Source organism: Oncorhynchus gorbuscha, linkage group LG25 (genome assembly GCF_021184085.1).
Source record: "Oncorhynchus gorbuscha isolate QuinsamMale2020 ecotype Even-year linkage group LG25, OgorEven_v1.0, whole genome shotgun sequence".
NCBI classification, from domain to species: domain Eukaryota; kingdom Metazoa; phylum Chordata; class Actinopteri; order Salmoniformes; family Salmonidae; genus Oncorhynchus; species Oncorhynchus gorbuscha.
This window is the reverse complement of record NC_060197.1, coordinates 30,131,161-30,203,249: the sequence shown is the minus strand read 5'-3', so window position 1 is coordinate 30,203,249 and position 72,089 is coordinate 30,131,161. Positions and strand designations below refer to the sequence as shown.

At 44.2% G+C, this 72,089-nt stretch overlaps 3 protein-coding genes and 1 pseudogene across 3 annotated transcripts; 1 reads left to right on the top strand and 3 right to left on the bottom strand.

Annotated features, from left to right (window-relative positions):
* Positions 1–15,409: 15,409 nt before the first annotated feature.
* LOC124013724 lies at positions 15,410–19,602 on the bottom strand. The gene is made up of 6 exons (XM_046328175.1): positions 19,532–19,602; positions 19,020–19,364; positions 18,818–18,859; positions 16,649–16,831; positions 16,424–16,458; positions 15,410–16,321 (listed from the first exon to the last, which is right to left on the bottom strand). The coding sequence occupies exons 1-6, from the start codon at positions 19,572–19,574 to the stop codon at positions 16,208–16,210; spliced, it is 762 nt and encodes a 253-aa protein (XP_046184131.1). The 5' UTR covers positions 19,575–19,602; the 3' UTR covers positions 15,410–16,207.
* A 4,210-nt stretch (positions 19,603–23,812) lies between these two features.
* LOC124013852 lies at positions 23,813–25,502 on the bottom strand. Its single transcript, XM_046328407.1, has 6 exons — positions 25,484–25,502; positions 24,975–25,343; positions 24,474–24,824; positions 24,235–24,363; positions 24,084–24,133; positions 23,813–23,950 (listed from the first exon to the last, which is right to left on the bottom strand). The coding sequence occupies exons 1-6, from the start codon at positions 25,500–25,502 to the stop codon at positions 23,834–23,836; spliced, it is 1,035 nt and encodes a 344-aa protein (XP_046184363.1). The 3' UTR covers positions 23,813–23,833.
* A 16,998-nt stretch (positions 25,503–42,500) lies between these two features.
* LOC124013723 lies at positions 42,501–44,432 on the bottom strand. Its single transcript, XM_046328174.1, has 5 exons — positions 44,382–44,432; positions 43,871–44,215; positions 43,343–43,573; positions 43,149–43,183; positions 42,501–43,060 (listed from the first exon to the last, which is right to left on the bottom strand). The coding sequence occupies exons 1-5, from the start codon at positions 44,422–44,424 to the stop codon at positions 42,941–42,943; spliced, it is 774 nt and encodes a 257-aa protein (XP_046184130.1). The 5' UTR covers positions 44,425–44,432; the 3' UTR covers positions 42,501–42,940.
* A 15,184-nt stretch (positions 44,433–59,616) lies between these two features.
* LOC124013851 lies at positions 59,617–67,967 on the top strand (annotated as a pseudogene).
* Positions 67,968–72,089: the final 4,122 nt, after the last annotated feature.

The window sequence follows — 72,089 nt, the reverse complement described above, 5'->3', positions numbered from 1 at the left end:
AATTTCCACTTGGATGGGGATATTGGAAATTAAACAAAGTTTACTGGAGGAACATTTTTAACTAAGACAAAATAGTTGAACTGAATATTTCCAGTACAATATAGGTTCAGCAAATACGCTTATTGTTTGGGATACCTTTAAATGTACCTTCAGAGGTCATTCAGTTCAATATTCATCAATAATAACAGTTGTCTAACTAATAGTACAGGTAGATAGCAATAAAAACGATAAAGAGATACAAAATAGGTTAGAGGAAAAACAAAAAGAACTGGAGGAACTTATTAAAGAACGATCTAATGTAAACTATTACAGAAATAAAGCAAACTAATCTCCACCCGGCACAGCCAGAAGAGGACTGGCCACCCTTCATAGCCTGGTTCCTCTCTAGGTTTCTTCCAAGTTTTTGACCTTTCTAGGGTGTTTTTCCTAGCCACCGTGCTTCTACACATGCATTGCTTGCTGTTTGGAGTTTTAACCTGGGTTCCTACAAACATACAAAAAACCCTAGACCAGGCAAAACACATAAATCCCCATGTCACACACTGACCTAACCAAAATAATAAAGAAAACTAAGATAACTAAGGCCAGGGCGTGACAGTACCCCCCCCCCCCCCCCAAAGGTGCGGACTCCCGGCCGCACACCTAAATCCATAGGGGAGGGTCTGGGTGGGCGCCTGTCCACGGTGGCGGCTCTGGCGCGGGACGTGGACCCCCCTCCACCATAGTCTTTGTCCGCTTTAGTCTCTTTCTAGGAATGGCGACCCTCGCCGCCGACCTAGGGTTGCCAACTCTACTAAAGGACCCCACTCCACTAAACAAACTCCTCCGGACTGAGGGGCAGCCCAGAACTGAGGGACAGCCCAGGACTGAGGGGTAGCTCAGACATGAGGGGTAGCTCAGGCCAGAAGCCTGGCTGAATGACGGCTCCTGCCTGACTGGCGGATCCTGGAGGCTCCTGGCTGAATGGCGGCTCCTTGCAGACTGGCGGCTCTGGCAGCTCTGGACAGGCGGGGGACTAGCAGCTCTGGACAGGTGAGGCACACTGTAGGCCTGGTGCGTGGTGCCGGCACTGGTGGTACTAGGCCGAGGACATGCACCTCAGGGTGAGTGCGGGGAGGAGGAACAGGGAGTACTGGGCTCTGGACATGCACAGGAAGCCTGGTGCGGGGGACTGCCACCGGAGGGCTGGTGCATGTAGGTGGCACTGGATAGACCGGACCGTGCAGGTGCACTGGAGCTCTTGAGCACCGAGCCTGCCCAACCTTACCTGGCTCGATGCCCACTCTAGCCCGGCCGATACGAGGAGCTGGAATGTACTGCACTGGGCTATGCACCCGCACTGGAGACACTGTGCGCTCCACAGCATAACACGGTGCCTGCCCGGTCCCTCTCGCTCTCCGGGTAAGCACAGGAAGTTGGCGCAGGTCTCCTACCTGGCTTCGCCATACTCCCTGTGTGCCCCCCCAATACATTTTTGGGGCTGACTCTCGGGCTTCCAGCCCTACTTCCGTGCTGCCTCTTCAAACCGCCGCCTCTCCGCTTTGGCTGCCTCCAGCTCTGCCTTGCGGTGGCGATATTCCCCCGGCTGCGTCCAGGGTCCATCTCCATCCAGTATCTCCTCCCAAGTCCAATAATCCTGATTGCGCTGCTCCTCCTGCCGCTGCCTGTCACCACGCGGCTTGATCCTGTTCTGGTGGGTGATTCTGTAATGGTTTTCTTCCGCTGAAGGAGAATAGGACCAAAATGCAGCGTGGTTAGTGTTCAACATCTTCAATATAGACGATAACCGAGAACACTACAAAATAACAATAAAAATAACAATAAAATGTGAACACCGAAACAGTCCTATCTGGTGCAATGACACAAAGACAGAAGACAATCACCCACAAAATACCCACAGAATATGGCCGCCTAAATATGGTTCCCAATCAGAGACAACGATAGACAGCTGCCTCTAATTGAGAACCAATCTAGGCAACCATCGACCTACAAACTACCTAAAAAAACTATATTAAAAAGGTTTTACCAGGTATTTTTCATCTGGATCAGAAAGTTTTTTTACATGAACGATACATTGGAGATAAAATACGACAAACGACATGTCATGCAGGTGAAAGAGGACCCAAAAGCGACTTAACAGAAACAGAGTTTATTTAAGTCCAAAACGGGATAACAGAAATCCTCTAGACTTGTAGAGGGGAAACAACTGGAGAAGCGGCCACAGACTGCAGGTCGCTTCGGGTAGGCGCAGGCCGTAGTCGACAGAGACACCTGCTCACACGCAGCATCTGATGAAGGCAAAAAACACGACAGGACAGGGCGATACACAATCATAGCAAAAACACGACAGGACAGGGCGAAACGCAATCACAGCATGGTGAATACAATACAAGGAACCGACGGGACAGGAACGGAACACAAAGGAATAAATAGGGACTCTAATCAGGGGAAAGGATCGGGAACAGGTGTGGGAAGACTAAATGATGATTAGGGGAATAGGAACAGCTGGGAGCAGGAACGGAACGATAGAGAGAAGAGAGAGCGAGAGAGTGAGAGAGGGAGGGGGAGAGAGAGGGCTAGAAGGAGGGAAAGAACCAAATAAGACCAGCAGAGGGAAACGAATAGCATGGGAAGCACAGGGACAAGACAAGATAATAAATGACAAACATGACAGTACCCCCCCACTCACCGAGCGCCTCCTGGCGCTCTCGAGGAGGAACACTGGCGGCAACGGAGGAAATCATAGATCAAACGGTCCAGCACGTCCCGAGAAAGAACCCAACTCCTCTCCTCAGGACCGTAACGAAAAACGATAAAAAGGGAAACTAGGGTACTACTCTAAAAAAAAAATGAGAACTAGGGACAGACTGAGACACAGCAAGGGCAGGGACAAGAACAGGAGAGATGCGATGGCAGGGAACAGACTGAGACCCAGCAAGACCAGGAGCAGAAGCAGAAAAAAATTACCAGACTTCTTCTGCGCGCAGTCTGAACACGCAGCCACGAAACGGCGCGTGTCACGCTCCTGAGTCGGCCACCAAAAGCGCTGGCGAATAGACGCAAGAGTGCCTCGAACACCGGGATGACCAGCTAACTTGGCAGAGTGAGCCCACTGAAGAACAGCCAGACGAGTGGAAACAGGAACGAAAAGGAGGTTACTAGGACAAGCGCGCGCGACGCAGTGTGCGTGAGTGCTTGCTTAACCTGTCTTTCAATTCCCCAGACTGTCAACCCGACAACACGCCCATAAGGAAGAATCCCCTCGAGATCAGTAGAAGCCACAGAAGAACTAAACAGACGGGATAAGGCATCAGGCTTGGTGTTCTTGCTACCCGGACGGTAAGAAATCACAAACTCGAAACGAGCGAAAAACAACGCCCAACGAGCTTGACGGGCATTAAGTCGTTTGGCAGAACGGATGTACTCAAAGTTCTTATGGTCTGTCCAAACGACAAAAGGAACGGTCGCCCCCTCCAACCACTGTCGCCATTCGCCTAGGGCTAAGCGGATGGCGAGCAGTTCACGGTTACCCACATCATAGTTGCGCTCAGATGGCGACAGGCGATGAGAAAAATAAGCGCAAGGATGAACCTTATCGTCAGACTGGAAGCGCTGGGATAGAATGGCTCCCACGCCTACCTCTGAAGCGTCAACCTCGACAATAAATTGTCTAGTGACGTCAGGAGTAACGAGGATAGGATAGAATTACTAGACCAATTAATAGAAGGATTATGACATACTAGCCAGGGATGACCCAAAACAACAGGTGTAAACGGTGAACGGAAAATCAAAAAAGAAATAGTCTCACTGTGGTTACCAGATACTGTGAGAGTTAAAGGTAGTGTCTCAAATTTGATACTGGGAAGATGACTACCATCTAAGGCAAACATGGGCGTAGGCTTGTCTAACGGTCTGAAAGGAATGTTATGTTTCCGAACCCATGCTTCGTCCATGAAACAACCCTCAGCCCCAGAGTCAATCAAGGCACTGCATGTAGCACCCGAACCGGTCCAGCGTAGATGGACCGACATAGTAGTACAAGATCTAGATGAAGAGGACTGAGTAGTAGCGCTCACCAGTAGCCCTCCGCTTACTGATGGGCTCTGGCCTCTTACTGGACATGAATTAACAAAATGTCCAGCAACTCCGCAATAGAGGCACAGGCGGTTGGTGATCCTCCGTTCCCTCTCCTTATTCGAGATGCGAATCCCTCCCAGCTGCATGGGCTCAGTCTCAAAGCCAGAGGAGGGAGATGGTTGCGATGCGGAGCAGGGAAACACCGTTGATGCGAGCTCTCTTCCACGAGCCCGGTGACGAAGATCTACCCGTCGTTCTATGCGGATGGCGAGAGCAATCAAAGAGTCCACATCTGAAGGAACCTCCCGGGAGAGAATCTCATCCTTAACCACTGCGTGAGTCCCTCCAGAAAACGAGCGAGCAGCGCCGGCTCGTTCCACTCACTAGAGGCAGCAAGAGTGCGAAACTCAATGGAATAATCCGTTATGGACCGTTCACCTTGGCATAAGGAAGCCAGGGCCCTAGAAGCCTCCCCACCAAAAACTGAACGGTCAAAAACCCGAATCATCTCCTCTTTAAAGTTCTGGAATTTGTTAGAGCAATCAGCCCTTGCCTCCCAGATAGCTGTGCCCCATTCTCGAGCCCGGCCAGTAAGGAGTGAAATGACGTAAGCAACCCGAGCTCTCTCTCTAGAGTATGTGTTGGGTTGGAGAGAGAACACAATCTCACACTGCGTGAGAAAGGAGCGGCACTCAGTGGGCTGCCCGGAGTAGCAAGGTGGGTTATTAACCCTAGGTTCTGGAGGCTCGGCAGGCCAGGAAGTAACAGGTGGCACGAGACGTAGACTCTGGAACTGTCCAGAGAGGTCGGAAACCTGAGCGGCCAGGTTCTCCACGGCATGGCGAGCAGCGGACAATTCCTGCTCGTGTCTGCCGAGCATGGCTCCTTGGATCTCGACGGCAGTGTAACGAGCGTCTGAAGTCGCTGGGTCCATTCCTTGGTCGGTTCCTTCTGTCATGCAGGTGAAAGAGGACCCAAAAGCGACTTAACAGAAACAGAGTTTATTTAAGTCCAAAACGGGATAACAGAAATCCTCTAGACTTGTAGAGGGAAACAACTGGAGAAGCGGCCACAGACTGCAGGTCGCTTAGGCGCAGGCCGTAGTCGACAGAGACACCTGCTCACACGCAGCATCTGATGAAGGCAAAAAACACGACAGGACAGGGCGATACACAATCATAGCAAAAACACGACAGGACAGGGCGAAACGCAATCACAGCATGGTGAATACAATACAAGGAACCGACGGGACAGGAACGGAACACAAAGGAATAAATAGGGACTCTAATCAGGGGAAAGGATCGGGAACAGGTGTGGGAAGACTAAATGATGATTAGGGGAATAGGAACAGCTGGGAGCAGGAACGGAACGATAGAGAGAAGAGAGAGCGAGAGAGTGAGAGAGGGAGGGGGAGAGAGAGGGCTAGAAGGAGGGAAAGAACCAAATAAGACCAGCAGAGGGAAACGAATAGCATGGGAAGCACAGGGACAAGACAAGATAATAAATGACAAACATGACACGACAACTACTAGAAATAATAGACCATAATGAAACATCTAAGAAGCCAGGCCTGATATTTATAGAGGATTTTGAAAAGGCCTTTGATAAACTAAGACTGGATTTAATTTATAAAAGCCTGGATTTTTTCAATTTCAGTGATTCTCTTATAAAATGGGTAAAAGTAATGTATAGCAACCACAGGTTAAAAATAGTAAATAGCGGCTACTTCTAAGAAAGTTTTTAATTGTCGAGGAGTTAAACAATGGTGCCCGCAGTCACCATATCTATTCGTTATGGCCATCAAAATGCTAGCTATTAAAATCTGATAAAATAAAAACATTAGAGAGGATTAGAATTCCAAGGCTTTAAAGCAAAGGAGTCTATGTATGCCAATGCCTTAACCTCTCTGGGATAGGGGGGACGCAAATTTCCCACTTGGCCAATTGCCAGGGGAAATACAGAGTGCCAGATTCAAATAAAATACTATAAAATTCAAATTTCATTAAATCACACATGTAAGATACCAAATTAATCCTACACTCATTGTGAATCCAGCCAACAAAAAGGCTTTTTGGCAAAAGCATAAGAAGCTATTCTGTGATGATAGCACAACAGTAATCAAAGAGGGGATAGCATATTTCAACACTGCAGGCACCACACAAAACGCAGAAATAAAATATAAATCATGCCTTAACTTTGACAAGCTTCTTTTGTTGGCACTCCAATATGTCCCATAAACATCACAAATGGTCATTTTGTTCGATTAATTCCATCGATATATATGCAAAATGTAAATTTATCTGGCGTGCTTGATCCAGAAAAAAACAGCTTCCAATTGTGCAACGTCACTACAAAATATCTCAAAGGTTACCTGTAAACTTTGCCAAAACATTTCAAACTACTTTTGTAATACAACTTTAGGTATTTTAAAACGTTAATAATCAATCAAATTGAAGACGGGTCTATCTGTTTTCAATACAGGAGGATCACAAACTAACGCTACTTTTCAAGTCTTGCGCAACTCTTAAACAGTACACATAACGTTACCCTGTTCCAAGATGGCTGTACTTCTTCATTGCACAAAGGAATAACCTCAACCAAATTCCAAAGACTGGTGACATCCAGTGGAAGCGGTAGGAACTGCAAACAAGTGCCTTAGAAATCTCATTGAGTAGACAGTGACCTCAAAAACAATAATTCTGAATGGTTAGTCCTCGGGGTTTTGCCTGCTACATAAGTTCTGTTATACTCACAGACATGATTCAAACAGTTTCATAAACTTCAGAGTGTTTTCTATCCAAATCCACTAATAATATGCATATATTATATTCTTGGCATGAGTAGCAGAAAGTTTAAATTTGGCACGCTATTTATCCAAAATTGAAAATGCTGCCCCCTATCCCAAAGAGGTTTAAGTTATGCCATTAGTTTAAGTAAAATCTAAGTAAAATGGTAATTGAAGTGAATGGAAATAGCCGCTATACTTGCTAGTCCATGTATGTACGTTACTGTACATTTGGTACTTACAACGGAGATGCAAAATCACTATACAGATGTATATCGGGGTCATTTTGCAGTCCATCTTAAGTGGTTACTCTCCCCCTGACCTGACCTTAGTCCAAATGGACTGATGCCGTAATGTGATGTAGGTTCTTGACAGTTACTGAGACAGTAAGTCACCTAATTTCTGATTGGTGTTTGAGACTTCAAATCACACCCTTCCTGTATTGTAGGTATGTGGGAAAACAGATGGTGTATTGCACACAAAGAAAACATTTATTGTAAGTCATATACAGTGGGGCAAAAAAAGTATTTAGTCAGCCACCAATTGTGCAAGTTCTCCCACTTAAAAAGATGAGAGAGGCCTGTAATTTTCATCAAAGGTACACTTCAAAGATAACAGAAAAAATGAGAACAAAAATCCAGAAAATCACATTGTAGGATATTTTATTAATTTATTTGTAAATTATGGTGGAAAATAAGTATTTGGACAATAACAAAAGTTTATCTCAATACTTTGTTATATACCTTTTGTTGGCAATGACAGAGGTCAAACGATGTTTTGGGGCTGTTGCTGGGCAACACGGACTTTCAACTCCCTCCAAAGATTTTCTATGGGGTTGAGATCTGGAGACTGGCTAGGCCACTCCAGGACCTTGAAATGCTTCTTACGAAGCCACTCCATCGTTGCCCGGTCAGTGTGTTTGGGATCATTGTCATGCTGAAAGACTCAGCCACGTTTCATCTTCAATGCCCTTGCTGATGGAAGGAGGTTTTCACTCAAAATCTCACGATACATGGCCCCATTCATTCTTTCCTTTACATGGATCAGTCGTCCTGGTACCCTTTGCAGAAAAACAGCCCCAAAGCATGATGTTTCCACCCCCATGCTTCACAGTAGGTATGGTGTTCTTTGGATGCAACTCAACAATCTTTGTCCTCCAAACACGACGAGTTGAGTTTTTACCAAAAAGTTATTTTTTGGTTTCATCTGACCATATGACATTCTCCCAATCTTCTTCTAGATCATCCAAATGCTCTCTAGCAAACTTCAGATGAGCCTGAACATGTACTGGCTTAAGCAGGGGGAGACATCTGGCACTGCAGGATTTGAGTCCCTGGCGGCGTAATGTGTTACTGATGGTAGGCTTTGTTACTTTGGTCCCAGCTCTCTGCAGGTCATTCACTAGGTCCACCCATGTGGTTCTGGGAGTTTTCCTCACCGTTCCTGTGATCATTTTGACCCCACGGGGTGAGATTTTGCGTGGAGCCCCAGATCGAGGGAGATTATCAGTGGTCTTGTATGTCTTCCATTTCCTAATAATTGCTCCCACAGTTGATTTCTTCAAACCAAGCTGCTTACCTATTGCAGATTCAGTCTTCCCATTCTGGTACAGGTCTACAATTTTGTTTCTGGTGTCGTTTGACAGCTCTTTGGTCTTGGCCATAGTGGAGTTTGGAGTGTGACTGTTTGAGGTTGTGGACAGGTGTCTTTTATACTGATAACAAGTTCAAACAGGTGCCATTAATACAGGTAACGAGTGGATGACAGAGGAGCCTCTTAAAGAGGAAGTTACAGGTATGTGAGAGCCAGAAACCTTGCTTGTTTGTAGGTGACAAAATACTTATTTTCCACCATAATTTGCAAAAACATTCATTAAAAATCCTACAATGTCATTTTCTGGATTTTTTTCTCATTTTGTCTGTCATAAGATGAAAATTACAGGCCTCTCTCATCTTTTTAAGTGGGAGAACTTGCACAATTGGTGGCCGACTAAATAGTTTTTTGCCCCACTGTACTGTATATAGTAGATCATGCTGTCATCATAATGTATTTCCTCATGGCTCCACCCCCCTCAGAATCAAGACAGTGACGTGTTGAACTATGCAGCTGTCAGTTTCACCCCCAAGAAAAAGTCCTCCTCCTCTAGAAGAGCAAGAGAGAAGACCAGCAGAGATGATGCAGAGAGTGGCTGAGCCTCAGGGCTCTCCACATACTGATCACTCCTATCTCCATTGGTGTAAATGATTTCTGGACTGGATTCTCCTGAGCCATTTCTGAACCAATAGACACTGTTTTCTCCTGCACAAGTCTCAGTGTGTTTTGTTCAGTTCAGAGTCACAGAGTCTCTTGGCTGGACTGACTCAGACACAGCCTGCTGAACAGCATGCTGGCTCCTTGTAGTTGCACATTTTACACAGTAAAACCATGGCTGATTGATGAATGTATAATGACATGATTTACAGATCCAAAAAGCCTGACACCATTACATATTATTTGTTAACTTCTGTACTTACCCTCATGCATCAAAAACACACAATTTCCAAATATGATGGAGGCATAATCGCATGCGGCACTGTAATACATCCCCACATCTGCCGGTCTGGCATTTGCAATGGTTAGCACAAAACTAGTTCCACTCTTCTCACCAGCAAACTCAGGATTGATAAACTCCCCATAGAACGACAGAGTGTTTAAATGAGAGTAGAAGGGTTGCATCAACAAAGATGCTTGTCTCACAATCTGCTTGAACCAGTTGAAGTAATTATTTTTGTCTCCTAAGATGAGGCATTCCAGATCCACTGTGTCTCCACCGATAAAGGTCTTTAATATATGTGACCCTTTCAGGAAACTAGGCGTATGTCGCGGGTCACTACTTCACAGGAGAGCTGTTTGAACGTAAACATTTTTTAAATGCGCTTTTTTTCGAAAATGTAAACTTTCATGTGCCTTAATTAATAAAAAAAGTTATATTTCAAGTGTTCTTTTGACCAGCAAATGTTACATTGATAGAGGAATTCTAAAGTCCTGTATGTTTTATTGCCAAAACCAATTCGCACTCATTTCTAATTCATTAATGAGTTGTAAGTTCATTAATTATGCATGAAGTAGATTGAGACCAGTCTTAAAAGCCAAAAGTAACAGCGTTTATTACAAGAGAGTACTAAATGCTTACACACATTTCCACAGGTTATAAACTGAAAATGACGTCAGCGTTTTCAAACATTCTATTTCACAAGCAGAGGGCCCCTCTTGAGCCTTCGCGTTATCAGCACGAAGTCAAGGCCAGTCAGTATAAATCAACATTCTAGACAATCTGGAGATGGCCCGTTCCCACCACCTGGAGATTTGTACAACTGAATGAACTAAGGAACAGACCTTCATTGTTACTAAACTCCTGACTACATTATATACAATTGGGAAAGGGAGCAAGAGAGAAAATTCACATGTACAGTACATTATAGCATTTGGACTAGTCAGTTCTGATTGGAATGAATACATAATTAGTCATTACAACCATAATTTCCTCTATCATACATGTATGATCTTATTATTCGTATCTCAGAGCCATTGCTTGGCTAGTTATAGCCTACTGTTAGCTAGCTAACATTGAAATTGGTTGGTTAGCTACCTGCAAATTCATGCAGTGTTGTAACGTCATGAGTTCAGACTATGGTTCACTGTTTACCTAGCTAGCTAGCTAGCTACATGTCTTAACTAGCTAATGTTGAACCTGGTTGGTTAGCTACCTGCAGATTTATGCAGGGTAGTGACATCTTGAGTTGGGATTATGGTTCATTGTTTAGCTAGCTAGCTAGATACATATCTTAACAAAATAATCCACTATGCAAGTAACCATTTCAGGTGCGTTCGTAAATTCAGTCTGGCCATATACTCCGATGAGCACTCTTGTCTGAGTGTGCCAGAGCATGGAATAACTGATGAATTTAAGAACGCTCAACACCTATTGAATATGGCCGGTGTCAGTAAACGTCGGCAAAATAGCATAATTAAATTGTTGCTAGCAGCACAGTTACAGTCACCATATGCTCTGGATAACATTATAAACAGCCTAACCAGCTCTGCTAGGGTGAGTAAAATGGTCAGTGGGGTGTTCTCTCATTTGTATCTGTAAGTAGCTAGCAAGCTAGCCAATGTTAGCTAGTTAGCTTGGGTGCTTGAATGCAATTGTGAGGTCAGAACATTCGGAGCAACCCTACTCATCGTCCAGATTGTCCAGTGTGTGCTCTAAACACTCCGAGAGCGAAACGCTTTGAATTTACGAACTGACAATCTGACAGCACAGTTGCAGTCAACAACGCTCTGGATAACATAACAACCTAACCAGCTCTGCTAGGGTGAGTAATGTTCAGTGAGCTGTTCTCTCATTTGTGTCTGGAAGTAGCTAGCAAGTTAGCCTGGTTGCTTGACTGCTGCTGTTAGTACAGAATGCTTTGATCATCCCTTAAAGTGATGGTCGGGGCTAAATCTTAAGAGGATGTAGACAAAGGGCTCTCCAGTAGTAGTACCAAAACATTCAAAGGCTTTCAACTTTCAAAGCATATTTATTTTCCCATTGTTCCTCAATTGTAGTGTATGATATACCATTTTGTAGCTCTGAGTCTCTACATTTATCAAACGTAACAAACACCATTTCAAATGTTGCTACATAAGACCGATTTCAGCCCGGTTGGTCACATATCAGACTGTCTGACGGTTGCAAGAGACCACCCTTAAAATAAATATATGAATACTTGAATATCTTCACATGGTTTTGTAACTTCCTCTGTACACTGTATGTTATTTCCAGGCAAAGTTCTGCCAGACATTTTTTTATACAGAACTGGAGTGAGGGACGACATGCCTGATTGGCTGCTGTGGCGTCAGTAAACACACAGAACAGGACAGATGCAGATACTTTTTTGCACTACTGCAGATTTCAAAATCGGTCCACTAATACAGGACTAGGAAAGGCCCAGTGCACTACTTTTGTGGGGGAAAAAACAACTTTTTGGTTAGGAGACCGGCTATGTCGAGCACTGGGGAGCGGGTTTAGGGGTGGCAATACCCGCTCCCCCTGACGCTCAGCTCCAGCAACAGGACGACACCGGAGGAGATGCAAACCTGGATGATATTGGAGTCCAGGATGTCCGCCACCGGGACACAAGAGTTCCTCAGGACCGTACCCCTCCCAGTCCACTAGGTACTGGAGCCTACTCCCACAACGTCGGAGTCCAGGAGGGACCTAACAGCATAGGCAGATGTCCCCTTGATGTCCAGGGGAGGCAGAGCGGTGTCACAGGGGACGACATCAGCCAGGGGACCAGGAACCTGGGGAGCAGGGACCACCGGCCTGAGAAGGGAAACTTGAAAGAAGTGTGAGATCCGGTAGTTAGTGGGGAGTTTTAAATGATAGGTTACCTCATCGACACTCCGAAGGACCTTGAAGGTCCCCACAAACTGTGGGCTCAGCTTCTGGCAGGGCAGGCGGAGTGAAACTCCTTAGAAACCTCCCCAGCTCCTGGTTGGTCCTCTCCACCTGCCGTTGGACTTAGGCCGGCCGGTACCCGGATATGAGGCTGACCGTGACCCCCATCTTTGCCATAAAGGCCTTTCATACATGCAACATGAATTGGGTACCAGAGTGCTAGAAGACCTGCTGGAATAGTACCTCAGCGACCTGGAGAGCGTTAGGTAGACCAGAGATAGCGATAAAACGGCAGGATTTAGAGAATCTGTCAACAAACACAGTGAACCGGAAAGGTAAAACAATCAGAAAGGGGAAGATCAGTCATGAAGTCTATAGACAGATGTGACCAAGGCACGGGAAGGGGAAGTAGTTTCCCTACAGCATGCCTGGGAGATTTGGATTGTGCTCATACAGAGCACGAGTTGACATAGTGGGCGGCGTCCTGTCCTAGGTGGGCCACCAGTACTTATCGGAGAGGGATTGGACGGTGCGGGTGATACCTGGGTGTCCAGCGGCGAAGGATGTGTGTGCCCAGGTAAACATCCGATATCTTACCCCCATGGGCACGTAGATGTGATCACGTACAAAACACACAAATACTACCTAATGATCGAGGGGGAGTAATCAAGGAGATAATGATCACCAGGTGTGCGTAATGATGGGGAGCAGGTGTGCGTAATAACTGTTGCCAGGGCCCGTGGTTAGTAGACCAGCAACGTCAAGCGCTGGAGGGAGAGGGAGTAGGTGTGACAATATGTATGATATGGATAAGCACTTGTTCTCATTTCAGTTTATGAGATGGCATGATTATGATTGGTGATCTCATATGTTTACAGTCAAAGGTATCAGTATTATTATTCTGCTTATGAATGCCTTCTCAGAGAGCACACTAGTCATGCACTTTTCTGTGATATGGTACTCTTGAATGTATAAACTGAAGAGTGCTTTTACATTTACATATTGTCTCATTCTGATGCTCTGAAAATTACCAATAATACTGTAGGCCTCGACCTACTATATTTCCATAGGATTCACAGAAAGAGATTGTATGGATATCATTTGTATATCATCTCAAAACTTTCTCAAGTTATTGAAAAAATTATGATAGATGTCCGGCATAGCATGTTATATAAAGTATTTTTTCCGTTGTCTGATGAGCGTAGTGACAAAAACAGTTTGTGGTCTGCATATAAACATGTGGTATGAGTGTGGTTCAGAAAGAAGGTTTGGTGAAGGTTCCCTATATTCCCTATATAGTGCACATACTGTACCTCTGACCAGAGGCACTTCTTTTGACCAGGGCCCATAGGGTGCTATTTCAGAAGCACACTTGTTATTTGGTTGATGCTGTAGAAAGATAACAGTTTTGTCAGTGAAAAGTAAGCCTTGATGTGTACATGGCCCACCCTCCTGCCTCCCTAAAAAGTAACAATATAAAAACTATGGGCTGAAACTGTTGGACCTGAGGGTTTGTTAATTATCAACCTCCTCAGAATCTCTCTGTCCAGCAGAAATACTGAAATCGAATGTGTGTTGACCAAAAACACAACAAGGCGTGTCCAAGACCTTAGCAACACAATTAGCAACATGATTATTTGTATGCACATCAAACTGCCTTGGTAACAAACCATAACAAATATAGCACAGAACAGATGAGGTGTGAAATCAAAAGTACCAAAGAAAAAACATTTATGTTTTGTTGTTCAGTGGAAACTTCTCACCACGGAGACTTTTGTATGAGATGTACGTGTTTTTTTCCATCCCTGTTCACACCAGCAAGGTGACACTGACCACAGGTCGAGGATGTTGTGTCTGCAGCGAATGCATCAGATGAGTTTGCAGAGAGCCTCAACCTGGACTCAGGGGTAGACGTAACATAGTAAATGTAAATCTGGAACACTCCAATTAGTATGATATGTTACGTTTCATATGGTATGTATTCATTTGTGGATGGCTATCATCCATTTCGCATGATATCGTCTCTGGCTCAGGCGTGCCACTAGCGACCCACCTAGACAACATCCGGTGAAATTGCAGAGCGCCAAATTCAAAATACAGAAATAGTCATAATAAACATTCATAAAAATACATGTTTTATACATCGTCTTAAAGATTAACTTCTTGTTAATCCAGTCGCTTTGTCAGATTTCAAAAAGGCTTTACAGCGAAAGCATACCATGCGATTAGCTGAGGACAGCGCCCCGCTTACAAAAGCATACAAACATTTTCCAACCAAGTAGAGGAGTCACGAAAGTCAGAAATAGCGATAAAATTAATCACTTAACTTTGAAGATCTTCATCTGGTTGCAGTCACAAGAGACCCAGCTACACAATAAATGTTTGTTTTGTTCGATAAACTCCCTAATACTCTGTTTTGTTGGCGCGTTTTGTTCAGTAATCTACTGGCTATAAGGAGGTCAAAACATGCAGATGAATACATCCTAATAGTACTGGTAAAGTTCGTTGAAACATGTCAAATGATGTTTATAATTCATCCTCAGGTTGTCAATTGTCTAAATAATCGATAATATTTCAACCGGACAATAGAGTATTCAATAGAAAGGAAAAGGGTTGCTAGAGGTTCACATTAAATGGATAATCATCCCTCCCGACCAACGACCCTACTTTTTTTTGCCTTAAGCAACCTTCTGTCTTATGTAACCATACCAAACGTAACATATCATACTAATTAGAACTTCCCTTATTTACATTTACTATGTTACGTCTAGTGTATGAGACCAGGCTGAGAGCATTGATAACTGCCTCTGCACACAACATTAGTGCAGCAGGCCTATTGTTTATGGATGCGTTCCCTATGCATGCAAACACATCATGTATGCACTATGATTGAAGTATGCCTACAAGTGCACAAAAGTGTTCAAGAAGTTGAAAAAAAACGAACATGTTATGGACTGTTTGAACATAGCCCACTAAATGCATGGTTATTTTACTAAACGGCAGATTTGTATTCTTTGGCAGTGGCGGTGTACAGGTGTCCCAAACCCCAGATGTTCACTCATATCATTGTACATCATGCATTCAAATAAATTCAACCATACAATTACGATAACAACAGCAGATAATGTTTTGAAGTATAATAGTGTTTGTCATTGTACACTTCACACATTGTGCACAACTCTCTAGTCTAGAGCCTGGAGTAGTTTGGTTTTGGTCAGGTATTTTCAGTCTAGCGGTAGGAATGGAAATTGATGTGGGGCCTGAATGCTGATAAGAGATTGTGTGGTGAGAGAGAGAGAGAGAGAGAGAGAGAGAGAGAGAGAGAGAGAGAGGAGAGAGAGAGAGAGAGAGAGAGAGAGAGAGAGAGAGCGAGAGAGAGAGAGAGAGCTCCAGGCCAGTCTTCCTGTGGTGCATGTTGCTCGTCTTCATCAGAGAGAGAGAGAGAGAGAGAGAGAGAGAGAGAGAGAAGACTTTATCTCAGTGGAAAATAACAAGGCATATCAGTGTTACCATTATCATACACATTCAACTAGTGCCCCTCATTTTGTTGCTGTTTGCATCCTAAATCTTATTACACAGAATTAGAGATACACGCCCAGGGCCCATCTTTAATATCAAAAAGTAGTAAAATATTGGTTATCAGTAAAAAGAATATTATAATAATATTACACTATCTTTCTGTCAAGACTATGATAGGCCCAGTGATGTTCACCTCAGCAGGTCTCACTCAACACTGAGCTGCTCCTTCCTGTCACTCACAACACAGGAAGTGATGCGTTCCTCACTGGCCCCTCCTCTACCTCAGCACTCAATCACGATGGCTGTCACAAGGGGATTTTTGACTACTACTATTCAATGTATTACATCAGTTCTTTATCAGTGCTACAGTACACTGATATCAACATTAAAACATTTGACAATTATCTTGTGGCAGCATAAACAACATTTGTCTCCATCTCCATCATTTGACCTTCAGCTCTCTTCTTCTGACGGAAACTCAGTCCTGAGTAGTTCAGAGACTCTGGGTCCTGATCCTGATCCCGTAGAAAACATATAATAAGGTTAGAGGTGTCAAACAATTCTAATCAAGTACAGTTATCTGGATGTCATTTACGAAATATGACAGTTTCTATTACCTGGCTATTTTGTGGCTGCAGTTGAGCCTCGATACCTGAGTAAGGAAAGAGTCATTTGGGTCAGTACACAAACAGTCATTCAAACATACATTTTATGTTGTGTGTTACTGTAAAGAAATGTGGTCAGAGGGAAATACCCTAAGCATGTGTATGTGTGGTTTGCTTTCAATTGATATCATCTGAGATATACACCTTTTAGAAAATGTTTATGGTCCTCAATCGTACCTGTGTTGTGTGTTTTTGTGTCTCGTCTGATCTTGAGGACCAGGATGAGGATGACTATCAGTAGAACAGCAGTCACAACACCCAGGATCACAACCAGGGAAGGGAGGTACGTCGTTCCATCATCATCCTCTCCTACTAAACTGATAGTTCCATCACAGTGTTTTGGTTTTGCTTCGGCAGTGCCTTCAGAAAGTCAGAGTGAAAATATGTTTTAGAAATGTTTACAAATTAATAAAAAATTAAAAGCTGAAATGTCTTGGGTCAATAAGTATTCAACCACTTTGTTAGAGCAAGCCTAAATAAGTTCAGATAAATGTGATTAATAACAAGTCACAAAATAAGTTGCATGGACTCACTCTGTGTGCAATATTAGTGTTTATTAACATGAGTTCTGAATGACTACCTCATCTCTCTACCCTACACATACAGTTATCTGCAAGGTCCCTCAGCAGAGAAGTGAATTTCAAACACAGATTTAACCACAAATACCAGGGAGGTTTTCCAATGCCTCACAGAGAAGGGTACCTATTGATAGATGGGTAAAAAAAGAAGACATTGAAAATCCACTTGAGCATGGTAAAGTTATTAATTATACTTTGGATGGTGTATCAATACACCCAGTCACTACAAAGATACAGTCGTCCTTCCTAACTCAGTTGCCGGTGAGGAAGGAAACCACTCAGGGATTTCACAATGAGTTACAGAGTTTAATGGCTGTGATAGGAGAAAACTGAAGATGGATCAACAACATTGTAGTTACTCCACAATATTAACCTAAATGACAGAGGGAAAGAAAGTCTGAACAAAATAAAAAATATATTATTGTTTGCAATAAGGCACTAAAGTAAAACTGCTAAAAATGTGTAGAAGAAATTATCTTCATGTCCTGAGTAGAAAGTATTATGTTTGGGGCAAATCCAACACAACACATCACTGAGTATCACTCTTCATATTTTCAAGCATGGTGGTGGCTGCATCATGTCTTGTCATCGAAAAGGACAAAGTTTTTTTAAAGATAAAAATATACATAATAAAGCTAAGCACAGGAAAAATCCTTGAGGAAAACCTGGTTCAGTCTACTTTCCAACAGACACTGGGAGACAAATTCACCTTTCAGCATGATAATAACTTAAAACACAAGGCCAAATATACACTGGAGTTGCTTACCAAGACGACATTGAATGTCCCTGAGTGGCTGAGTTACAGTTCTGACTTAAAGTGGCTTAAAAATCTATTACATGACTTGAAAATGATTGTCTAGCAATATGTTTGTCATTGCTAGACAGACATCTTCAAGTCTTTTCATAGATTTTCTAGCCGATTAACAGAGTTTGAAGAATTAAAAAATAATAATGGTCAAATATTGTACATTCCAGATTGTACATTCCAGATTGTACATTCCAAATTGTACATTCCAAAGCTCTTAGAGACTGACCCAGAAAGACTCACAGCTGTAATCACTGCCAAAGTTGATTCTAACATGTATTGACTCAGGGGTGTGAATACTAATGTAAATGATAATTTACAAGGTAGGCTAGTGGTTAGACCATTGGACTAGTTGCCGAAATGTTGCAAGATCTAATCCCCTCGCTGACAAGGTAAATATCTGTTGTTCTGCCTCAGAGCAAGGCAGTTAACCCACTGTTCCTAGGCTGTCATTGAAAATAAGAATGTGTTCTTAATTGACTTGCCTAGTTAAATAAATATATTTCTGCAATTAATTTTAAATACATTTGCTAACATGTCTAAAAACATGTTTTCACTTTGTCATTATGGGTATTTTGTGTCAATCTATTTAATCAGTTTTGAATTCAGGCTGTAACACAACAAAATGTGGAATAAGTCTAGGGGTGTGAATACTTTCTGAAGGCACTGAACATGAGAAAGACAGAGAATTAGTAATTAGTAAGAAAGAATATGTATTTTTTGCAAAAAATATAATGATGAAAAATATGTCCATCAATGGTTTGCCTTTGTTTCATGATAACTCCTGATTCGGTTGATAGGCATTTTATCTTTGTCATTACAGGGTATTGTGTGTAGATAGGTGAGATTATTTTTTAAAAATCCATTTTGAATTCAGGCTGTAACACAACAAAATGTGGAATAAGTCAAGGGGTATGAATAGTTTCTGAAGGTGCTGTACATGAGAAAGAAAGAGAAACTCACTTTTTGTCGATGACTCTAGTATTTTCCCACCTCCGTTGTGCCCTATAACATCGAGATTAGTCCAAATAAATAATACATTTTTTCTCAATTTTTATACTAAAAAATATGTCCAAAGTTTTGCCTTTGTTTTATGACAATTCCTGATTAGGTTGTTATTCATTTTCAAATATATCAAACGGCAGATAAATAATTGAAAACGTACCTTGAATTTTTAGATATGTTGCGTTGACAAAGAACATGTGGCTATATGGATACAATCCACAGAAATACAGACCACAGTCACCTATTTCCACTTTTGTAATTGTGAGAAAGACAGTGGTGGTGTTGCTGAACATTTCAAAATGGCTCCTTTGAAAACTATTGTGGAGATAAGGTGTTGAGTTAAAGCCGTACATAGACGAGATGCACACAGGCTCTGATCCGTTGACTTGCTTGAACCATGCGGTGTGTCCCACAGCCGTTGTAACATTGGAGCACTGCAAGGTGATGGTATCCCCAGTACGTACCTCCATAGTCTGACACTGAGAAACCAACACAGAGACCAAACCTGAAACACAGAGAACAAAGTGAATTACTATATTATATTATTATATATTGAAATCACGTTAGAAATCAGGAAAAAGTGCTGCACTGAACATTCCGGTTTTCCTTGATGGATGCACTCAATCTTACTCTGTCTCTACAGTATGTTAGATTTAACAGTAGCTTACTTACTCAATCCATAGAGCAGTAGAGCTGGTAAGAAGGTTTTGGCCATTCTGTGTGTAGATCTATTCTGCTCTGTCTGGTTGTGAATCAGAGAGCACTATTCACTCTGAGATCAAAGGTGATTTCATTGGTAGTGGGCGTGGTAGTTGGTATTGGACCACAATGTCTATTTACAGAGAGCAGAATTGACAGAGACATTTTATGTGGAGTGTAAAAACAAAAGTTTAGCATAGGTATGTTGAATTAAAATGGAGATAAGTGTTTGGGTTCATATACAGTAGGTGTTTGGGTTTAGTGGGGATAATAGGTGACCATAAGACTTCACCTTATCAGGGTTAGTGCTCTTAAGGCTTTGTTTGTATTGTACCCTACAGATGGATTATACCAGTTCAAACAAACTATCCACTACCCAGCTAGCAATGAGGAATCTGCCCTCAAGCGGCCCTCTTCCGGGGGACCGGAACGAATTGAATCCGCCTGGAATCTGGTGTCGGACTCGGCCCGGAATCAAAATGAATGACTGCCAAGAATCGGCCCAAGTACATCGGCCGTTTCCGTCTAAATGAATTCAGGCGACTATGCTGGCATCTAATCAGAATCCCCCCAGAAGCGTCCCTATGCAATTTTAAAATCACCCGATTTACTCATTTTAAATATTACTATTATACATTTTGTATATACAAATGATACCCATCCACAATTTTTTATATAATTGTATTTATTACACCCTTTTCGTGATTGTCTTGTTCCATCGCTGCAACTCCCGTATGGCCTTGGGAGAGGCTAAGGTCGAGAACCGTGCAACATCAGAAAAACAACTCCGCCAACCCGCACTGCTTCATGACACAATGCACACTTAACCCGGAATCCAGCCGCACTAATGTGTCAAAGGAAACACTGTACACCTGGTGACCATGTCAGCGTGCATGTGCCTGGCCCGCCACAGGAGTCACTATAGCGCAATGAGATAAGGACATCCCGGCTGGCCAAACCCTCCCCTAACCCGGACAACGCTGGGCCAATTGTGCGTCGCCTCATGGGTCTCCCAGTCGCGGCCGGCATGGGTATCGAACCAGCATCTGTAGCAACGCAGTTTGTACTGCAATGCAGTGTTTCAGACTGCTGTGCCACTCAGGAGGCCCTATCTACAAAGTATCAAAATACTAAAATACTACAATTTTTGGTCCCAGTTCGCCCCTGTATTTGCACATGGTGTAAATCATTCAGAGGTAAAGGGCTCAAGTTTGGCTAATTGATGTAGAAGAAAAATGTATAAATTCACAGTTTGCATAAGAGTTACAGTGAAGCCATGTCAGTAAATTGAGCCAAGGTAGAAGACAATGTCAGTGATCTTTAGCATAAATAGCTACTGAAACACATGAGAAATGGACTAGGCAGTCTACTGTAGATATGCACATACAGTACTTACAAGTGAGATGCAGAATCACCAGACAGATAATAATGGGTTCATCTTGCAGTCCATCCTTCGTGGTTACTCTCGCCTGCCCTGAACCAAATGGACTGGTGCAGTACTGTGATCAGTAGGCTTCTTGCCTGACAGTTACAGAGAAAGACAGAAAGTCACCTATTCTCTCTGATTGGTGGGAGATTCATCAAATAACACCCTTCCTGGTAGGTGTGTGAACAGACACTGCACTTCTTACAAAGAGAGCATTTACTGTAAATCATATACGTATATATATATATATACAGTATATTTCTAATTTACAACTGCAACCTGGCCAAGATAAAGCAAAGTAGTTTGACACATACAACAACACAGAGTTACACATGGAATAAACAAACATACAGTAAATAATACAGTACAAAAACAAGTCTATATACGATGTGAGCAAATGAGGTGAGATAAGGAAGGTAAAGGCAATAAAAAGGCCACGGTGGCGAACGGATGGCACTGTGATAGACTGCATCCAATTTGTTGAGTAGTGTGTTGGAGGCTATTTTGTAAATGACATCGCCGAAGTCAAGGATCGGTAGGATGGTCAGTTTTATGAGGGTATGTTTGGCAGCATGAGTGAAGGATATTTTGTTGCGAAATAGGAAGCCAATTCTAGATTTAACTTTAGATTGGAAATGTTTGATGTGAGACTGGAAGGAGAGTTTACAGTCTACTAACCAGACACCTAGGTACAGTATTTGTAGTTGTCCACATATTCTAAGTCAGAACCGTCCCGAGTAGTGATGCTGGGCAGGTGTAGGCAGCAATCGGTTGAAGAGCATGCATTTAGTTTTACTTGTATTTAATAGCAGTTGGAGGCCACGGAAGGGGAGTTGTATGGTATTGAAGCTCGTCTGGAGGGTAGTTAACACAGTGTTCAAAGAAGGGCCAGAAGTATACAGAATGGTGGCGTCTGCGTAGAGGTGGATCAGACACTAACCAGCAGCAAGAGCGGCAATGTGTACAGTTGAAGTCGGAAGTTTACATACACCTAAGCCAAATACATTTAAACTCAGTTATTCACAATTCCTGACATTTAATCCTGGTAAAAATGTCTTAGGTCAGTTAGGATCACCCGTGTGCAGTTGCAAACCGTAGTCTGGCTTTTTTTATGACAGTTTTGGAGCAGAGACTTATTCCTTGCTGAGCAGCCTTTCTGGTTATTTCAATATACGACTCGTTTTACTGTGGATATAGATACTTTTGTACCTGTTTCCTCCAGCATCTTCACAAGGTCCTTTACTAATGTTCTTGGGTTGATTTGCACTTTTCGCACCAAAGTATGTTCGTCTCTAGGAGACAGAACGCGTCTCTTTCCTGAGCGGTATGACGGCTGCGTGTTCCCATGGTGTTTATACTTGCGTACTATTGTTTGTAGAGATTAACATGGTATCTTCAGGTGTTTGAAAATGAATAATCTGTCTATAAACAATTGTTGGAAAATTTACTTGTGTCATGGACAAAGTAGATGTCCTAACCGACTTGCCAAAACTATGGTTTGTTAACAAGAAATTTGTGGCGTGGTTGAAAAACGAGTTTTAATGACTCCAACCTAAGTGTATGTAAACTTCTGACTTCAACTGTATATCTATGAGGTATGTAGAGTCAAAGAGATTCTTGCGGCACAAGGTCTCTCTTGAATTTTATTTGTATTTTTTTAAAATTTCAACGAGACTAAACGTAATTAAATAAAGGTTGAATAAAAAGGCACTTCATCTGTGATAAGAAATAGATGTGTGTTGGTGTTCCTCCATTTCTAATGGTGTGATGGAGCCTGACACATATTCAGCTAAACTGCTATTCCTTTAATAATATTGTAAATGTGTATATGTGGTCGTACAGATGTTCTGTAGACAGAGAATAGAGATATACGGAGTGTAAAATTGGTTTATTATGTTATGTCTTTAAAAAAAGAATAATAATGACGGCTGACTATGGCCTGTCCTCGTTCTGTGGTGCTGGCTGTTGTGCAACTTTCACGATGAGTAGATCTATTGCAAGAGGCCTAAATCATTTCCCATAACATGTGGTACTGCTAGACATCACATCATTAAGTCAACTTTGTCCTACACATTTGTGTTGAGAGGCTTTTGCTGCACTAAGAGTCTGTTTCACACCCACTAAGTAGTGTGAACAGTAAGGGGCCCTAAGGGACAAAGTGGAGAGTAGTGTGGGTGCAGGTCAGTCTTCCTGTGTTAAATGTCTATAAGAGGTTAGTTTCCATCAGTGGAAAGTTACTGCAACACTTCCACCTTCACCACAAGGCTTTGTAAACAGACCATAATGTCTGAGACAGTTAATAGCATCTGTCTGTACAACGTGCCACATCATCATAGTATGCAGTGGGTTCAATTTATTCAAATTCAAATAGTTGGAAACACTTTATTTTTCTTTACACAAAAAACTGGGTTACTGTTGCTAAAATAGGCACAAAACAGGTTTACTGTTGCTAAAATAGGCACAAAACAGGCCCTTGAGCAAGGCACTTAACCCTAATTGCTCCAATGGTGCTGTACAATGGTGACCCTGGCTGTGAACCCACTATCTGCGGGTGTCTCAGGGGGAGTTGGGTTAGCAACAACAACATGAAACATTTTCATTACACAGATGTGTACCAAGACAAATATAAGCATCCCCCAAATTATTATTATTAATATTATTCAAATGTAAAAATAGGATTGTCAGAGAAGCAATGCAATCAATTATTTCAACATTGTATAACAAACAAGCTATGACCACTGTTTTCATCACATTTGACTGCTTATGCATTCAAAGATAGTTAATGAAGCTAGAACTAGTTAATAAAGTGTTATCTAGTATAAAAGGATCATTGGTTCATTCATCCAGTTCTACTGTCTGATCCCAGCATACACCACTGTCTCCATGTGACCTCTCTGTCTTCTAGACCTGTTCTTCTTGTTGCTCAGATTCAGAGCTACGTAATGGAGACTGTCTCCATCTTGGTCCTGTGAAGCACAAAATAGCATTGTTGACAATCAATTATTTTAAATGTAGTTTTTTTAAAACCCAAAATAGTGAAGTTGGTTAAAGACAGGCTTCGCAATAGACTTCAGACAATATAAAAGTATTTCTGCTTACCCCTAGATCTGATCTGGTAACTGCAGGACCTCTGGTCTGAGAGACGAGTCCTAAAATGAATGACAAAAAATATTAGGATACTTCTACTTCTTCCACTACTGAAACAACAACAAATGGTGACATCAACGAATATCAAGGGATAGTAACTTACCTCTGCACTGCACACATGTTGTGTTGTTCATCTTGTACATGATGCAAACCAGGACAATGATCAAGGTGAACGTGACACACAATACTACACCCAGGCAGGACACCAAGAGAAGAGGATCTGCTCTATGGTCTGTTGAAATTCAAACAGTAATAGAAGAAACCAGAATAGCAAGTAAATGTATGTTCTACATAGTAGACTATACAGTAGATATAAAATGAAATAGAAGCCGAATCATATACCCTCAATGTCCAGCTTGGTCCCGTTCCCGAAGAGTATCTCCCCACATGAGGCCACAGCACAGTAGTAAGTCCCAGCATCAGAGAAGCTGAGGTTCCTCTTGGGGAGGTTGTAGACACAGCTCTGTGGAGGAGACCCAGCCTCAGAGCTCTTCTCACACTGATCACTCCTGTCTCCATGGGTGTAAATTATTCCTGGACGGGATTCTCCTGAGCCATGTCTGAACCAATAGACACTGTGTTCTCCTGCACAGGTCTCAGTGTGAATTGTACAGTTCAGAGTCACAGAGTCTCCTGGATGGACTGACTCAGACACAGGCTGCTGGAGCACAGACATGCTGTTGGACTCTGAATCTGAAGAAGGTGAGTAACTAATGTAAGACTAAGTGGGTGAAAACACGAAAAGCCATGTATTCATCACTAGCATTTGATGAAGTAGTTGCAGAAACATACCAATGTACAGTGCCATACATTTTGAAATTGAAGATGCAAATGTTTAATTACTTTTGACAATTAAAACAGTTCCCTCTCCAAATGTTTGCTCATAGATGGCTGTAGTGGAACAAAAGTATGTAGCTGAGTCCCCTGGCTCTGTCTTGGATATGGTCAAGTTACAGCTGTAGTCTCCTCTCCTCACACCCAAACGTTCGGTCTCAGTAAAGTCCTTGATAAAGTTTTTGGAATAATAATGATCTTGGCCAACATAAAGAGATGATGCCATGAGGAGGGGTTCCTGTCCAAAACTCTGCTTGAACCAATTAAATCTGGTCACCGACACATTAGGACAAAGGCAAGTGAGAGTCACAGTGCCTCCCAGCTCAGTAACCATCACAGGGATTGGTTGGATTGCGTTTGGTTTGGTGAAAGCACAAACTGTCAAAGCAAACAACAACATGGAACAAAGTCACAGGCATTTCTACCCATTACAGACAACATCCACTTCACTTATTATATTCAAACTACATACTACAAATGATTAAATAAGGAACTAAATTAAAATATCTTACACTTACCCAAGTTGATGTAAAACATAAATACTTCTCTATTCATCATTGTAACATTACTCCCTTCTGCACTGTATAGTCTGTGGGTCTGACAGTGGGTGACGTTATATGCACCTTAGATATGATGGCACTTTAGATGTACCCATCATACACTAGGAGGGAACACTGAAACTAGAGATTTTATTGGCTGACGACAATCTTAGAAGTGTGTCCTCTGGCTTACCATAGTGTGAGCTTCACGGGAATGACTTTCCAATAAGATATTATGAAGAGATTCAGGGTTACTAGATCAAGGCTATCAAATATTTGCCTGATACGGCTGTTTCTTTTGTAAGAAAAATTAAACATTTTCTGAAATGAAATTGATGTTTGGACAAGAAACAGTGAAATATCTCTAGTGCTGCTGATACTACCGACCCTAACCCAGCCCAGCCCAGCCCAAGGGTTAAAGTGATCCATAATGTGCATTTCTGGCTATTGGTTTTCATCATAAGCCTCCAACATTAAATACTAATATTATTTGTAACCGCAATTGAATAATATACGGTACTGTTTTCTATATTGTAGAATAATAGTGAAGACATCAACAGTTTGAAACACATATGGAATCATGTAGTAACCAAAAAAAGTATTAAACAAATACAATTATATTTTAGATTTTAGATTCTTCAAAGTAGCCAACATTTGCCTTGATGACAGCTTTTCACACTGTTGACATTCTCTCAACCAGCATCAGCTGGAATGCTTTTCCAATCGTCTTGAGTTCCCACATATGCTGAGCACTTGTGTGCAGCTTTTCCTTCACTCTGCAGTCCAACTCATCCCAAACCATCTCAATTGGGTTGAGGATGGGTGATTGTGGAGGCCAGGTCATCTGATGCAGCACTCCATCAATCTCTTTCTTGGTCAAATAGCCCTTGCACAGTCTGGAGGTGTGTTGGGTCATTGTCCTGATGAAAAAACAATGGTAGTCCCACTAAGCTCAAACCAGATGGGATGGTGTATCGCTACAGAATGCTGTCGTTGCCATGCTGGTTAAGTGTGCCTTGAATTCTAAATAAATGACTGGCAGTGTCACCAGCAAAGCACCCCCACAACATTAAACCTCCTCCTCCGTGTTTCACGACGGGAACCACACATGCGGAGATCATCTTTTCATCTACTCTGCGTCTCACAAAGACACGGCGGTTGGAACCAAAAATCTCAAATTCGGACTAATCATGACCAAAAGACAGATTTCCACCAGTCTAATGTCCATTGCTCGTGTTTCTTGGCCCATTAAGTATCTTCTTCTTATTGGTGTCTTTGCAGTAATTAGACTATGTCGGCCTGATTCACACAGTCTCCTCTGAACAGTTGATGTTGAGACGTGTCTGTTTTTCACGCTCTGACCATAGAGAGCCCTTAGTTCTCTATGGTGTAGTAGGTCAGGGCGTGACTAGGGGGTGATCTAGTATAGATATTTCTATGTTGGTGCTAATGTGGTTCCGAATTAGAGGCAGCTGTTTATCGTTGCCTCTGATTGGGGATCATATTTCGGTAGGCTTTTTCCCCACCTGCATTTGTGGGATATTGTTTTGTGTTTGTGCACCACTTAGTTACTTTTAGTTGTTTGTTTATTTGAGTTATTGTTTTATTCTTTAAGTTTCACTTTGCAATAAATATGTGTAACTCAACATCCGCTGCGCCTAGGTCCCGTTCTTATGACAACCGTGACATTGTTACTTGAACTCTGTGAAGCATTTCTTTGAGATGCAATCCGGGGTTCAAGTTAATTGCCCATTTCTGAGGCTGGTAACTCTAATGAACTAATCATATGCAGCAGACGTAACTCTGGGTCTTCCTTTCCAGTAATTAATACCGTTCTATTTAATTTCACTTGAAAATATTGTTCATTAGTGTACATACAGTGGGGAGAACAAGTATTTGATACACTGCTGATTTGGCAGGTTTTCCTACTTACAAAGCATGTAGAGGTCTGTAATTTTTTTATCATATATAACACCAATGATAGATGATTTTATCATATAAAAAAGAACAGACTACCCACCCCAACTCACGCAGTGACCAAACTAAAACAAAGACATAACAAAGGAACTAAGGTCAGAACGTGACAATTGGCTAAAGAGAACCACATAACATTTCGACATTCTGATGGAAAATAAACTGAAATTCAAATTGGAAACATAGTTTGCTACTAAACTTTCAGTTTCTTCACTGACCTTCTACAACATCCGCAGAGTACGACCCTGCCTCACACAGGAAGCGGCGCAGGTCCTAATCCAGGCACTTGTCATCTCCCGTCTGGATTACTGCAACTCGCTGTTGGCTGGGCTCCCTGCCTGTGCCATTAAACCCCTTCAACTCATCCAGAACGCCGCAGCCCGTCTGGTGTTCAACCTTCCCAAGTTCTCTCACGTCACCCCGCTCCTCCGTTCTCTCCACTGGCTTCCAGTTGAAGCTCGCATCCGCTACAAGACCATGGTGCTTGCCTACGGAGCTGTGAGGGGGGAACGGCACCTCAGTACCTCCAGGCTCTGATCAGGCCCTACACCCAAACAAGGGCACTGCGTTCATCCACCTCTGGCCTGCTCGCCTCCCTACCACTGAGGAAGTACAGCTCCCGCTCAGCCCAGTCAAAACTGTTCGCTGCCCTGGCCCCCCAATGGTGGAACAAACTCCCTCACGACGCCAGGACAGCGGAGTCAATCACCACCTTCCGGAGACACCTGAAACCCCACCTCTTTAAGGAATACCTAGGATAGGTTAAGTAATCCCTCTCACCCCACCCCCCCCTAAGTTTTAGATGCACTATTGTTAAGTGACTGTCCCACTGGATGTCATAAGGTGATTGCACCAATTTGTAAGTCGCTCTGGATAAGAGCGTCTGCTAAATGACTTAAATGTAATGTAAATGTAATGTAAATGCATATGCACCATCTCTATTCATTATACCAGAATATTCCACAATGATACGAACCAACATCAGTATGGGCAAAATAAAACTCAAGTCATCCTTTACAGCTAAAGACAAGATGTATTTGCGAAATCTCCCTGGAATGACACTTTTTCATAGGAAGTTGGTACATGGGTACAAGTCCATGTCCCGGTGGTCGCAATATTGGAGATAGCTTCATGAGATCAGACATGCACCCTGAGCCCACTCAGACATTCTTGACACACATTCCAAATGGGAACTACAAATGTGTCTCTTGCGCACAGTGCAATATCACAATAAAAACATCCTTCTTCAGACACCCACATACAGGTCGAAAAACCCTGTTCGGGGTATCATCTCATCACCTGTTCATGTGGGAAAGTCTTATAAATTGATATATTCTTTCAAGAGCTAATCCGCCCACACCCAATATATTCCCCCTGTTGATGATGCTTATTATGCATTATGGTTGAACCAAAAGAACAATTAAATATGTGAAATTGAATTACACTACAATATATGTTGATGCTACTATTGTGTACACTACCATTCAAAGGTTTAGGGTCACTTAGACATTTTTTGTTCAATAAATAACATCACATTTATCTGAAAAACAGCGTAGACATTGTTAATGTTGTAAATTACTATTGTAGCTCGAAACAGCTGATTTTTTTATGGAATATCTACATAGGCATACAGAGGCCCATTATCAGCAACCATCACTCCTGTGTTCCAATGTCACATTGTGTGAGCTCATATAAGTTTATCATTTAAAATGTTAATTGATCCCGTTTGCAATTATGTTAGCACAGCTGAAAATTGTAGTTCTGATTAAAGAAGCAATAAAACCTTCTTTAGACTAGTTGAGTATCTGGAGCATCAGCATTTGTGGGTCCGATTACAGCCTCAAAATGGCCAGAAACAAAGACCTTTCTTCTGAAACTCCTCAGTCTATTCTTGTTCTGAGAAATTGAGCTATTCCAATCAAGAAATTGCCAAGAAACTGAAGATCTTGTACAACGCTTTGCACTACTCCCGTCACACAACAGCGTAAACTGTCTCTAACCAGAAGAGAAAGAGGAGTGGGAGGCCCTGGTGCACAACTGAGCAAGATGACAAGTACATTAGAGTGTCTAGTTTGAGAAAGATGCCTCACAAGTCCTCAACTGGCAGCTTCATTAAATAGTACCCGCAAAACGGTGTTAAAACAACAGTTTCTTTGATACTTTGAAAACTCCATACAAATGTTTGTTACTAAAAGCAGTTTTATTATGCTACAAATAGTAACATTTCTTCTTGTAGTCTGTGACAGTGGGGATATCTTTCACTGCTGCTACAGGTTCCTGACATCAGAGTACACTGCATCCTCTCTGCTGGTCTTCTCTCTTGCTCTTCTAGAGGATGACTTCTTCTTGGGGGTGAAAATACATTATGACAGCATGATCTACTATTGTCACGATTGTCTTATGGAGTAGACCAAAGCACAGCGTGATTAGAATACATTCTTCTTTATTTAATGAAGAACACTTAAACAAAAATAAATAAGACAACTGTGACCGCTATATAAAAAAATGTGCTAACGTGCAACATAGACAATAACCCACAAAATACCCAAAGCAGATGGCTGCCTAAATATGGTTCCCAATCAGAGACAACGATAAACACCTGCCTCTAATTGAGAACCAATCTAGGCAACCATAGACCTGCATAAACACCTAGATGGAAACAGCCCCATGAATCTACAAAACCCCTAGACAGTATAAACACCCTAGATGAGACAAAAACACACATACCACCTTCGTCACACCCTGACCTAACCAAAATATATAAAGAAAACAAAGAATACTCAGGTCAGGGCGTGACAACTATATAGTGTTTCAATTCTCCTGTGGAAGAAAACACTACAAAAGACATGACTGTTCAGACTGTACACCCACTACGATGACCTTACAGTCAGTGGAACAGTGACAGGCAGAAGTTCCACAGAAAAATGAACAATCACAAAGATAAGTAGGCTACATCTATCACAGTGACCTATTACTTACAAGAAAGCGTAATAACAAAAAATGCACAATTAAGCTAAACACTAGCTGTAAGGCAGTTTCTTGTAAAAACTACAAATATTATATATTTATAAATGTTGACAAGTTTAACTGATTTCCCTGAGACGTTGGGACATCAGTCCTCCCTTCATAGAGATTGAAATAGAGGAAGGCCAGCTATTTTTTTATGATAATCTATCTATTTTTAACCTCATGTAGTTAATTAACAATGCTGATATGTTGGGCATTTAATGGATATTTACAGAATGTACATTGCATTGAGATGCATGTAACATCAGACACAACATTAGATATAAAGTAATACCTCTGCTATCTCTGTTCTGAGTCTTGCACAGCGCCCAGACAAGTAGTAGGGTCACTATCCCCAGAATGATGTTGGACATGACCAAGGCCAGAACAGTAGGACTCAGATCAAATGGACAATCATGTTCTGGCACTGTGGAAACGGTATCAGTGAATTCCTATTGTATTTATGAACACTTAGGAAGATCATCAAACAGTAAAATATGGAATCAAAAGCTGATGGTGAAATTGTATAGCTTGTTGAGACAATATAATGAGGTCATTTGGAGGTAGGCTGTTTGCATGAAGATACAGTATTGTTGGGGATATTTACAGATTACATGGGATTTACCTTGAATGTTCAGCTTGGTCCCGTTCTCAAACAGTATGACCCGACATGAGGCACAGCACAGTAGTAAGTCCCAGCATCAGAGAGGCTGAGGTTCCTCTTGGGGAGGTTGTAGACACATCTCTGTGTAGGAGACCCAGCCTCAGAGATCTTCTCACACTGATCACTCCTGTCTCCATGGGTGTAAATGATTCCTGGAAGGGATTCTCCTGAGACATGTCTGAACCAATAGACACTGTGTTCTCCTGCACAGGTCTCAGTGTGTAGTGTACAGTTCAGAGTCACAGAGTCTCCTGGCTGGACTGACATCCAAATCAAGGGCGGACATCTCATAAGCAGAGAAATACCCATCTCTACAAGAAGTGGAAATATCAGACACAGTGTGATCCTCATTGAAGTTGTCATCCTCCTCACAACTTGTCTTGAGTGGAAAAAGTCCACCTAAGTAGACAACACTTCAACAATGGAGCTGCAGGTGATTTGTCGAACTGGACCCATAATTCTTGTTGACACCTTATTCCGGTACGACAATTTTCTTCACTTTGTACAGTGTCACAGAGTATAGATTTAGTACAAATGTAGTAATAATCATTCAAGTTTGACATCCCTTATTCTTCATCACTACAGATACTGTTGTCTACGTCAAGAGAAGTGAACGTGTTGGGAACATGTGTTGGGAACATGCATGCAATGACACTGTCATCCACTAGGGCTTCTATCACCACACAGTCACTTCACCTCACTAAAAAAACATCTATTGAAAAAACATAATTCAGGACTTACACATGGGAATCCCTTCCCATGATTTTGTTATTGAGGAGGCCGATACCTCTAAGCCTATAGGTGATGATAATACTTCACTGTTAAAACTGTGTTGTGATTGACTAAGAACTACAGCTCTAGCTGAAATGACCTAATAAATAGCTCATTGTGTTTTTTCACAGATTTCAGTCGACTATGTTTAGGTTAACTGCCTCATCAAAAGAGTTGGTTTACTGTTGTTAAAATGGTCAACTTGAAGAGTAAGTAGTATAGCCTAGAGTATGAGATAGCTAAGAGTTCTGAGGCATCCGGCTTAAAACCACAGAGAGAGAGAGAGAGAGAGAGAGAGAGAGAGAGAGAGAGAGAGAGAGAGAGAGAGAGAGAGAGAGAGAGAGAGAGAGAGAGAGAGAGAGAGAGAGAGAGAGAGAGCAGAGGGTCCTGTGTACAATACATTGGCAGCAGGCCATAACAAAGTGTAGATACATCCTCATATTGTGTTCATCGCAGACCGCAGAGTAACTGTAAATAGGTTGCTGTTTGTTTGAGGGTGTGTTAGTGTTAGTGGCATGAGAAGAGAAAAAACGGTTTAACATTATAACTTGAGTTATTGATCTTTCTTGAAAGACATTTTCAACCTGTCCCTGTAATACCAACATGTTTCAAGCAGAATACCATAGTCCCTGCGCCCGAGAACAACAAGGTAATCTGCCTAAATTTCTACTGACCTGTAGAACTCACATCTGTAGCCATGAAGTGCTTTTCAAGGATGGTCATGGCTCACATCAACACCATCATTCCAGAAACCCTAGACCCACTCCAATTTGCATACTGCCCCAATAGATCCACAGAGGATGCAATCTCTATTGTACTCAACACTGCCCTTTCTCACCTGGACAAAAGGAAGACTTACGCGAGAATGTTGCTCGTTGACTAAAGTTCAGCGTTCAAAATCAAAGTGCCCTCAAACCTCATCACTAAGCTGAGGACCCTGGGACTAAACACCTCTCTCTGCAACTGGATCCTGGACTTCCTGACAGGCTGCTCCCAGGTGGTAATGGTAGGCAACAACACATATGCCACGCTGATCCTCAACATGGGAGCCCCTCAGGGGTGCGTGCTTAGTCCCCTCCGGTACTCCCTGTTAACCCATGACTGAATGGCCAAGCACGACTCCAACACCATTATTACGTTTTCAAAAGACACAACGGTGGTAGTCCTGATCACAGACAACAATGAGACACGCTATAGGGAGGAGGTCAGAGTCTTGGAAGAGCGGTGCCAGGACAACAAACTCTCCCTCAATGGGATCAAGACAAAGGAGATGATCGTGGACTACCGGAAAAGGAGCACCATGCATGCCCCCATTCTCATTGATGGAGCTGTAGTGGAGCAGGTTGAGAGCGTCAAGTTTTTTGGTGTCCACACCAACAACAGGCTATCATGGTCCAAACACACCAATACAGTCATGAACAGGGCACGACAACGCCTAATTCCCCTCAGGAGATTGAAAGGTTTTTGCATGGGTCCTGAGATCCTCAAAAATGTCTCAAGCTGCACCATCGAGAGCATCCTGACTGGTTGCATCACTGCCTGGTTGGGAGCTGCTCGGCCTCCGATTGTAAGGTGCTACAGACGGTACGTACGGCCCAGTACATCACTGGGGCTAAGCTTCCTGCCATCCAGGACCTCTATACCAGGCTGAGTCAGAGGAAGGCTCTGAAAATTGTCAAAGACTCCAGCCACCCCAGTCATAGACTGCTCTCTATGCTACCGCATGGCAAGTGGTACCGGAGCACCAAGTCTAGGACAAAAAGGCTTCTTAACAGCTACTACCCCCAGCCTTAAGACTGCTGAACAGCTAATCAAATGGCTACATGTACTATTTGCATTGACCCCCCCCCCACCCACACACACACCTTTTTTTTACGCTGCTGCTACTCGCTATTTATAATCTATTATCTATGAATTATCACTTTACCCCTATGTACATATTACCTCAATTAGCTCGACAAACCTATACCCCAGTACAGGTTTGTGGTAGACAGTTTGTGGTGTCTAGAATAATTATTTTGGGGGGGAAACGCTTAGTTTGCTATGTGGGCACCAGCTGAATCAAATATGTCCAACAATGAGGCTGTGTGTAAAGAGAATATATGTATATCTTTAATTTAATGGGGTTAAAAGTAGAATATTATCTGGTAAGTATTGAGTACATTTTCAAGCATAGCCCCTCCCCATGTAACAGTTACAGGCAGTACTCCTGATGACCTATAGGGGGACTGTTATACAAAGAACATGCCCTGACATGAAGGGTGAACAGGGGTGGAGCATTACTGTGAGGGTATGTGGAGGAAACACCTACAGAATGAAAGTCAGTCTTATCTCTGTCATTCATGTACTAACTCAAGTGTAGGCTACTAGTTGAGTGTTTAGTAGGGGTGTACCTCATGGATAGGCCTCTTCACTGTAGCCTAATATACATTAATACCATTTTTTAACTCAGTAATCAAATGATTGTAGTTTGAATGAATTGAACCTATGATCTTGCAAGTGACAAGATACAGGGAACATGACATACAGTATATAAGTGGACTGTGTTGCTTATTGTCATGGTTGTGAACAACAATGAAAGAATGAGAGAAAACAGACTGACACCACATAGACATCCTGCTGAAAACCACATAGAGACACAGGGTGTGTAAAAGGCCAGCAGGCCTGTCCAAAGCGTAGAGACGGTCTTGTTTTGTGTTCACAGCAGACCACAGAGGGCAGGTACATGTGAGCATCTCGCTGTGTGGGTGTATGCATGGGTGGGTTTAGCATTTATCAGTAGGTTGGGTCTGCAGAAGCCCTCTGCACACATTCATACATACTGTATGTACAGAACACAAGGGGAAAGAACAAGTCTATTTCAGTCAGTATCAGTTGTTTAAATGGATATTTATTGATGCTATAAGAAGCAACTTATACATGGATTTCAAAAGTACAATTTAATCAACTGACACAACTTTTTAAACAAGGTCACTGGCCATTTATTTTTAGAATGCAAAACAACTCAGCAATCTCAACAAATACTAATTTTCAATACAAGTTGATGATATTTCTAACATTTACTGCAAAAAGTCCATCGTCATTTGTCTTAGATTGATCTATTTCCTGGTGGTGTAGATGGTGATGAAGATGGTCAGACAGTGGAGGAGAACTCCAGTTCTTATGACAGAGAGAAGGACCAGGATTCTCACCTGTGGATCATCAGAGTGACCACACTCAACATCCAGCTTGATCCTGTTCCCAAACAGTATCTCCCCACGAGGCCACAGCACAGTAGTCCCAGTATCAGAAAGGCTGCGGTTCCACTTGGGCAGATTGTAGACACAGCTCTGTGTAGGAGACCCAGCCTCATAGTTCTTCTCACACTGATCACTCCTGTTTCCATGAGTGTTAATGATTCCCTGATGGGATTCCCCTTGAACCTTTGTCTGAACCAATAGACACTGTGTTCTCCTGCGCAGGTCTCAGTGTGTATTGTTCAGTTCAGAGTCTCCTGGCTGGACTGACTCAGACACAGGCTGCTGTGCAACAGACATGCTCTTGAACTCTAATTCTGAAAAGAGTGACAGAGGAAGATCATGGTGTGTCAACTGTTTGTCCTGCTAGATTTTTTTTAATGAACAATTTATATTGTATATTTAGAATTTCATGAATGCAAAATGAAAATCCAAAACAAAGACTTACTTGAGTTAGTTTACCTTTGACAATCAAATCTGCTCCTTGTCCAAATGTGACTTTGCCCACTTCAATAGCAGCACATTAGCATGTAGCTGAGTCCCCTAACTGGGTCTTAGAGATGGTCAGGTTAACACTGTCAACTCATCTCTCCGCACTCAGGCATTTAGTCCCAGTGAAGTCCTTGTTAAAGGTCTATAACTTACTTATTTTTTTTGCAATTAATCCTATTTGCTCCGGTAAGCTGCTCTGAATAAGAGTGTCTTCGAAATTACTAAAATGTAAGTGTGAACAGGAGTAGAGCATTGGAAGTGTATTTGGGATAAACACTTACAGCATGAAACAAGTCAATTGTATCTCAGTCTCATCCCCTATCATTTACAGAAACATGAATTAACTTTAGTGTAACACCTGTGAGTGCATCACTGATTGGACACCCCAGCCTAATATAACCAATACACATGACACACTTTATCCACTCTGTATCACTGTCTGGTTACTGTTGTTCTCATAGGAGGCAATCTATCAGAAGGAGGATCCTCCTCTATTGGTCTCCTTACAGAGAACCCTGCAGTAGTCCTAGAACACTTGTCTGATTGAGAATGCACTAGTTCTCCCATGACATCATCTTAAAATAGCCCTTCACCCTGAGCAGATAGATATAGAATAGATGGTTCCGTATTATGACAGGAGATGCTTAACTTGGAGAGTTCATTAGCAGTTCATTGTGGTTTGAAACTGATTTCAGATAACTATATATATCCAAGTAATTTTATAAATAACTGGTTTGCTGTGACTGCAAGCTGTCAGTAGAAACATGAACAACAATAACAAATGTGAAAACAACTGACTGACACCAGAATAGACATCCTGTTGAAAACCACAGAGACACAGAGAGCAGGTAGGAGGGTCCTGTGTGTACAAGGCCAACAGGCCTGACCAAAGAATTGATATAGCCTCGTACTTAGAGTAGACCTCAAGTACCTGTGAACTTGTTAGCTGTGTGTGGGTGGATGTGTGTGTCATGCTATCAACACGTCTAAAACTAGTTCAAGACATTTCATTGGAGATATGACTTTAAAACAGTAGGTTGTGTGCCTTAATTATGCAAGGACTCCCTGGAACTCAATTACAAATCTACACAGTCAAAGAAATGAGTCTTCATAATACAGTTCTCTACTGCCTGTTTCATTTTGAGTGATTGTTGCTCCTTGTTACTAAGCTACACTTTATCATAACTATGTTGATGTAACTGCGTTCGTCTGTTGAATGAAGAAAGTCGGACCGAAATGCAGCGTGTAGGTTACTCATGACTTTAATGAACAGAATAGCGGTACATGAAAATAATTGAAATACAAAAACAACAGAACGGAACGTGAAACTAATTACAGCCTATCTGGTGACTACTACACAGAGACAGGAACAAACACCCACAAAATACAAAGCGAACTCAGGCTACCTAAATACGGTTCCCAATCAGAGACAACGATAAGCACCTGACTCCAATTGAGAATCGCCTCAGGCAGCCAAGCCTATACAACACCCCTAATTAGCCGCGATCCCAAATACTACAAACCCCAATACGAAAAACAACATATAAACCCATGTCACACCCTGGCCTACCCAAACATATAACAAAAACACAAAATACAATGACTAAGGCGTGACAGAACCTCCCCCCTAAGGTGCAGACTCCCGGACGCACCTCAAGAGCATAGGGAGGGTCCGGGTGGGCGTCTGTCCATGGTGTCGGTTCTGGCTCGGGACGTGGACCCCACTCCATAAATGTCCTATTTCCTCCCCTTCGTGTCCTGGGATAATCCACCTTCTCCGCCGACCATGGCCTAATAGTCCTCACCCTGATCCCCACATAACTGAGGAGCAGCTCGTGACAGAGGGGCAGCTCGGGACAGAGGGGCAGCTCAGGACAGAGGGGCATCTCAGGACAGAGGGGCATCTCAGGACAGAGGGGCATCTCGGGACAGAGGGGCAGCTCGGGACAGAGGGGCAGCTCAGGACAGAGGGGCAGCTCAGGACAGAGGGGCATCTCAGGACAGAGGGGCATCTCAGGACAGAGGCAGCCCAGGACTGAGGGGAAGCCCGGGACTGAAGGGAAGCCCGGGACTGAGGGGAAGCCCTAGACTGAGGGGAAGCCCGGTACTGAGAGGAAGCCCGGTACTGAGAGGAAGCCCGGTACTGAGAGGAAGCCCAGTACTGAGAGGAAGCCCAGTACTGAGATGAAGCTCAGGCAGGTAGTAGGCTCCGGTAAATCCTGGTTGTCGGGCAGATCTAGAAGAGACTGGTTGTCGGGGAGATCTGGAAGAGACTGGTTGTCTGGCGGCGCTGGGCTGACTGGTGGCGCTGGGCAGACTGGGAGCACTGGCGGCGCTGGGCAGACTGGGAGCACTGGGCAGACTGGGAGCACTGGCGGCATTGGGCAGACTGGGAGCACTGGCGGAGCTGGGTAGACTGGGAGCACTGGCGGAGCTGGGCAGACTGGGAGCACTGGCGGAGCTGGGCAGACTGGGAGCACTGGCCGCGCTGGGCAGACTGGGAGCACTGGCCGCGCTGGGCAGACTGGGAGCACAGGCCGCGCTGGGCAGACTGGGAGCACTGGCCGCGCTGGGCAGACTGGGAGCACTGGCCGCGCTGGGCCGACTGGGAGCACTGGCGGCGCTGGGCAGACTGGAGACTCCGGCAGCACAGGAGAGGAGAAAGGCTCTGGCTGTGCTAAACAGGCGGGAGACTCCAACAGCGCAGGAGAGGAGAAAAGCGCTGGCTGCGCTGAACAGGCGAGGCGCACTGGAGGCCTGGTGCGTGGTGCTGGAACTGGTGGTACTGGCGCGAGGACACGCACAGGAAGCCTGGTGCGGGGAGCTGCTACCGGAGGACTGGTGTGTAGAGGTGGCTCTGGATAGACCGGACCGTGCAGGCGCACTGGAGCTCTTGAGCACCGAGCCTGCCAAAGCTTACCTGGCTCGATGCCCACTCTAGCCTGGCCAATAGGAAGAGCTGGTATGTGCCGCACCGGGCTATGCTCCCGCACTGAAAACACCGTGCACTCCATAGCATAACACGGTGCCTGCCCGGTCTCTCTAGCCCAACGGTGAGCACAGGGAGTTTGCGCAGGTCTCCTACCTGGCATAACTATTCTCCCTTCTAGCACCCCCCAATAATTTTTTGGGGCTGCTTTTCAGGTTTCCTTGCCAACCGTGTTCCCTCGTATCGTCGGCTCCTATCTCCGGCTGCCTCTGCTCTCCTTAGTGCCTCCACCTGTTCCCATGGGAGGCGATCTCTTCCGGCCAATATCTCCTCCCAAGTGTAACAACCTTTACCATCCAACACGTCTTCCCATGTCCATTCTCCGCATAATTCATCCTCCCTTTGCTGCTCCAGCTGTCGCTGCCTGTTTATACCAGCGCCTCTCCGTTTTAGATTTGATAACAAAAGAGAAAAGTGTCTTTTTCTTTGATTCTATATTGTATAGGGCAGGAAGAAGTTAAAGGTCATAGCCTGTAGCCACATCTTCGACTGCTGACAGTCAATGACCCATGGCGGGCGCCTGCACTCTCTGGCAGGCATCGTCACATCACAGGGGAAACACAAGCCCACCTGTCGATTTCTTCCCACAGATGGGAACCCTAAAGCTAAATGAGATCCATGCCTTAATACCTTCCAGAACGTCCTCCTTTTATCTCCTTGCATCAGTTCACAGATGTGGGCGCTGCTCGGTCTGATTGGAATGTGGCGCAGTGTCTGTCTGTATGGAAGGAGATGGCGCTCTGGAGGGTGTGTCTCCCGTGAGTCACCCCAGAGTACACAGTGTCTGTCTCATTGAATTCAAAAAGTTATTGGTCGCTCCTCTGTCTCCCGGCCACTCACCCCGTTTTAGAGTGTCTTTTTCTTTGACAGTGTCTGCCCTCTCCACTGCTGAAGCGCACCTCTGTCTCCTGGGTCGGCCGCCCAGTCACACCCCAGAGTACACAGTGTCTGTCTCCATGGCGCTCCTCTGTCTCCCGGAGTCACACCCAGAGTAGTGGCACGTGTCTGTCTCCGTGGCGCTCCTCTGTCTCCCGGAGTCACCCAGAGTACACAGTGTCTGTCTCCGTGGCGCTCCTCTGTCTCCCGGAGTCACCCCAGAGTGTGTCTGTCTCCGGCGCAGTCTCCCGACACCCAGAGTACACAGTGTCTGTCTCCGTGGCGCTCCTCTGTCTCCCGGAGTCACCCCAGAGTACACAGTGTCTGTCTCCGTGGCGCTCCTCTGTCTCCCGGAGTCACCCCAGAGTACACGGTGTCTGTCTCCGTGGCGCTCCTCTGTCTCCCGGAGTCACCCCAGAGTACACGGTGTCTGTCTCCGTGGCGCTCCTCTGTCTCCCGGAGTCACCCAGAGTACACGTGTCTGTCTGTCTCCTCTGTCTCCCGGAGTCACCCCAGAGTACACGGTGTCTGTCTCTGTCTCCTCTGTCTCCCGAGTCACCCCAGAGTACACGGTGTCTGTCTCCGTGGCGCTCCTCTGTCTCCCGGAGTCACCCCAGAGTACACGGTGTCTGTCTCCGTGGCGCTCCTCTGTCTCCCGGAGTCACCCCAGAGTACACTGTGTCTGTCTCCGTGGCGCTCCTCTGTCTCCCGGAGTCACCCCAGAGTACACAGTGTCTGTCTCCGTGGCGCTCCTCTGTCTCCCGGAGTCACCCCAGAGTACACAGTGTCTGTGTCCTTGGCGCTCCTCAAGTTACAGCTGTAGTCTCCTCTCCTCACACCCAAACGATTGGTCTCAATAAAGTCCTTGATAAAGTTGTGGGAATAATAACTATCTTTGCCAATATAAAGAGATGATGCCATGAGGAGGGGTTTCTGTCCAAAACTCTGCTTGAACCAATCAAACCTGGTCACCGACAATTTGGGACAAAAGCAAGTGAGAGTCACAGTGCCTCCCAGCTCAGCAACCATCACAGGTGTTGGTTGGATTACGTTTAGTTTGGTAAAAGCAGAAACTGTCAAAGCTTATAAACAAAATGGATCAAAGATAAAGAAATGGATAAACCATTTCTAGCATTACAGAGAGAACGTCCACTTAACATATTCATATTCTAACCACATACTACAAATAATTGAAAAATAAATTAAATTAAGATGTCTTACACTTCCACAAGTTGATGTAAAATATAAATACTTCTCTATTCATCATTGTAACATTAGTCCCTTCTGCACTGTATAGTGTGTGGGTTTGACAGTGGGACATCTTATATATGATGGCACTTTACATGTACCTTTCATGCAGTAGGACGGAACACTGAAAAGAGAGATATTATTGGCCGACTACAATCTTAGAAGTGTGTCCTCTGGCTTACCATAGTTTGAGATTCCTTATAATTACTTTTTAAGACATTATAAAGCAGGGCAGAGTAGCTGGATCAAGGAAATCAAATATTTGCTTGATACGGCTGCTATTTTATTGAGAGAAATGAAACATTAACTTCAATTCTTTCTCTTTTGATGTTTGGAAATGATACTGTGAATGATCTTTAGTGCTGCTAATACTACCGACCCAACCCCAGCCCAATGGTTAAAGTAACCCATCATGTAAACTTACCCACCACTGCATAAAAGCTGCACCAATAAAATCTAATATTAGTTATAACCGCAATAGCATTGAATAATATGTGGTGGGGGGTTCAATCATGTGTTTGGTACCAATACTTTCTCTTTTTTCATGAAGGAAGAGTTGACAAAACTATTGAGATGACACTCAATTGTATCTGCACTTTGTCCTCTTGTTGAATGCTTTACTGTAGGTTTCTTAAACATTTTCAACTCGAGACCCAATTGAGAAATTGGCTGTCCTCCCTACAACGACCAGAACTTTGAAGAAATAGCCTGGGATTATAGATGTTTTCTCATAACTCAGGACCCACAGTTTAAGAGACCCTGCACAGTTTAGGGTTTAGGAAATGTTTTTATCCTGTGGTTTGTATTCTTGACATACTTTGCATATCTAACTGAGCGGCAGGGGTCTTGTGTTTACTGTCCAGATGAACAGAAGAGTTGCATTTACTCTTACACAAAAAATATTTTCCCGCACTATCTGTCGGCAGGTGGACTGATAATCTAGCGAGACATGCTGAGAGAGAGAGAGAGAGAGAGAGAGAGAGAGAGAGAGAGAGAGAGAGAGAGAGAGAGAGAGAGAGAGAGAGAGAGAGAGAGAGAGAGAGAGAGAGAGAGAGAGAGAGAGAGAGAGAGCATAATGGACATTTCATCCCCCAGTGTTAGTCTATGAGAGACCCGGTGATGTTCACCTCAGCAGGTCTCACTCTACACTGAGCTGCTCCTTCCTGTCACTCACACCACAGGAAGTGATGCGTACCCTCACTGGCCCCTCCTCTACCTCAGACCACAATCATATTCTCCTTATAAGCTGCTTCTCAGAATAGGGGGCTGTGATTGTCAAAAAAATGTTGTCAAAGACTCCAGCCACCCTAGTCATAGACTGTTCTTTCTGCTACCGCACAGCAAGCGGTACCAGAGTGTCAAGTCTAGGTCCAAGAGGCTTCTAAACAGCTTTTACCACCAAGCCATAAGACTGCTGAACGCCTACACCACTGCTATTCTCTTTTTTTATACCTTTATTTAACTAGGCAAGTTAGTTAAGAACTAATTCTTAATTTTAATGACAGCCTAGGAACATTGGTTTAACTGCCTTGTTCAGGGGCAGAATGACAGATTTGAACCTTGTCAACTCAGGGATTTGATCTTGCAACCTTTAAGGACTAGTAATAGTCCAACGCTCTAACCACTAGGCTACCCAGAAGTCAGCATTTCAATGTTGTATTCGGCACATGTGACTAATATAATTTGAATTGATTTGATCAGTACAAAGCCAAGACAGGAAATACTAAGGGGTGAATAACATCATGGCAATGGCTGTTTATTTGTCTTTAGACGTGATCAGTATAATACAGTTGTCTACTGTTGGGTACTTTGTCCCTCAGGGTCACCCTATAAAAAAATGACCAAATCCCTGACACACACAACAGAGATTTAAGTTAAGAGAGGTCAAAAGAGGCAACTATTCCCCTGTGACCATTAAAACAGTTGTGTTTTGACTTCTAACTCTTCTCTAACCACACCCTGTACCACTGAGATGTTTGGCCTAACTGAGTTGGAGAGAGCTGAGGTAAAACTCACAAACATACACTGCAGAGATGAATCGATTTACATTTAAATAAAGGTCAATACATTCAATATAACTACACAGACACAATATAGCGATATGTATTCAAGCATATGGTAAATCAATGTATTCAAAGATATGGACAATTAATTTTCCTCTTCCATCCTCCTCCACGTTGTCATCTTGAAGCAGCATACACTACATGGGGGTCCAGCTCCTTCTCTCTTCTCCTCTCCATCTTCCTCTTCATGGAGGTGAAATTCAGAGCGGCATAATTCAATGTATCTGGATCTTGTTTCTGTAGATTTGCAAACACCATGCAGTAGTTGTTATTTTCTCAGTTTCTGAATTGCTTATATTTCCGTATTTAATCATGCAGTATTTACCTGATCATTGTGTTGTTGTCTTTGAGGATCAGGTCCTGAATATCAAAGAGAGATGAGAGAACGAATTAATGGATCAATCCATTCTAGTCTACACACGGAGTCTCTAATCATCAGTGTACAGTATGTCAGGGGGAAAACATCCACATTAAAGGTATAGTTCAAAGGTCCCATATTATCATGAAATGGTCTCCTACCTGTGTTGTGTCTGTTTGCGTCTCGTCTGATCTTGAGGACCAGGATGAGGATGACTATCAGAAGAACAGCAGTCACAACACCCAGGATCACAACCAGGGGAAGGAGGTACATGGTTCCATCATCCTCTCCTAAGTATATGTCATCATCCTCTCCTTGGTATATGTCATCATCCTCTCCTTGGTATATGCCATCATCCTCTCCTACTAGACTGATAGTTCCATTACAGTGTCCTATTAGATTACATTTTATGAAATCACTTGGTGGTCCTTTAATGACAGACCTAAACATTTCATGTAGATATTTTTTCATCTACATGACTCTCTTTAGATTACTCTGGTGTTTCCTCACCTCCGTTGTGCCCTATAGCATTGCGATTAGTAATAATAGAGAAGTATATATTTTTTTCAAAATTATAATGCTAAAAAATATGTCCATCAATGGTCTGCCTTTGTTTCATGATAACTCCTTATTAGGTTGATGAACATTTTCAAATATATCAAACGGCAGATAAATAATTGAAAACGTACCTTGAATTTTTAGATATGTTGCATTGACAAAGAACATGTGGCTATATGGATACAATCCACAGAAATACAGACCACAGTCACCTATTTCCACTTGTGTGATTTTGAGAAAGATAGTGGTGTGGTTGCTGAACATTTCCAAATGGCTCCTTTGAAAACCATTGTGGAGATCAGGTGTTGAATTAAAGCCGTACATAGACGAGATACACACAGGCTCTGATCCGTTGACTTGCTTGAACCATGCGGTGTGTCCCACAGCCGTTGTAAGATTGGAGCACTGCAAGGTGATGGTATCCCCAGTACGGACCTCCGTAGTCTGACACTGAGAAACCAACACAGAGACCAAACCTGAAACACAAAGAACAAAGTCCAACATTAATGACTGTAATCGGTGATATCACATGTACATGTAAGAAATGAGGAAGATGTGATGCCCTGAACATTCTGGTTATACTTGACGAATGCAGTCAATCTTACCCTGTCTCCATGATAGATTTAACAGTAGTTTACTTACTCAATCCATAGAGCAGTAGAGCTTGTAGGAAGGTTCTCGCCATTCTGTGTGTAAATCTATTCTGCTCTGTCTGGTTGTGAATCAGAGAACACCTCTTTATTCACGCTGAGATCACAGTGAGATCAAAAGGGATTTCATTGGTAGGGGGAGTGGTAGTTAGTATTGGACCACAATGTCTATTTACAGAAAGCAGAATTGACACAGACATTTTATGTGGAGTGTAAAAACAGAAATGTAACATATTTGTGTTCAATCAAAATGGAGATGGTGTCTGGGTTCGGTTGGGTTCATATAGGTCAGTGATTCTCAGACTGAAGGTTGTGACCCCATGTACTGTCTGTCCCCTGATTTAAAAATGTGCACATGAGAAAAAATCTGAAATAAAATGTACAAATTGCTCTTGGATCATAGAACCAGGGTTACATCATTAACCTAAAGTAGCTGCGAGTTGCAGTTGTAATAAACAGAGTGTTTTTTTGTCTTCTTCCCACAAATGTGTTTCTATCATTTAAACGGTTTATGTTACAAAAATATTATGACCCCATTCCTGAAAGATAAGACTCTTACGAACAATTATGTGTTTTCTGTTTCCCTATACAATGTCCAAAATCAGTCAGGACGTATTAGAACAGAGTGGACAGGACCAAGCACTAAATAAAAATGGGGGGGGACATCATCCATTGTTTTCTACACAGAATATCATGCCACTGATATAGGTGTTTGGGTTTGGTGGGGTTCATAGAGGACCACAAGGCTTCACCCTATAGATGGATTGCACATGCTGTTACGTTACCCAGTTTCTGTGTTGTTGTGGGTTTGTATGTGTGTCTATTTCAGGAAATGGCTTCCTGGATTCCTAAAGCAGCTGATTGGTCGGCCCCATCGCTGATTCGAGCACTGACCCCTCCCTCTCGTCAGGGGATACAGCTGTTTCTTCAATTACCAACTTCTTCTCCAGCTTGATGAAAGCCAGTGTTCCAATGTCAGAGAGCTTTTTTTCTGTCCTGTGTTGGTTGTTGTGGCAGTCAGTAAAAGCTTTTTTTAAATATTATTTTGTAGCCGCTCCTTCAGATGTATGTGTATGACAATGGGACTTAGTGTTTGTGGTTATTGAAATTTCACACTTAAGAGTATTGGTAAATTATTCTGCTTCCTTTGTTCCCCAAATGCACTTTGGAAGTGTTTAGGCAAGAGGCCTGCGGGCATACATAACCCGTAGCATTTAATCTGTCTATGCACACTAGGTAAGACCTGGGCGGACCACCTCCTGTTTTTTGGTTACCGCGCCAAGTGGTGCTAAAGGTTAGGTTAGAAGGCAGATAAGGTAGGAGAGGGGATTCCTTAAACGTTTACTTTCTTTGCTTTAGTTCCATCCTGCCCATTTTTCACAACATTAACTTGTGTTAGGAATAATAAATTCCCTGTAAACGGTATTCTCTGCCTTTGTCATCCTTCTCCGCACCTACGATCACACTTTTTTAACTCCACAGAGAGTTGAAATGTAGCGGGGTCTTGCGTTCCCTCCAAGAGGCATACGCAACAATGATCAAACTAACTGTTCACCAACCCTAACCCTTAACTCCAGCTCTAGCCTAACCCTAGCCCTAACCCCAGCCCTAACCCTAGTCCTAGCTGTAACCCTAGCCAAGCCAAACCCTACTCCACTACACGCACTGTGTCTCTGGTGCGCAAGGTTCTTAGATGACTGCTGGAGCATGACCTGTATGTGAAGGCGGAGAAATGTGAGTTTTCCAAACGATCAGTTTCCTTCCTGGGTTATCGCATTTCCAGCTCTGGGTTGGTAATGGAAGGTGACCACGTAAAGGCTGTGCGTAATTGGCCGACTCCGACCACGGTAAAGGAGGTGCAGCGGTCATTAGGGTTTGCCAATTACTACCGGAGGTTTATCCGGGGTTTTGGTCAGGTAGCTGCTCCTATTACCTCACTGCTGAAGGGGGGGCCGGTGCGTTTGCAGTGGTCAGCAGAGGCGGACGGAGCTTTTCGTAGGTTGAAGGCGATGTTCACTGAGGCGCCGGTGTTGGCGCATCCGGACCCTCCTTTGGCGTTTATAGTAGAGGTGGAAGCATCCGAGGCTGGGGTTGGAGCGGTGCTCTCACAGCGTTCGGGTGCGCCACCGAAGCTCCGCCCCTGTGCCTTTTTTTCGAAGAAACTCGGGCCAGCGGAGCGGAATTATTATGTGGGGGATAGGGAGTTGTTGGCTATGGTTAAGGACCAGAAGGTGTGGAGACTGGCTTGAGGGGGCTAAGAACCCTTTCCTTATCTGGACTGACCACCGTAACCTGGATTATATCCGATCAGCTAGGAGACTGAATCCTCGTCAGGCAAGGTGGGCCATGTATTTCACCAGATTTCGTTTTACTATCTCGTATCGACCAGGTTCCCTCAACACTAAGGCCGACGCGCTGTCAAGACTCTATGACACCGAGGACAGGTCCATCGATCCTACTCCCATCATTCTGGCAGCTAAGCTGGTGGCACCAGTAGTATGGGAGGTGGACGCGGACATTGAGCGGGTGCTAATGGAGGAACCTGTGCCTCCACAGTGTCCGAAGGGTCGTATGTACGTGCCGCTCGCTGTTCGTGATCAATTGATTCGATGGGCTCATTGTCTACCCTCGTCGGGTCTCCCAGGTATTTTTAGGACAGTGCGAGGTCTTCAGAGGAAGTACTGGTGGCCCACTTTGGTGAGGGATGTGCGATTCTATGTCTCCTCCTGTTCAGTGTGTGCCCAGAGTAAGGCTCCTAGACACCTGCCATGAGGTAAATTACAACCTCTCCCCGTTCCACAATGGCCATGGACCCATCTATCGGTGGATTTTCTTACTGACATTCCCCCCTCTCAGGGTAACACAACGATCCTGGTTGTTGTGGATCAGTTCTCTAAGTCCTGCCGTCTTATCCCATTGCCCGGTCTCCCTACAGCCCTACAGACTGCGGAAGCTCTTTTCACCCATGTCTTCCGGCACTACGGGGTGCCCGAGGATATAGTTTCTGATCGGGGCCCCCAGTTTACCTCCCGTGTATGGAGGGCATTTATGGAACGTCTGGGGGTCTCGGTCAGCCTGACCTCAGGTTATCACCCGGAGAGTAATGGGCAGGTGGAGAGAGTGAACCAGGAGGTGGATAGTTTTCTGCGGTCGTATTGCCAGGACCGGCCAGGGGAGTGGGCGAGATACATTCCCTGGGCAATGTAAGAAATGGCCCAGAACTCACTAAGCCACTCCTCTACCAACACCGTGGCATCAGAGCCAGACTGAGGCTCCTGCAGTGGAGGAGTGGGTACAGCGCTCTAAGGAGACCTGGAAGCCTGTCCAAGAGTCATTACGCCAAGCGAGTGAAGAAGAGCGCTGACCGTCACCGCAGTGAGGCCCCCGTGTTTGCACCTGGGGACAGGGTCTGGCTCTTGACCCGAAACCTGCCCCTCCGCTTGCCCTGCCGGAAGCTGGGTCCGCAGTGTATAGGGCCATTTAAAGTCCTGAGGAGAATAAACATAGGTTTGTTATCGATTATTACTTCCTTCGTATTATCGTATTAACCCCTCGTTTCATGTGTCTCTTCACAGGCCGGTGGTAGCTGGTCCCATGCAGGAAGGTGAGGTTCCGGAGGTTCCTCCGCCCCCACTGGACATCGAGGGGTCCCCGGCGTACACGATACGAGCTATTCTGGACTCGAGATGCCGGGTGAGGGGCTTGCAGTACCTCGTTGACTGGGAGGGGTACGGTCCGGAGGAGAGGTGCTGGGTTCCGGTGGGGGATATTCTAGATCCATCTATGTTGAGAGAGTTCCATCGCCTCCGTCCGGATCGCCCAGCGCCTCGGCCCCCGGGTCGTCCCCGAGGCCGGCGTCGGCGCGCTGCGGGAGCTGCGCATCAGGAGGGGGGGTACTGTCACGAATATTACCGAAGGTGACTTGTTCGGGTGGCGCTCGGCAGTCGTCGTCACCGGTCTACTAGCTATCACCGATCCTTTGTTCTGTGTTCCTTTGGTTTTGTCTGATTGGTATCACCTGTTTCTTGTTTGGTTGTTAGGGTGGGGTTATATAAGTTTGTTCAGCCCACTTCTGTTTCGTGCGGGCTTGTTCGTCTGTTTTGTGTTAGAGTGATTTTGTTTGCATTGTCGGGTTTCACGCTGTCCGTTATTATTTCTGATCATTTGTTTTCCTACTTTTGTTCATGTTATTTTTCTGGACATTAAAGCGTGTTTTTCCCGCATCCTTTTGCTCTCTGCGCCTGACTCCACACCTCTTCACTCATTAATCGTAACACAATTGATACATTTTAGGTAATAAGCTTCTGGTGTTAACGTGCAGAAAACCCAGACTTTTACGAGAGCTGAACTTAGTGAAGCAGATATCAGAGCACAAGTTAGAATTGTAGATAGCAACAGTAGATGGGCCAGGGTGTACATGCACATTTCCAGATATCATCAACAGTAATACAATCAAGGCACGGCATAGGACAGGGAGAGCTCTGCAGTGCTGATTTATGACATCTGAATGTGCATATGCGTTATGGTAATGAGCTTGAGGCTATGATTACGCTCCCTGATACGGGATTGCTCGACGCTAAAGGTTAACTTCTTACTGGCAGGTGGGACGGTAGCGTCCAACATCCAGCGAAATTGCAGAGCGTGAAATTCAAACTACAAGTGTAATCCATCAAAATAAAGCCTTGTTAATCCAGCCGCTGTGCCGGATTTCAAAAAGGCTTTACGGCAAAAGCAAACCATGCGATAATCTGAGAACAGCGCCCTGCATACAAACACATGAAAAACATATTTCATCCAGGCAGGTTCAGCACGAAAGTCAGAAATAGCGATATAAAAAATGCCGTACCTTTGATCTTCTGTTAGCCTCCAAAAAGTCCCTGTTACATCATAAATGGTCCTTTTGTACGTTAATGTCCTTCTTTATATCCATAAAAACTCAGTTTAGCTGGCACGCTTCAGTCAATAATCCACCCAGTTTCCCTCCATCAAAATGCATTCAACTGTCACGCCTTGGTCATTGTATTTTGTGTTTTCGTTATATTATTTGGTCAGGCCAGGGTGTGACATGGGTTTATGTTGTTGTATTTCGTATTGGGGTTTTGCATTATTGGGATTGCGGTTGAGTAGGGGTTAAGTAGGGGTGTTGTATAGGCTTGGCTGCCTGAGGCGGTTCTCAATCAGAGTCAGGTGATTCTCGTTGTCTCTGATTGGGATCCGTATTTAGGTAGCCGGAGTTTCATTGTGTATTTCGTGGGTGATTTTTTTCCTGTCTCTGTGTAGTTTCACCAGATACGCTGTAATTAGGTTTCACGTTCCGTTTGTTGTTTTTTATTTGTATAGTTATTTCATGTGTTGCTTTTTTCATTAAAGTCATGAGTAACCACCACGCTGCATTTCGGTCCGACTCTCTTTCTACAAACGAAGAACGCCGTTACATCAACATGAATCCCAAACATTACTAATAAACTTTTCCAAACAAGTCAAACATTGTGTCAGGACCCGGTTACAAACCCGGGTCTCCGGAGTGAGAAACAGTCACTTAACCAACTGAGCCACGAATAGTCGGCAGAACCCAGAAGATGAGGCAGACACAGCAGTACTTGAGACGGTGTATTTAATGAAGTAAAAAGTGAAGTTCTTCAGGAAAACATGTAACTCCACAACCTCAAAAAGAATCCTACAAGAACAAAGGTAATCCTCCAAGACAAAAAAAGGTAAATCCACAAGGTGGAAGATAAAGCACAAAAAGCCTCAAAAGATACTCAAAAAACAAACAAACAAGAACAAAAAAAACAGAATTCCACAAGAGAGTCCACCGGGATCAACAAGAGTTCTCAGAGTACTAGGGCTGGGTGCTAACATACAAACACAGAGAAAAGACCAGAGGAAAACAAAGGGTTTAAATACAATCAGGGGAAACGAGGCACAGGTGCAAATAATAATGGGGATCAAGGGAAAACAAAAGGTCAAAAGGGTACAATGGGGGCATCTAGTGACCAAAAACCGGAACAACACTGGCCAAATCCTGACACATTGTTTATAATCAAACCTTAGGTACCCTAATACATAAAATAAGCGATAAAATGTATTCATAGATAGGTCTTTACCGGAGACAAATACCAAAGAATATAGATTTTTTTTCATAGGTTAATAGATAGGTCTTTACCGGAGAAACATATCAAAGAAAGCGTTCTCTTCCACGCGCTTGGAAATACTACAGCCAAAATGGGAGCCACCTAGAAAAACTACAATTTCTGCCTCATTTTTCCAAAAACCAGCCTGAAACTCTGTCTGAAGACTTTTGACATCTAGTGGAAGCCCTAGGAACCAGGACCGCTGCACCCGGCGGGAATCCAGTATCCGATGGACGGTATATGACACGAGGCGGAGGGGGAGGTCTGTCTGCCGGGACAAGGGGAGAAAAAACAACAGGTTTTAATAAGGAAATGTGAAACGTGGGATTAATCTTAAGGGATCTGGGTAAGTGTAGGCGATAAGAAACTGGGTTAACTCTCCTGGCAACCTTAAAGGGACCGATGTATTTTTGGGACAGCTTGCGAGACTCCACCCGTAGTGGTAAGTCTCTTGTGGAGAGCCAGACTCTCTGGCCGGGGCGCAGGGTAGGCCCGGGATGGCGACGTCTGTTGGCTTGTTGTTGGTACCTCTGTGAGGAACGCATAAGATTAAGACGGGTCTTCCTCCACATAAGCCGACAGCGTCTGACGAACTTCAAGGCTGAAGGCACTCTGACTTCTGCCTCCTGGTCCGGGAACAATGGAGGGGCATAGCCAAACTGACACTCGTGCGGGGACATACCAGTGGAGGAGGAGCGCAAGGTGTTGTGCGCGTATTCGGCCCAAACAATGAAGGACGACCATGTGGACGGGTTGTTACGAGTCATACATCGGAGGGTGGTTTCCAGCTCTTGATTCATCCTCTCAGTTTGGCCGTTGGATTCCGGATGGTACCCTGAAGATAGACTGGCAGAAGCCCCCATGAGTTGGCAGAAGGCCTTCCAAAACCTAGAGGCGAACTGGGGACCTCTGTCAGAAACCATATCTTGAGGAATGCCGAAGACTCAGAACACATGATTAATTACCAACTCAGCCGTTTCCTTGGCAGAAGGTAACTTAGTCAGAGGGACGAACCTGGCCGCCTTTGAAAACCTGTTGATAATGACTAGGATAGTAGTATTGCCATGGGATGGAGGAAGGCCAGTAATGAAGTCCAACGAGATATGGGACCAGGGTCTGTGGGGAACAGGTAAAGGGTGAAGGAGTCCTTGCGGGCGGAGGTGAGAAGATTTGCCCTGGCAGCACACGGGGCAGGCATTAACGAAAGTGGCAACTTCTTCTCTTATGGTAGGCCACCAGAACTTACGCTGGATGAACTCCAAGGTGCGACCTACGCCCGGGTGACAGGTGAGGCGAGAGGAGTGCCCCCACAGAAGGACCTGAGTCCTCACTGCCTTGGGGACAAACAACCGATTGGCAGGACCTCCTTTCGGGTCCGGTTCAATAGCTTGAGCTCGTCTCACGGTATCCTCAACTTGCCACGAGATCGGAGCCACGATCTTAGCAGCAGGAAGGACAGGCATGTCCGTGTCATCTCGAATGGCAGGAGCGTAGACTCGGGACAGGGCATCCGGTTTGAGATTCTTCGACCCGGGCCGATAGGTGAGGATAAACTGGAATCGATTGAAGAAAAGAGACCATCTAGCTTGTCTAGAGTTCAACCGCTTCGCCTGCTGGATATACTCCAGATTTTTGTGGTCCGTAAGCACTTGAAACGGGTGAGATGCCCCCTCGAGCCAGTGTCTCCATTCCTTCAATGCCATCTTAACCGCTAGGAGTTCACGATCCCCCACATCGTAGTTCCTCTCAGCCGGGGTAAGACGGTGTGAGAAGAAAGAGCACGGATGAAGCTTCTTGTCTTCACCCCTCTGAGACAGGACAGCTCCAACACCAACCTCTGAGGCGTCTACCTCCACCACAAACGGTTCATCCGTAGTCGGTAGTATCAGGATGGGAGCAGAGAGGACGCACTGCTTGAGTCCTTGGAAGGACGTCTCAGCTTCTCTTCCCCACAACATTTACATTTACATTTAAGTAATTTAGCAGACGCTCTTATCCAGAGCGACTTACAAATTGGTGCATTCACCTTATGACATCCAGTGGAACAGTCACTTTACAATAGTGCATCTAAATCTTAAAGGAGGGGGGGGGTGAGAGGGATTACTTATCCTATCCTAGGTATTCCTTAAAGAGGTGGGGTTTCAGGTGTCTCCGGAAGGTGGTGATTGACTCCGCTGTCCTGGCGTCGTGAGGGAGTTTGTTCCACCATTGGGGGGCCAGAGCAGCGAACAGTTTTGACTGGGCTGAGCGGGAGCTGTACTTCCTCAGTGGTAGGGAGGCGAGCAGGCCAGAGGTGGATGAACGCAGTGCCCTTGTTTGGGTGTAGGGCCTGATCAGAGCCTGGAGGTACTGAGGTGCCGTTCCCCTCACAGCTCCGTAGGCAAGCACCATGGTCTTGTAGCGGATGCGAGCTTCAACTGGAAGCCAGTGGAGAGAACGGAGGAGCGGGGTGACGTGAGAGAACTTGGGAAGGTTGAACACCAGACGGGCTGCGGCGTTCTGGATGAGTTGAAGGGGTTTAATGGCACAAAAACCTTGCATTGCCACCCTTGGTTAAAGCTGAGAGAGGGGCTGCCACCAAGCTGAAGTTCTTGATGAACTTGCGGTAAAAGTTAGTGAAGCCCAGGAGACGCTGAACTTTCTTAACGGATTTGGGGGTGGGCCAATCCGCTACCGCCCCTACCTTCCTGGGGTCCATTTGGACTCGACCGGGTTCCACTACAAATCCCAGGAATTGTACTCGGGATGAATGGAATTCACATTTTTCCGGCTTAACGTACAGATGGCTGTCTAGGAGGCGTTTGAGTACTTGTCTGACATGCTTAGTGTGTTCTTGAAGAGAGCTCGAAAAGATGAGGATGTCATCCAAGTAAACGAACACAAATATGTTAAGCATATCCCTAAGCACATCGTTTATGAGCGCTTGGAACACCGCTGGGGCGTTGGTCAGGCCGAAGGGCATCACCAAGTATTCATAGTGACCAGTAGTCGTGTTGAAAGCGGTCTTCCACTCGTCACCAGGTCTGATCCGCACAAGATGGTATGCGTTCCGCAGGTCAAGCTTAGTGAAAACAACTGCTTCCTGGAGCAGCTCAAAGGCTGTGGCCATAAGGGGTAGCGGGTAACGGTTACGGACGGTTATGGCATTGAGTCCCCGGTAGTCGATGCAAGGACGTAATCCACCGTCTTTCTTGGCCACAAACAAAAACCCTGCCCCCGCCGGGGAGGTGGATGGACGCATGAGGGCTGCTTCCAGAGCGTCCTTGATGTAGGTATCCATAGCAGCTTGTTCGGGTGGAGATAGGGAAAAGATCCGACCCCTGGGAGGGCAAGTGCCCGGAAACAGTTCGATGGGGCAATCATAAGGTCTATGGGGTGGTAGCATGGTGGCCCTCTGTTTGCTAAATACCAGTTTGAGGTCATGGTAACACTCGGGAACTCGGGTCAGGTCGATGGATTCTAAAGACTCAGGAGTAGAACTCGGGGAATTCGGGAAAATACAAGTAGCTTGGCACGTAGGACCCCACTGCTTGATAGTGCCCACAGACCAGTCGATGTGAGGGTTATGGCTGTGAAGCCAGGGGTATCCAAGGACGAGAGGGAACTCGGAACAGGAGATCAAATGAAAGTTCATCAATTCTGGTGTTGTGAAACTGAAAGTCGCAAGGAGGTAGTGACATGAGTGACAAGTCCAGATCCCAAAGGGCTTCCATCCAATGAAGTAACCCTCATGGGGTCACTTAGAGGTTCAGAGGGAACGCCATTCTCCTTCGCCCAGACACCATCCATGAAGTTACCTGCGGCTCCAGAGTCTACCAAGGCTTAAAGGTGAAGCTTGTGGTTGTCCCAGGAAAGGGTGACTGGAATGAGCGGATGGGAGGAGGTTATGTTTCCCGTTACAGTTCCCCCCCGGTCTGTACGGGACAGAGCGTTTCCCTGGAGTCCGGGACACGTGGAACGGAAATGGCCCGGTTTGCCGCAATATAGACAGCGTCGCTCCCTCATCCGGCGGTCTCTCTCAGCCTGGGAGATGCGTCCAATCTGCATGTGTTCCGGTGGAGCCAGCGAGTCAGGACCACTGCTTGGGCCCTGAAACACTCGTTTGAATTCCTCAGCAAAGGCAGAGTAGCTGGCACAGCAGGAACTATGGGCATCCCACACAGCAGTAGCCCAGGCCAGGGCTTTTTCCAACAGCAGGGTGATGATATATGCGATCTTAGACCGGTCGGTGGGGAACAGCGAGGGTTGCAGCTCGAAGGAGAGAGAACATTGGGTGAGAAACCCTTTACAAGCACTTGGATCACCTGAGAACTGTTGGGGAGGTGGAAGACGAGGTTCAGCCAGAGGGTTAACTGCCATGGGTACGTGAATCTGAGGTACTGGGACGGGAACTGTTGCCGGGGTAAGTCGATCAGATATCTGCTTTATGGAAGTCAGCATCTCCGACAGAAGAGGAGAATGTCTAGCCATTAAGGCCTCTTGCTGAACCATGGCGGCTACGTGGCGTTGGACAGTCTCCTGGTGGTGGGACAGCATGGCAACAAGGTCCTGGGAACTGGCTGCCTCTGGGTTCATTTTTCGCTCTGTGTTTCTGTCAGGACCCAGTTACGAACCCAGGTCTCCGGAGTGAGAAACAGTCACTTAACCAACTGAGCCACGAATAGTCGGCAGAACCCAGAAGATGAGGCAGACACAGCAGTACTTGAGACGGTGTATTTAATGAAGTAAAAAGTGAAGTTCTTCAGGAAAACATGTAGCTCCACAACCTCAAAAGGAATCCTACAAGAACAAAGGTAATCCTCCAAGACAAAAAAAGTAAATCCACAAGGTGGAAGATAAAGCACAAAAAGCCTCAAAAGATACTCAAAAAAACAAACAAACAAGAACAAAAAAAACAGAATTCCACAAGAGAGTCCACCGGGATCAACAAGAGTTCTCAGAGTACTAGGGCTGGGTGCTAACATACAAACACAGAGCAAAGAACAGAGGAAAACAAAGGGTTTAAATACAATCAGGGGAAACGAGGCACAGGTGCAAATAATAATGGGGATCAAGGGAAAACAAAAGGTCAAAAGGCACAATGGGGGCATCTAGTGACCAAAAACCGGAACAACCCTGGCCAAATCCTGACACATTGTTTATAATCAAACCTTAGGTACCCTAATACATAAAATAAGCGATAAAATGTATTCATAGATAGGTCTTTACCGGAGACAAATACCAAAGAATATAGAATTTTTTTCATAGGTTAATAGATAGGTCTTTACCGGAGAAACATATCAAAGAACGCGTTCTCTTCCACGCGCTTGGAAATACTACAGCCAAAATGGGAGCCACCTAGAAAAACTACAATTTCTGCCTAATTTTTCCAAAAACCAGCCTGAAACTCTGTCTGAAGACTTTTGACATCAAGTGGAAGCCCTAGGAACTGCAATCTGGCAGGACTTGGCCTTATAATAAAAGTGATAGCAATTGAAAATAGTGGTAGGCTGAATTTTTTGGAGGGGGATGGTTTGTCCTCGGGGTTTCGCCTGCCATATTAGTTCTGTTATACTCATAGACATCATTTTAACAGTTTTAGAATCTGTAGAGTGTTTTCTATCCAAATCGACCAATTATATACATTTCCTAACTTCTGGGTCTGACTAACAGGCAGTTTACTTTGGGCACACTTTTCATCCGGACGTAAAAATACTGCCCCCTAACCAAGAGAAGTTAAAATAACCTTCGGGCCGACTGGGAGCCCAAGGCTGGTTAGGAGACACCGCAAGGGACTCTATGTAATTGTGATGAACTGAGAGAATATTAGGGTAGCACTGTAATTCATTAATCTTATGCTGTCTTCCCTGCTCCTCTGTTTTACCTCTTTCCTTTTCTGTCTTTTACACCTTTCTCCCCACCTCTTTTCTTCCTCTTTATAATGCACACCATAGGTGCATTGAAGTACAGATTGAACTTGTATTTATAATAGAATATTACAAATATAATATTTATAATGCATATGTTATGTATTTATGACACCTTGATAATGAACTTTCAATTAAGCATTTCGCATTCTCCACTGGTTGAAACTAAGTATCTTATTGGAATACTACACCTGTACTGTGTCCACAGATTAATGCAGATGAAGGGAGTTAGATATGCATAGGTGTATTTATGTATATATGAATTACAAATCAGTCTTTACTTAAATCTTGTTTCTAGTCAATTGCATAGTTACAATGTGTAATCATTGATGTCCCAGGAGCAGGAGTGGTAAACACTGTTGAAGTGTATAATTGTAATACATACATGCAGACACTGCATCATTCAAAGAATGGAGTTTGATACACCTGGTATTGGATATGACTGAAAAAGAATGTCTCACAGAGACATTTATTTGCCAAGGAATAATACACGATCAGTGAATATATTCAATGTACAAGCTACAATGTGGGGAACTTATGCGTGGTAATAACTACAGTACATGTATATAGGACTTGCATCCTTGGCACAATAAAGTTATTATATTCTACTCAATCCATATGCTTCAAACTGGTTTTCACAGGAGTCCCCATTTAGACGTGAAGTCGATAAACCAACTATAATAGCTGAGGTTCATAGATAGGTTCTGAACTAATATTCATAACAAAAGTTTAGGGTCCATACACAGATTGGCTACATACTGTAGGTATACAGTTATTTTCATCCTCCACTACACAATAAGCAAATAAATAGTTAGCTAGCAATGTTCCTTCAGCTGTATTGCATGGCAAATATAAGCAAGGCAAGCTAACACAATTGTACTTTCAATTTGCAGTAAATGCTTTAGCAAGCTATATTCTTTATATCCACTGTTTCACAAGACGACAGCCTGGTTTGCTAGTTTTCACAGGAGTCCCTAAAACATTAAACAACACAAATTACAAATTCATTCTTATGTCATAACACTAGCAAGCTAGCTGGCTAATGTTGGCTAGTCAGCTAACTTGCTAAAGAGAGATTTTCGTAAATTAAATTTATGACAAAAAATGATGCACAAACATTTGCCTCAACATTAACTTAGTACTGTAACGTCGGGATAGTGATGGGTGTGGAGTCAGACGCAGAGAGCAGAAGGTAGACGGGAAAAAACGCTTTGATGTCCTCAAGCACAGTAACAGGGACAAACATGGGTGAAGCCCAAAACACAGGTGCAACAAAACCCAAACCCACTGTTACCAAAATACCGGACAGCGAAAACCCAAAAGAACACAAACACCACTAACGTAGAATAACCACAAGCCCGCACAAACACCAGCGGGCTAAACTAACTTAAATAACACCCATCCCAAAACCCCAACAAGGAACAGGTGAAAACAATTAGACAAAAACAAACAAAAAGGAAAAAGGGATCGGTGGCAGCTAGTAGACCGGCGACGACGACCGCCGAGCACCACCCGAACAGGAAGGGGAGCCAGCTTTGGTGGTATTCGTGACAAGGTCTCTGTTGTGTGTTAGAGATGTGTTAATTTTTTTATAGGGTGACCCTGAATGGCAAAGTACCCAGCAGTAGACAATTATATTGATCACTTCTAAAGACAAATAAAGAGTTTAGCCAAAATAGCCTTTATCATTATGTTTTTCTTCCCTTAGAATTTCCTGTCCTGACTTTGCACTGATCACAGCCCCCTATTCCGAGAAGCACCTTATAAGGAGAATATGATTGAGGTCTGAAGTAGAGGAGGGGCCAGTGAGGGTACGCATCTCTTCCTGTGGTGTGAGTGACAGGAAGGAGCAGCTCAGTGTAGAGCGAGACCTGCTGAGGTGAACATCACTGGGCTTCTCATAGACTGACACTGTGGGCTGAAATGTCCTTTATGCTCTCTCTTTCATTCTCTTTTGCTCTCTCTCTCTCTCTCTCTCTCTCTCTCTCTCTCTCTCTCTCTCTCTCTCTCTCTCTCTCTCTCTCTCTCTCTCTCTCTCTCTCTGTGTGTGTGTGGAAGAGTAAATGCCTGGGTGATTTAAGGGCATGGGTGGTATTTACACACCTCTCTCTCTTCATCTGTTCATCTGGACGGTAAACACCAGACCCCTACCATTCATTTAGATGTGCAAAGCATGTCAAGAATATATACAACAAGCTAAAATAATTTTCCAAACCCTAAACTGTGCAGGTTTTCTTGAACTATGGGTCCTGAATTATGAGAATACATCTATAATCACATACTCTTCTGCTTACTTTGGGTCATTGGGGGACGATTCGGGTCATTGGGAGGACAGTCAATTTATCATTTGGGTCTCGTGTTGAAAACATTTAACAAACCTAAAGCATATTACAAGAGGACAAAGTGCAGATAAAGATTGAGTGTCTCAATAGTTTTGTCAACTCTTCCTTCATGAAAAAAAAATATTGGTAACAAACAAAAGGTTTGCAATTATGCCAACATATATTATTGAATGCTATTGTGTTTACAACTAATATTAGTATTTATTTGTGGAGGCTTATGATGAAAACCAACAGCCATGAATGCAGCTTTAATGCAGTGGTGGGTAAATTTACATTATGGGTTACCTTAACATTTGGGCTGGTCTGGGTTGGGATAGGTGGTATTAGCAGCACCAGAGATCATTCACGGTTTCCTGTCCAAACATCAAAAGAGAAATAATTTCACAAAATGTTTAATTTCTCTCAAAAATTATGTATGAGTATCAAGCAAATATTTGACTGCTTTGATCAAGTAACTGAATTGGGGCGGTTAATCCCCGAGCTGACAAGGTAAAAATCTGTCATTCTGCCTCTGAACAAGGCAGTTAACCCACTGTTCCTAAGCCGTCATTGAAAATATGAATTTGTTCTTAACTAAACAGATTAAATAAATAAATAAAATATAATTGCTTAATGTCTTCTTAAAAAGTAATTCCCGGGAAACTCAAATTATGGTAAGCCAGAGGACACATTTAGATTGTAGTCAGCCAATAAAATCTATCCTTTCAGTGTTCCCTCCTACTGCATGAATGGTACATGTAAAGTGCCATCATATATAGTGTGCATGTAAAGTGTCCCACTGTCAGACCCACACACGAGACAGTGCAGAAGGGGCTAATGTTACAATGATGAATAGAGAAGTATTTATGTTTTACATCAACTTGGGTAAGAGTAAGACATTTGAATTGAGTTCCTACATTTACAGTATGTAGTTTAAATATGATAGGGGAAGTAGGATGTTCTGTCTGTAACGGGTAGAAATGGTTTATCCATGTGTTTGTCTTTGATCCATTTTGTTTGTTTGTTTTGACAGTTTGTGCTTTTAGCAAACCAAACGTAATCCAACCAACCCCTGTGATGTTGGCCAAGGTAGTTATGATTCCAACAACTTTATCAAGGACTTTACTGAGACCAATCGTTTGGGTGTGAGGAGAGGAGACTACAGCTGTAACTTGACCATATCCAAGACAGAGCCAGGGGACTCAGCTACATACTATTGTTCCACTAATTCCATCTATGAGCAAACATTTGGTGACAGAACTGTTTCATTTGTCAAAGGTAACTAAACATTTGCTTCTTAATTTTAAAAATGTATGGCCCTGTATATTGGTATGTTCGTGTGACTGCTACGTCAAATGCTAGTTATAAATACATGGCCTTTTATGTATTTCACCAAACCATCTTAGTCTTACTTTAGTCTCTCTCTCTGTTTTCAGACTCAGAGTCCAACAGCATGTCTGTGCTCCAGCAGTCTGTGTCTGAGTCAGTCCAGCCAGGAGGGTCTGTGACTCTGAACTGTACAATACACACTGAGACCTGTGCAGGAGAACACAGTGTCTATTGCTTCAGACATGGCTCAGGAGAAACCCGTCCAAGAATCATTTACACCCATGGAAACTGGAGTGATCAGTGTGAGAAGAGCCCTGATGTTGGGTCTCCTCCACAGAGCTGTGTCTACAACCTCCCCAAGAGGAACCTCAGCCTCTCTGATGCTGGGACTTACTACTGTGCTGTGGCCTCATGTGGGGAGATACTCTTTGGGAACGGGACCAAGTTGGACATTGACGGTAGGTGATACAGCTTCTATTTTAGTTTATATCTACTGTATAGAACATACATTTACTTGCTATTCTGGTTTCTTCTATTACTGTTTGAATTTCAACAGACCATAGAGCAGATCCTCTTCTCTTGGTGTCCTGCCTGGGTGTAGTATTGTGTGTCACGTTCACCTTGATCATTGTCCTGGTTTGCATCATGTACAAGATGAACAACACAACATGTGTGCAGTGCAGAGGTAAGTTACTATCCCTTGCTATTCGTTGATGTCACCATTTGTTACTGTTTCAGTAGTGGAAGAAGTAGAAGTATCCTAATCTTTTTTGTCATTCGTTTTAGGACTCGTCTCACAGACCAGAGGTCCTGCAGTTACCAGATCAGATGTAGGGGTAAGCAGAAATACTTTTATATTGTCTGAAGTCTATCGTAAAGTCTGTTATTAACCAACTTCCCTATTGTGGGTAAAAAAAATCTACATTTAAAATAATGTATTGTCAATAATGCTATTTTGTGCTTCACAGGACCACGATGGAGACAGTCTCCATTACGTAGCTCTGAATCTGAGCAACAAGAAGAACAGGTCTAGAAGACAGAGGTCACATGGGGACAGTGGTGTATGCTGGGATCAGACAGTAGAACTGGATGAATGAACCAATTATAATTTTATACTAGATAACTCTTTATTAACTAGTTCTAGCTTCATGAACTATCTATGAATTTGTACGCAGTCAAATGTGATGAAAACAGTGGTCATAGCTTTTTTGTTATTCAAAGTTTAATAATGGAATGCATTGCTACTCTGACAAGCAATTTTTTTAAATAATAATAATTAGGGGGGTGCTTATATTTGTCTTGGTACACAAGTGTGCAATGGAAATTTTATTTTTATGCTAACCCCAACTCCCCCTGAGACACCCGCAGAGAGTGGGTTCACAGCCAGGGTCACCATTGTACAGCACCCCTGGAGCAATTAGGGTTAAGTGCCTTGCCCAAGGGCACAGTGACAGTTTAAAAAATAAATTGTATTGTATTTGTTGTGCCCATTTTAGCAACAATAAACTAGTTGATTCTGTAAAGAAAAAAAAGGGTTTCCAACTGTTTGAATTTGAATAAATTGAACCCACTGCATACTATGATGATATGACGCGTTGTACAGACGGATGCTCTTAACTGTCTCAGACATTATGATCTGTTTACAAAGCCTTGTTGTCATGTTTTGTCTTATATTGTCTTGTCATTTTTCTTTCCCTTCTGTTCGTTTTCCCCCTGCTGGTCTTTTTAGGTTCGTTCCCTTTTTTCTCTCTCCCTCCCTCTCTCTCTTCTCTCTATCGTTCCGTTCCTGCTCCCAGCTGTTCCTATTCCCCTAATCAATCATTTAGTCTTTCCACTCCTGTTCCCTATCTTTTCCCCTGATTAGAGTCCCTATTTCTCCCCTTGTTTTCCGTTTCTGTCCTGTCGGATCCTTGTATATTGTTCACCGTGCTGTGTCTTTGTATCGCCCTGTCGTGTCGTGTTTCCCTCAGATGCTGCGTGGTGAGCAGGTGTCTGAGTCTGCTACGGTCAAGTGCCTTCCCGAGGCAACCTACAGTTTATGATCGAGTCTCCAGTCTGTTCTCGTCATTACGAGTGGAATTGTTTTTTATGCTTTATTTACCGCTCCGATTTGTCTAGGAGTATTGCAGATTTCCTTTACTGGATTAAAGACTCTGTTTTCGCCAAGTCGCTTTTGGGTCCTCATTCACCTGCATAACAGAAGGATCCGACCAAAGAATGGACCCAGCGACTACAGACGCTCGTAACACTGCCGTCGAGATCCAAGGAGCCATGCTCGGCAGACACGAGCAGGAATTGTCTGCTGCTCGTCATGCCGTGGAGAACCTGGCCGCTCAGGTTTCCGACCTCTCTGGACAGTTCCAGAGTCTTCGTCTCGTGCCACCTGTTACTTCCTGGTCTGCCGAGCCTCCGGAACCTAGGGTTAATAACCCACCTTGTTACTCCGGGCAGCCCACGGAGTGCCGCTCCTTTCTCACCCAGTGTGATATTGTGTTCTCTCTCCAACCCAACACATACTCTAGAGAGAGAGCTCGGGTTGCTTACGTCATATCACTCCTTACTGGCCGGGCTCGAGAGTGGGGCACAGCTATCTGGGAGGCAAGGGCTGATTGTTCTAACAATTACCAGAACTTTAAAGAGGAGATGATTCAGGTTTTTGACCGTTCAGTTTTTGGTAGGGAGGCTTCTAGGGCCCTGGCTTCCCTATGCCAAGGTGATCGATCCATAACGGATTACTCTATAGAGTTTCGCACTCTTGCTGCCTCTAGTGACTGGAACGAGCCGGCGCTGCTCGCTCGTTTTCTGGAGGGACTCCACGCAGTGGTTAAAGATGAGATTCTCTCCCGGGAGGTTCCTTCCAGTGTGGACTCTTTGATTGCTCTCGCCATCCGCATAGAACGACGGGTAGATCTTCGTCACCAAGCTCGTGGAAGAGAGCTCGCGTCAACGGTGTTTCCCTGCTCCGCATCGCAACCATCTCCCTCCTCTGGCTCAGAGACTGAGCCCATGCAGCTGGGAGGTATTCGCATCTCGACTAAGGAGAGGGAACGGAGGATCACCAACCGCCTGTGCCTCTATTGCGGACTTGCTGGACATTTTGTCAATTCATGTCCAGTAAAAGCCAGAGCTCATCAGTAAGCGGAGGGCTACTGGTGAGCGCTACTACTCAGGTCTCTCCATCTAGATCCTGTACTACTATGTCGGTCCATCTACGCTGGACCGGTTTGGGTGCTACATGCAGTGCCTTGATAGACTCTGGGGCTGAGGGTTGTTTCATGGACGAAGCATGGGCTCGGAAACATGACATTCCTTTCAGACAGTTAGACAAGCCTACGCCCATGTTCGCCTTAGATGGTAGTCATCTTCCCAGTATCAGATTTGAGACACTACCTTTAACCCTCACAGTATCTGGTAACCACAGTGAGACTATTTATTTTTTGATTTTTCGTTCACCTTTTACACCTGTTGTTTTGGGTCATCCCTGGCTAGTATGTCATAATCCTTCTATTAATTGGTCTAGTAATTCTATCCTATCCTGGAACGTTTCTTGTCATGTGAAGTGTTTAATGTCTGCCATCCCTCCCGTTTCTTCTGTCCCTACTTCTCAGGAGAAACCTGGCGATTTGACAGGAGTGCCGGAGGAATATCATGATCTGCTCACGGTCTTCAGTCGGTCCCGAGCCAACTCCCTTCCTCCTCACCGGTCGTATGATTGTAGTATTGATCTCCTTCCGGGGACCACTCCTCCTCGTGGTAGACTATACTCTCTGTCGGCTCCCGAACGTAAGGCTCTCGAGGATTATTTGTCTGTGTCTCTTGACGCCGGTACCATAGTGCCTTCTTCCTCTCCGGCCGGGGCGGGGTTTTTTTTTGTTAAGAAAAAGGACGGTACTCTGCGCCCCTGCGTGGATTATCGAGGCTGAATGACATAACGGTTAAGAATCGTTATCCGCTTCCCCTTATGTCATCAGCCTTCGAGATTCTGCAGGGAGCCAGGTGCTTTACTAAGTTGGACCTTCGTAACGCTTACCATCTCGTGCGCATCAGAGAGGGGGACGAGTGGAAAACGGCGTTTAACACTCCGTTAGGGCATTTTGAGTACCGGGTTCTGCCGTTTGGTCTCGCCAATGCGCCAGCTGTTTTTCAGGCATTAGTTAATGATGTTCTGAGAGACATGCTGAACATCTTTGTTTTTGTCTACCTTGACGATATCCTGATTTTTTCACCGTCACTCGAGATTCATGTTCAGCACGTTCGACGTGTTCTCCAGCGCCTTTTAGAGAATTGTCTCTACGTGAAGGCTGAGAAGTGCTCTTTTCATGTCTCCTCCGTTACTTTTCTCGGTTCCGTTATTTCCGCTGAAGGCATTCAGATGGATTCCGCTAAGGTCCAAGCTGTCAGTGAGTGGCCCGTTCCAAGGTCACGGGTCGAGTTGCAGCGCTTTCTAGGTTTCGCTAATTTCTATCGGCGTTTCATTCGTAATTTCGGTCAAGTTGCTGCCCCTCTCACAGCTCTTACTTCTGTCAAGACGTGTTTTAAGTGGTCCGGTTCCGCCCAGGGAGCTTTTGATCTTCTAAAAGAACGTTTTACGTCCGCTCCTATCCTCGTTACTCCTGACGTCACTAGACAATTCATTGTCGAGGTTGACGCTTCAGAGGTAGGCGTGGGAGCCATTCTATCCCAGCGCTTCCAGTCTGACGATAAGGTTCATCCTTGCGCTTATTTTTCTCATCGCCTGTCGCCATCTGAACGCAACTATGATGTGGGTAACCGCGAACTGCTCGCCATCCGCTTAGCCCTAGGCGAATGGCGACAGTGGTTGGAGGGGGCGACCGTTCCTTTGTCGTTTGGACAGACCATAAGAACCTTGAGTACATCCGTTCTGCCAAACGACTTAATGCTCGTCAAGCTCGTTGGGCGTTGTTTTTCGCTCGTTTCGAGTTTGTGATTTCTTACCGTCCGGGTAGCAAGAACACCAAGCCTGATGCCTTATCCAGTCTTTTTAGTTCTTCTGTGGCATCTACTGATCCCGAGGGGATTCTTCCTTATGGGCGTGTTGTCGGGTTGACAGTCTGGGGAATTGAAAGACAGGTTAAGCAAGCACTCACGCACACTGCGTCGCCGCGCGCTTGTCCTAGTAACCTTCTTTTCGTTCCTGTTTCTACTCGTCTGGCTGTTCTTCAGTGGGCTCACTCTGCCAAGTTAGCTGGTCATCCCGGCGTTCGAGGCACTCTTGCTTCTATTCGCCAGCGCTTTTGGTGGCCGACTCAGGAGCGTGACACGCGCCGTTTCGTGGCTGCTTGTTCGGACTGCGCGCAGACTAAGTCAGGTAACTCTCCTCCTGCCGGTCGTCTCAGACCGCTTCCCATTCCTTCTCGACCATGGTCTCACATCGCCCTAGACTTCATTACCGGTCTGCCTTTGTCTGCGGGGAAGACTGTGATTCTTACGGTTGTCGATAGGTTCTCTAAGGCGGCACATTTCATTCCCCTCGCTAAACTTCCTTCCGCTAAGGAGACGGCACAAATCATCATCGAGAATGTGTTCAGAATTCATGGCCTCCCGTCAGACGCCGTTTCAGACAGAGGCCCGCAATTCACGTCACAGTTTTGGAGGGAGTTCTGTCGTTTGATTGGTGCGTCCGTCAGTCTCTCTTCCGGGTTTCATCCCCAGTCTAACGGTCAAGCAGAGAGGGCCAATCAGACGATTGGTCGCATACTACGCAGCCTTTCTTTCAGAAACCCTGCGTCTTGGGCAGAACAGCTCCCCTGGGCAGAATACGCTCACAACTCGCTTCCTTCGTCTGCTACCGGGTTATCTCCGTTTCAGAGTAGTCTGGGTTACCAGCCTCCTCTGTTCTCATCCCAGCTTGCCGAGTCCAGCGTTCCCTCCGCTCAAGCGTTTGTCCAACGTTGTGAGCGCACCTGGAGGAGGGTGAGGTCTGCACTTTGCCGTTACAGGGCACAGACTGTGAGAGCCGCCAATAAACGTAGGATTAAGAGTCCTAGGTATTGTTGCGGCCAGAGAGTGTGGCTTTCCACTCGCAACCTTCCTCTTACGACAGCTTCTCGTAAGTTGACTCCGCGGTTCATTGGTCCGTTCCGTGTCTCCCAGGTCGTCAATCCTGTCGCTGTGCGACTGCTTCTTCCGCGACATCTTCGTCGCGTCCATCCTGTCTTCCATGTCTCCTGTGTCAAGCCCTTTCTTCGCACCCCGTTCGTCTTCCCTCCCCCTCCCGTCCTTGTCGAGAGCGCACCTATTTACAAGGTACGTAGGATCATGGACATGCGTTCTCGGGGACGGGGTCACCAATACTTAGTGGATTGGGAGGGTTACGGTCCTGAGGAGAGGAGTTGGGTCCCGTCTCGGGACGTGCTGGACCGTTCGCTGATTGATGATTTCCTCCGTTGCCGCCAGGATTCCTCCTCGAGTGCGCCAGGAGGCGCTCGGTGAGTGGGGGGGGGGTACTGTCATGTTTTGTCTTATATTGTCTTGTCATTTTTCTTTCCCTTCTGTTCGTTTTCCCCCTGCTGGTCTTTTTAGGTTCGTTCCCTTTTTTCTCTCTCCCTCCCTCTCTCTCTTCTCTCTATCGTTCCGTTCCTGCTCCCAGCTGTTCCTATTCCCCTAATCAATCATTTAGTCTTTCCACTCCTGTTCCCTATCTTTTCCCCTGATTAGAGTCCCTATTTCTCCCCTTGTTTTCCGTTTCTGTCCTGTCGGATCCTTGTATATTGTTCACCGTGCTGTGTCTTTGTATCACCCTGTCGTGTCGTGTTTCCCTCAGATGCTGCGTGGTGAGCAGGTGTCTGAGTCTGCTACGGTCAAGTGCCTTCCCGAGGCAACCTACAGTTTATGATCGAGTCTCCAGTCTGTTCTCGTCATTACGAGTGGAATTGTTTTTTATGCTTTATTTACCGCTCCGATTTGTCTAGGAGTATTGCAGATTTCCTTTACTGGATTAAAGACTCTGTTTTCGCCAAGTCGCTTTTGGGTCCTCATTCACCTGCATAACACTTGTGGTGAAGGTGGAAGTGTTGCAGTAACTTTCCACTGATGGAAACTAACCTCTTATAGACATTTAACACAGGAAGACTGACCTGCACCCACACTACTCTCCACTTTGTCCCTTAGGGCCCTGTATTGTTCACACACCTTAGTGTGAAACAGACCTTTAGTGCAACAAGGACTTCTCAACACAAATGTGTAGGTCAAAGTTTACTTAATTATGTGAAGTCTAGCAGTACTGCATCATGTTATGGTAAATTATTTGCAACAGAACTACTCATAGTGAAAGTTGCACAACAGCCACTACCATGGAATGAGGACAGGCTATGGTTAAGTTTTTATTAAGACATCTGCCTACTTATTGCATGGGACACACACCTCACAGCTCGTCTTTATCGATATCCAAGATATTACTATTACACTCAACTGAGTTTTAGTTTAGTGTTGGCTAGTCTTTGCTGTCTTCGTAGAGTGATTATTTAGAGTGTGTAGTCACAGCAACCTATTTCAAGGTAGGCTTTGTTCTGCTATGAACAAAACACGAGGTTGTAGCTAGATGTACTTTGGTGAGGCCTGTTGGGCTTCTGCACAGGACCTACCGAACCTCTCTCTCTCTCTCTCTCTGATGTAAAGCATCATCATCATCTGGGACAAGAAGGATGAGCCTCCTCATATTTATATCATTTGAGGGCTTTTATCTGTCCATACATTGGATAATACTTTGTAAGTGAGATATTGCTGGTTAAGTAAAGACAATTATCATGTTTTCTGTAGATGTGTCTTTGTGTTAGAAACCCTACAGGATGACAGGGTCATAAAATGTGGCCAACAAGGTCACAACTACGGTATGACTCCCATGGACAACAACGGCAAGAACAACTGATGAAGTGAAGTGATCCATTGATGCTTGTGGTTATGTCTTATACGTTCCGGTGGACAAGCCCTCAGGTGGACGGCTGTAGTACATAGTATTGTAGACAGTATGAGCTGTATTTTTGTATTATAAAGAATAAATTCAAGTCACATTCAGTTAAAAAAAAGTGCTATTAACATAGTCATTCAAACTTGCAATGTGATGAAGTTGTGCAACACATGTTCAAGCTGTACAACAACATGAATGTACAGCGTTTGTTGCATTCGTGAGCCAATCAAATTTGAACATCCAGATCAGATGGTACCGGAGATCAACCAATGAAAGAAAACACAAGTTTCCTTTCTCTTCTGTAGAGAGACTGCATTTCACACAGGTCAATATCATCACTTGAAGGAACAAGCAAGATGGACCAACTCTTCATCTTTCTTTTCATCTGGAAAGCTTGTAAGTAACATCTAGGTCAATTTACTAATCTTATAACTGTTAAACATACCTCACAGGTCCTTACTATATTTGGTGCATGTGCTTTCAACATGTTACATGTATTATTATAATTCAGGAGTATCTAAAACACAAATAATTGTTCAGCCTGCTTCTTTCCAGAAGGAGGCAGTGTGACTATTGATTGCCACATGACCAGTGAGAACATCAACTACATGGTATGGTACAAACTCACCACTGACATGGTGCTTCAATACATTACTAAATATTCAAAGCACCAGAGTGATGTACCATTCTACAATGAATTTGATGATGGGTGATTCTCTGTGCTGGCTGGCAAAAACACATTTCAACATTTCTGCCACCTGGCAAGAGGACCTTGGGACCTACAATTGTGGGAAGATTTTCTTGAATCATATGCTGTTTGCTGATGGAATCTTGTTAATGCTGACAGGTGAAAATATAACAAAATACTTTATTTTGTTAATATACACCACCATTCAAAAGTTTGGGGTCACTTAGAAATGTCCTTGTTTTTGAAAGAAATGCACATTTTTTGTCCATTAAAATAACATCAAATTGATCAGAAATTTATCAGTTTAGACCTTTTTAATGTTGTAAATGACTGCTCTAGCTGGAAACGGCAGATTTTCTTATGGAATATCTACATAGGTGTACAGAGGCCCATTATCAGCAACCATCGCTCCTGTGTTCCAATGGCACGTTGTGTTAGCTAATCCAAGTTTATCATTTTAAAAGGCTACTTGATCATTAGAAACTGTTTTGCAATCATGTTAGCACAGCTGAAAACTGTAGTTCTGATTAAAGAAGCAATAAAACTGGCCTTCTATAGACTAGTTGAATATCTGAAGCATCAGCATTTGTCGGTTTCAGGCTCAAAATGGCCAGAAACAAAGTATTTTCCTATGAAACTCTTTCAGTCTATTCTTGTTCTGAGAAATGAAGGCTATTCCATGCGCAAAATTGCCAAGAGACTGAAGATCTCGTACAACGCTGTGTACTACTCCCTTCACAGAATAGTGCAAACTGGCTCTAACCAGAATAGAAAGAGGAGTGGGAGGCCCTGGTGCACAACTGAGCAAGAAGACAAGTATATTAGTGTCTAGTTTGAGAAACAGACCCTCACATGTCCTCAACTGGTAGCTTCTTTAAATAGTACCTGCAAAACACCAGTCTCAATGTCTTTCAATTCTGGTTAGAGACAGTTTGTGCTGTTCTGTGTGTAATGTTACATTTTTTTCCATAGAACGTCTGCCTGTCACTGTTCCACTGACTGTCAGGTCATCGTAGTGGGTGTACAGTCTGAACAGTCATGTCTTTTGTAGAGTGTTTTCTAGATATAGAAACATTATATAGTAGATCATGCTGTTATCAAAATGTACAGTGCCTTGCAAGAGTATTCATCCCCCTTGGTGTTTCTCCTATTTTGTTGCATTTACAACCTGTAATTTAAATCAATTTTATTTGGATTTCATGTATTGGACACACACAAAATAGTCCAAATAATTCAAAATAGTCCAAATAATTCAAAACGGAAAAGTGGTGTGTGCCTATGTATTCACCGCCTTTGTTATTTGTTATGTAGCTCAGTTGGTAGAGCATGGCGCTTGTAACGCCAGGGTAGTGGGTTCAATTCCCGGGACCACCCATACGTAGAATGTATGCACACATGACTGTAAGTCGCTTTGGATAAAAGCGTCTGCTAAATGGCATTTAATAATTTAATAATTATGAAGGCCATAAATACGATTTGGTGCAACCAATTACCTTCAGAAGTCACATAATTAGTTAAATAATAATAATAATGATAATATATGCCATTTAGCAGACGCTTTTATCCAAAGCGACTTACAGTCATGTGTGCATACATTCTACGTAAATAAAGTCCACCTGTGTGCAATCTAAGTGTTACATGATCTGTCACGTGATCTCAGTATATATACACCTGTTCTGAAAGGCCCCAGATTCTGCAACACCACTAAACAAGGGGCACCACCAAGCAAGCGGCACATTGAAGAACAAGGAGCTCTCCAAACAGGTCGAGGGCAAAGTTGTGGAGAAGTACAGATCAGAGTTGGGTTATAAAAAAATATCAGAAACTTTGAAAATCCCACGGAGCACCATTAAATCCATACCACAACAAACCTGCCAAGAGAGGGCCGCCCAACAAAACTCACAGACCAGGCAAGGAGGGAATTAATCAGAGAGGTGTAATGATATTTGTCTGCTGTTTGAAGAGAGTCAGACCGAAATGCAGCGTGTAGGTTACTCATGACTTTTAATGAAGAAAATAGCCGTACATGAAATAACTGAAAATACGAAAACAACAAACGAGTGAAACTAATACAGCCTATCTGGTGACTAACACAGAGACAGGTACAATCACCCACGAAATACAACGCGCACTCAAGCTACCTAAATACGGTTCCCAATCCAAGACAACTAGAATCAGCTGACTCCAATTAGGGATCGCCTCAGGCAGCCAAGCCTAACTAGACACACCCCTACTAATACACACTCCCAATTAATACAAACCCCAAAACGAAATACAACATATAAACCCATGTCACACCCTGGCCTACCCAAACATATAACAAAAACACAAGATACAATGACCAAGGCGTGACAAGAGGCAACAAAGAGACCAAAGATAACCCTGAAGGAGCTGCAATGCTCCACAGTGGAGATTGGAGCATCTGTCCATAGGACCAGTTTAAGCCGTACACTCCACAGAACTGGGCTTTACGTAAGAGTGGCCAGAAAAAAAGCCATTGCTTAAAGAAAAAAATAAGAAACCACATTTAGTGTTTGCCATAAGGCATGTGGGAGACTCCCCAAACATATGGAAGAAGGTACTCTGGTCAGCTGAGACTAGAATGTAGTTTTTTGGCCATCAAGGAAAACGCTATATCGTTGCGCAAACCCAGCAACTCTCATGACCCCAAGAATACCATCCAATCTCTGGTTGTCCATCAGAGTTCACAATGTCCTTCTTAGTTGTAGGCTTCTTTGTCTCAGAGTGTTCTTAGATTGGATACATCACCACATCACACAGTGGTCAGAGGGATCTGTCCTTCCCTCTCGTCTTTGGTTAAATTGTCCTAGACTACTTTACATACCCAGCTGCAGACTGTGAATGTTTGGTCTAGTCTTTACCTTCTTCACTCGTCGAGAGTTTCAGCTGGTCTTACCATTTTCTGGTCTTTCTGGTAGTATTAACTATTTCAGCGTGTGGACCATGTCCACGTCCACAGTCAGCTCACACCGTCCACCTGCTTGATCTAATGTCAATTTCATTACGAAGGGTTTTATACTTGTGGCCACTGACTGAGCATAGATTTGATTGGATTTTTTTCCTCTCATTTTAGAAGGCTGAAATCACATTGTCACACAAATCACATCTTCACAAAAGTAGTCTTATACTTCATCCTTTATTTTATACAACATTTAGATGCAAACCTGATAACTAGGACGTGTACACTTTCAGAGTTACAGTTATCTTGTTATACCATCCGCAATAACATCACAAAACACTAAATGATATGACATGATTATTGTCTGGATCCCCACCAACCATTCCAAACGTTTGGATGGTGGTGTAGATGATGATGAAGATGGTCAGACAGCAGAGGGGAACTCCAGTGTTTATGACAGAGAGAAGGTCCAGGA

Excerpts from the sequence above, each read along its gene's own strand:
- LOC124013723 (XM_046328174.1), bottom strand. The coding sequence starts at position 44,424 with ATGGCGAGAACCTTCCTACAAGCTCTACTGCTCTATGGATTGA. Across the intron at positions 44,216-44,381 it reads TCTACTGCTCTATGGATTGA|GTTTGGTCTCTGTGTTGGTT; the intron begins GTAAGTAAACTA and ends TTTGTGTTTCAG. Across the intron at positions 43,184-43,342 it reads CGCAAACAGACACAACACAG|GACCTGATCCTCAAAGACAA; the intron begins GTAGGAGACCAT and ends TTTGATATTCAG.
- LOC124013724 (XM_046328175.1), bottom strand. The coding sequence starts at position 19,574 with ATGGCCAAAACCTTCTTACCAGCTCTACTGCTCTATGGATTGA. Across the intron at positions 18,860-19,019 it reads AACATATCTAAAAATTCAAG|GGCACAACGGAGGTGGGAAA; the intron begins GTACGTTTTCAA and ends TCGATGTTATAG. Across the intron at positions 16,322-16,423 it reads TGCAGCCACAAAATAGCCAG|GATCAGGACCCAGAGTCTCT; the intron begins GTAATAGAAACT and ends CTACGGGATCAG.
- LOC124013852 (XM_046328407.1), bottom strand. Across the intron at positions 24,364-24,473 it reads GACCAAGCTGGACATTGAGG|ACCATAGAGCAGATCCTCTT; the intron begins GTATATGATTCG and ends GAATTTCAACAG. Across the intron at positions 24,134-24,234 it reads AACATGTGTGCAGTGCAGAG|GACTCGTCTCTCAGACCAGA; the intron begins GTAAGTTACTAT and ends CATTCATTTTAG.